The sequence below is a fragment of the Rhinoderma darwinii genome, chromosome 13, assembly GCF_050947455.1.
Source record: "Rhinoderma darwinii isolate aRhiDar2 chromosome 13, aRhiDar2.hap1, whole genome shotgun sequence".
NCBI lineage: Eukaryota > Metazoa > Chordata > Amphibia > Anura > Rhinodermatidae > Rhinoderma > Rhinoderma darwinii.
This window is the reverse complement of record NC_134699.1, coordinates 13,435,554-13,507,642: the sequence shown is the minus strand read 5'-3', so window position 1 is coordinate 13,507,642 and position 72,089 is coordinate 13,435,554. Positions and strand designations below refer to the sequence as shown.

The following is a 72,089-nucleotide window of genomic DNA, read 5'->3' as shown; positions in this document are numbered from 1 at the left end:
TTTCGCTGCGTTTTTTGCCTGCGGCGCTCAAAGGTTACGGCCGGAAAAAGCTGCTAAAAACGCGTCAGAGTGCAAGCAGGCCAAAATCTTCCTGTAAAAAACTCAGTGTGAACATACCCTTAAGGCCCTTTTACACCCGCCGACACTCGGCCAGTGCAGCAAGATGTCTCGTTGATTGGCGTTCGTTTGCTCCTGTCACACGGAGCTATGGACGGGGACGAGCAGTCGTTACTCCGATCACTCGTCCCCATCCATTATTATCATGTCGGCAGCGCATCTCCCTGTTTACACACCAAGATGTGCTGCCGACAGCGATAATATTTCACTTTTTTAAAACGATACGACCAGCAGATGATGCAGAGTTTGCTCGTTCATCGGGTGATCGTTCCCCTGTTTACACAGGACAATTATCGGCAACGAACGTTCAATGAACTAATTATCTGCCCGATAATCTCCCAGTGTACAACCCCCTTTATACTTCAATGTACAAAAGTGGTAAATGGCTTTGTTACTCCTGAGAGAGATATCCGGCAGATTATAGATTGCAATCCCCTAATAAATTGTTACGCCCGTGAGGGTAGCGCTATATAGTGAGCCCTTGTCTATACAAAATCATTATATTAGTGGAGCGAGACTTTCGCATACTGTTTTGACCACACACTAGAGATTTTAGACGGACAATTGAAACCATTTTTCCGCCGACAGACGGCGCCTTTTCATGACTTGAACGAGCATGACTGATGTCGATGAAAAACATATCCCTGGAAAAGTTGATTTGTTGTGCTGGATTTTCTCCGTCATTGTCGGGTGCAGTTCTGTAAAGTTGTTCATGCCAAGCGACAGATTGACATCCCATCCGTAGAAGACCAGGCCACGGATCAAGGCAGAGAGCGATCACATATTTGTCATTTTAACTTATGGCGTTTACTGTACAGAATTAAAACCTTAACAGACCGACCATGAGCGGCAAGTCGTACAGAAAACGGCAGGCTGAAATCCCTAATGTATGGCTAACCCAAGGGGGTATTCCGGTTGTAATAAGAGGATAGATGATAACTGTTAGATCGGTTTGGTTCTGAACGCGGGGATCCCCACCAATTTTCCCATGTCCCCTGTTTTCCCCAGCAGCAGGACCGCTTGCCGGGAGGAGTTGAATGGTGTGGCGGTCGAGCGTACGCATGGCCGCTCCATTCAAAGTCTATTCAATCAAAGTGATGGAAACCGCCAAGCAGCAGCTCCATTCAACTCCTCCTGGCAAGCGGTCTTGCTGCTGAGTGGAACTGGGGATTTGGTACCCCCATTCTGATGATTGGTGAAGGTCCAGGTGGTCAGACCCCCACCAATCTAACAGTTATCCACGTGGCACAAACCAGTCCAATAATGCAAAGCGTTAAAGGGGTTTCCTAACAATTACCTTTTATTATGTCACGTCTGTAGGGCCAGAGCAGCTAAGACCCCCCCCCCCCCAGCACTGCCCAAAACAAGAGCACTACCATCAGTATCATGTCAATCCCAATAAAAAATGGTCACTTGGACTCCTCATTCTCAACAATAGGGGAACCCCATTAAAATATCCATTATGACCGAATCTGGCAACAATAGGATTAGGGTAAAATTTATATAAACTGTTCCTTTACCTATTGATACAGTATAGTAAATGCTAATTCAATATAGACCTGCGTGGATGGAAAGGGAAGTTGTACTGTGCAAATTTGCAGGGACCCTTTAAATAAAGTCAGCCTGTGGTCATGGAATTAGATCCTAGTCATGAAAAATTAATAATTTTTTTATCATTTCCAACCCCGATGATTAATCCATTGGACTATAAGGTAACTCACCTGGTTCCCAGACAGTAAATCCTAAACCTGGTCCTAAAAAATTGGAGCCCAGTCCCACACTGCGGCCCACGGGGACCTCTCATGTTCTCCTGCCACATTCAGCATCCAAACTAAGAACAGTACAAACTTCAAAAAAGAATAAATAGTTAGTTACTTAGAATGGAGTTTGGTCAGTGGTCGGAGATCCATATTCTACAGCGTGCAGGACTTTGTCCACAAACTGGAATTTGTCATTTCATTAGGACAATAGGGAAAGTGTTGCGGCTTTAAGAAACCGCTGAACTGCTCAATTCTCTTTTTTCATGACTTTTGATCTTTATACTGAGGATGAAGACTGATGCCTGAATGCAGGGTCAAAGCTTGAAGTGTTGGATTAAACCAGCTGTATACAGATGCAGCAGAGCCGACTTTGTCATCTCAATGAACACATTGTGATATGACGATCTGATTTTACATAGGACTGCACGTAAACATAAAAGGGGTTACTTCATAAAAAGAGATTGAAGCCGGACCAGGGAAGAGTTGATTGCCGCAGTACTGACTTCTAGAAACCCCCCGGTGATCAGTTCTTATCAGCTGCATCCGCTGATGTAGTGTTAGATAATCAATCTCCACCATTGCGTTATCTTAAATAAGGTTAGCTACTTTTTGCTAGAAGGGTCCATTCTGATCACATGCTGTACTGCTGCTAGGACCCCCCCAGTAATCTCTTATAATCTATAGTGGATTGAAACAAATCCTGCAGCAAGTGTTAAATTTCCCTGCAGCGCCCCCACAGCAAAAATGGTGCATTTCACTGTTCTCATTGAAATCATGTCCATCTAATGCATGGGTGTGTTAGTGGAGCAAAGTTGTACAGAGTTATCTCATTGTGTAGCCACGGACATAGCAGGCCCTGGTGGCACCACACAGGATAATCCACTGTTTTTGGTTGTTTTGGCACCAAAATCAGAGTCATGACTTCATGATCTTTTTGTCAGAAGGGTCCCCCAATGTTAAGCTGATCACAGGATTTCCCATTGCTTAAAACCCCAGTGATCAGTCATAATCTGTGGTGAAGCCCAGAAGCAAGTGTTCCAATCTTCTATAGCGCCACCACAGGGGAAATTAAGCATTACATAACGAACATTGAAGTCAATAGGTTGTCTGTGTAATGCATGGACACGCCGGGTCCTCGAGAGTGAGAGACACTCTTTGTAGCTGCTGTCCACTTTGACTTATTGATGAGGGTCCTGAACGGGGGACCTGAACCCCTCTATTAACGCACCATTCACTAATACGGTATGTGAAAAGGGTTTTCTAAACCAGACAACCCTTCTAGATTCCCATCACTTTAGTTCGACAAAATGTGTAACCCCCTTCAAGATCAATATAGTGTACTTGGAGGCTAAGCCATTAAGGGCTCATTCAGACGAGCGTAAAACTCGACAGTGAGCTGTGCGTGAAAATCTTGCACAGCACACGGTCTGTCCCATTGATTTCAATGGGGCCATTCACACATGCAGGAGTTTTCACGCAGCGTGTGTCCGTTGAAGTCAATGAGTGCGTGAAAATGACGCACAGCACACCGATGCACATTTACGCATCAATTCAATTAAAAATAATAAAATAAAAAAAAGATGTGCTTTGCGAGTGCGTGAATAACGCATGCCCCTCGCAAGCACACTGATGCATAGCGGACCAGATTCACAAATGTGAATCTGATACGCTCATGTGAATGTAGCCTAAGGGGTTATTGGAGTATATGAGGTTGCCCTTTTACCCCTGTCTTGGGGACCCTACATATAACCTTTCTTAGGAAAATGCTACAAATTGCAGGATTTACTTTCAAGGTCAGCCATACACCGTAGACTCATAAAATAGAGATTATTTAACAGATTCCCAATCACTACTTTGGGAGGATGGGATGGAGATTTTGTGGGTACAATTTCTACCTCTAGTGTTAAAAGGTCAAGGGGGGCCTTTAATTGAAAATAAAAAAAGACAGTATATCTCCACCAGCTTTTACTTTTGTTTTCATTTTTTTTTTTATTCAATATTCTGTACTAATAAAATTTTCTTTGTCTGTTGCCACCACCAGGGGGAGTTCAGGAGCTGACTGCATACTGCAGTACACAGTATGCAATAACTTTCTAAGCTCCCCCTAGTGGTGACTTCAGGCAGTGAGAATTTTTTAATTAACAATGTCTAAACAAGCGATTTAGAGCTCCGTATAACAAAAAAAAAAAAAAACAGCTCCGACCCGTATACAGATATATTAAGAAATGAATGAGTAGTGCTGGGGAATATTGGACTTAAAAAGGTGGATATTTACTCTAAAATGTGTAACTATATTTGTAAATAAGACATAGATTATTATATTCTAGGGATTGTTAATCCCTACTCAAGTATATAATTGAAAACTAGAGCACAGGTCATAAAGGATGAAAATCACACCGGCGCCATGTCCTTCTATACTGATTCCAGATCTTTTTCAGCAGATAATCAGCAATAATCTGCCAATATAGTGTGATGATGCAGCAACCATGATCATGGAGTCACTGCTGAGATACATTATCAGCATCCAAGCAGCTTAAATATTAGCTGGTAATGACTGAGCAGATACCAGCGAGTCACGTGCACAACCTGCAGATACCATGTTTTTATTATACTTATTAATACATGCAAAGCTGCCAACAGCTTTACCAATAATCTCCATTGGCACGAAAAATGGCAATTATAATAATAGTAAACTATAAATGAGGCCATTCGGGGGCCGCACCGTCCATGAGGCGAGATGAGCATCCCCCCCTGCACTATAAATGTACCTGCGTCTATAGCACACAAATAGAATTACATTCAGCGCCTTCGTTGAATGACAGTGCAAGGCACCCTGCCGATCAGCGTCTTTCAATGACGCAAGCGGCACGATGACATCACCGCACCACTTGCGTTATTGAAGGGTGCTGATTGGCAAGGCAGAATCATTCTGCCCTGCCTCTCAGCGCCTTTTAGCGTCGCAAGGGGCTGCTATCTAATGGGGCATCTATGGGGGCTAGTATCTACAGGGGCATCTATGGGGGCCACTATCTACAGGGGGACCTATGTAGGGCCACTATCTACAGGGGGATCTATGTAGGGCACTATCTACAGGGGCTCTATGGGGCAGTATCTACTGGTGGCTCTATAGGGGGCACTATGTATGTGGTACATGGTCTACAGGGGGCTGTATGTGGGGCACGGTCTACAGGGGGCTGTATGTGGGGTACGGTCTACAGGGGGCTGTATGTGGGGCACAGTCTACAGGGGGCTGTATGTGGGGCACGGTCTACAGGGGGCTGTATGTTGGGCACGGTCTACAGAGGGCTGTATGTTGGGCACGGTCTACAGGGGGCTGTATGTGGGGCACGGTCTACAGGGGGCTGTATGTGGGGCACTGTCTACAGGGGGCTCTATGTGGGGCACTGTCTACAGGGGGCTCTATGTGGGGCACTGTCTACAGGGGGCTCTATGTGGGACACCGTGTATGGCGTTATTAGAATTTTATCTTCGTTTATAGGTTCAGAAATGTTTGAAAAGTGAAGACAACTGAGCAATAAACTTTAGAAATGGGCTGTGGTCGGTAGAAGTCATCATAGAGGTCTGGATGTACCTATGTACTGGATGGAGAAGAAAAAAGAGAGAGAACAACTAGAATCTGAGAAGACGTCTCCTGTTAGTCACTTAATGGAAATGTTTATTTTGACTCTACTCAGCACTGTAGTCACTGTATGATCTGCAGCAAGATAAAGGATGGTATAATTTTTTTTATTTTTTTTTGTGAGGCTGCTAGTGATGTAGAACAGCCAGGGGGATGTCACTCAAGATCTGGGTGGTGCCATTTCAATTTTCACCTTCGGCAGCAGAAAAGCTAGAATCAGCCCTAAGGCCATTAGATGAGAATACAAGACCTCCTTCCAACCTATGCAGATGAGGGGGATCAGTCAGGGGTGCAGATGTTGCAATACTACACATGGGTTGTTATGGTTGGGGGACCGATTAAAGATTCTGCATCAGGGCCCAGGAGCAGCAAGTTAAGTTATTGGGGTCAGAAGGGGAACCCCATCTGTGGGCCCACTGAGAGCTTTTGACCCTGCCTCTCCGGGAAGGTATAGACCTGTAAATTTTCATACTGCTTTAATGCTTGAGAGCTTGTATAGCTGCTCATACAGCTGCAGTTTGTTACAATGTATCAGTTTAGACAATCTTAATGTGAGCTAAACACAGTAGCACAAACCTGTTCTGGACTCCAAGGATCTTTCCTGCAAACTGCATGTCAGGAGGTGGTTTTCAGTCTCTGCATGTAAACAATGACTGTTTCCATTTATTGACAGCAAGCGGTCGGTGTTCTTGAAAGTGAAGAATTGAAAGGCAAAGTATGTTGCTTTTCATTATACAATGATTAAACTTTATTTACATATGACTAGACAATCCACTCGTATTTTAGTTATCTGTTACTTATAGTAACTATATGACCTACTTTACAACTTTCACAGGGGATTTGTCACCCAGCTTTCCCAGACTCCTGAATATGAGAGCCACCTATTTAAATGTCCCCTATGCCATGTATCACTCAATGATCTGGTATGGTTACTATTCAGGAGTTTGGGACACATGAGGACAAGCTCTGTGGGGGATAATATAATATTGCCATATTCGTTATCACTCACCTTGTCAAGAAACAAATCTAAGAAATGGCCATGGTTTTCAGCCTCTAAAAGTTAACAATGAGCGTTTTCACTCACTGACAGCAAACCGTGATCTTGAAATAGAACCGCAAAGTATCTTTTTTTTTCTCAGCATACAATGATTGAAATTTATTTACATAAGATTGGACAACCCACTACATTTTTAGAAATCTGGGTGTTATGTCATCCAGCTTTCCGGGCTCCTGAATGAAAAGTGTATTTGTGCACCCCCTAGGCCCTGTATCACTCACTGTATAACTTTGCATATTTGACATTAAACATAATCCTATAGATTGTCACCCAGCTTTTCCAGAATCGGAGCTAAGGATTTTTAATACTTATTTAAAGGGGACATGCTCTTTCTGGGATGTTCCGCAGGCGCTGTGAGCCGGTGTGGACTCTGCTGCGCGGCTCACGCCTCAGTTCACTGACCTTCTTAATGTTGACACAAGTTATAACTTTACCCTAGTGAAGTGTTCCTGCGGTTTCCATGATGCCGGTATCTGCCAGCGTCCTGATGTTGATTTCACCTCCGCGGCTTTCTATCTTTTCAGTAAGAAACTTTTATTGGCGCAATTAAAATATAAATAGTCGTTTTATCAAGTAAAAAGTCCTTCAGGCAAATCCACGGCTATTTCCTGCTCACATTTACTATTGACAATCTGACTCTATGCCAGATCAGTCCTATTCTCCAAATATATATCCCAGGGGGGCAAGATCTGTGCTGGGGGCCCGCTGCCCAAAAGTGGTACTGTATAGGAGCTATATGTTGTGAGCATAGGAATAGGGTAGTACAAAGTGGGCAAGGTGGTCCATACCAAAAATCCCCTTTCTTATCATGAGATGGGCATCTGAGTCTAGCACCCCCTTCCCCCGAACCTTACCTTGGGTAAGGTGTGTACTGAACCCTTCAGCATTAGGGCAGTGCTGGAGGGCCATGGCCAGAGCGGGTCCTTGGCCCCTTAAATACCTCACAACATTTGAATCCCAATTCGCAGGATATTTTAAACGACACCTCCAATCCACCTGAAAACGCCCACAAAAACACCTAGAAATGCCCATTTTGGGGCTCACACTGGCCTGTGGAGAGGCCTTTCCGTTTTCATAGTGAAAGGAGATGGGGCCCCCGCCTCACCAGTGCCCAATTGCAGGTACCAGGGATATTATGTCAGCCTTTGTCTATGTAGTAATCATTTATATAGTGAGATGGCTTTGCCTGGGATAAAAAAAAATCAACAAAATCATATATCCCAAAAACTCCTCCGTCACATGGTTTACACCCTTGTGTCTGATGGTTTGCCCCATCATGGTGCTTAGATAGCTCGTCCAGTGCACAAGGTCTGCCACCACTAACCTGCATCAGACTGGGGACCGGGTTACAGACAGGTGACCACTGCTTTGTCTCACGGGCCCTGTTGTTTTGGGGCACCAATATTTGGTCGGTCCCCGGTACAGCAATCACTTGCAGCTGATAGAAACAGCAAAATAATCCTTAAGTTACCAAAAAGACACCTGAATACAGATGTAGCAGAGCTGAGTATGCCATGTAACTCTTTTTTTTCTTTTCTTTCTTTATTTGTTTTTATCTACCTCCTGTTACATCAGAAGCTCAAGCTGATGCTCTATCCCTGCTCCATGCTTTACACTGCAGCTCTGCTTGTTCAGATTGGCTGCTGGGTATAAACACAAGCTCACCAGGATGTCCGTGCATGTAGTGAGGATTTTCATTGTAGCAAAGATAGGGACTTCAAGATGCTAAACCAAAGTCAAAATCAAACAGTCAATTGCAAAATGTATACTAAGCCTTATAAGTGGGGGGGCGACAACGACTGGAGACCGCTGTCATATAATGCACTGGCTTTAACCTGCAGTCCTATGTAAAATCATTCAGAACACAGATATATAGCAGCATGCGTTGTGCCAAATGACAACCTGAGCTCTGCTAGATCTGTACAGTAGAGACCAATTCACAGTCCATCTGCTGAAGCTGGGATATTAGATGTAGTGAATGGACAACGTTTAGTATTACCACAGCCATAAAATCACAACCACATACAATAAACTGATTGGGTAAAATTATTTCACCAAATTGCGCCTGTATTTGTATAGTATCACGACAGAACGGTCTACACACTGCTATAACCGTTGCGACATCCACAAATACTCATGTCCTGTGCGCATCAGATCATTTCCACCCATTATGTCCAGTTTTGTGCTAACAAAGTTTGATCATTGTATAATGAAAATAAACTTTCTTTCAATTCCTCACTGTTTTCAAGATCTCAGCCGACTGTCAGTGAATGGCAACATTTTTGTTTAAATCTAGAGGCGGAGAACCTGTACAGAGTAACTAAACTTTCAAAAAACTTCTGACATGTCAGACGTTTTGATTGGTGGGGGTCCGAGCACTGAGACCCCACTGATCGCTAAAACAAAGCGGCAGAAGCGCTCGGCTGAGCCACTTTGTTTCTCACCGGCTTTTCTCAGAAAGCCGAGCAATTAGTGTGCGGACTCATAGACTTTCTATTGAGACCGTACACCGCCGATCGGAAACTAAATGGCCTAGCGATCTCCCAAGCATTTTGTCGCTTTGTTTTAGCAATTGGTTGGGGTCTCAGTGCTCGGACCCCCACCGATCAAAACTTCTGACATGTCAGAAGTTTTTTGAATGTTTAGTTACACTTTGTCTCACAGCTACAATGTTTTGTTGTTTTTTTAAATAAGTTTAGCCCAAAGAGGATTTCATAGACTGGATACAATTGTAACAAACCCTCAGCCGGGTGACGTCTTAACAGATTTGGAGCATCTGGATGTAAACAGGAATGTTTTCATCCCCTGACAGCAAGCATTTGACATTTTCCGTGTTCTGTATAATTGCTGTGCATCTCCATGAGAAACGGAATAGAATTTGATGTGCCAGCTGTACACATTCCTTGCATGTCCATGTTGTAATCATTAGCTGTTTGTGACGTTCTCATCTGATGAACCCTTTACCTTTTAGTTAAAGCGGGTTCTTAAAAATAAAATATAACCCGCTGCCTGCTACTCACTGCTCAAGACCGGTCCCATGCATATCTATGCGCCATCATTTAAAGGGATGTACCACTTTAAGAACTGTTTCTGCCCAAATGACCCATATTAATAAACCGAAAGCTAAGCGATAACCAAATTTCATAAATATTTTATTCTTAGAGATATTGCTGCTATTTTCAATTTTGTGACGGCAGCTATTTTTGCAAAATTGACGACCAGATCTGCCGCCATATTGGAACTCTAGCCATAGTCTGGAGCCTTAGCCTGTTGATGTAAGCCCAGAATGCCTCTAAAAATTAGTGGGAGGGGTTCCATCTCATCTCATCTCATCGATCCCAATTTACCTTCCCTTGTGATTACTCTCCATGACCGCTCAGGATGTTTTTGAAAGTGAAATACCCCAGGTTTTATGATGTCATGTGACTATAGTTGTAGGGTCACCCACAGTCGCGGCCCCTATACGTCACTCACACGGTTCCTAGAGAAGGGCATATTGACTTTTCATGTTTGACACTAAAATTGCTGTGATTATAGAAAAAGGTTGAAGATTTACACAGTCCATAGGAAAGGAGGATCCTGAGAGGGGCCCCTGCTTACTATGGGCCCCATAACCGTTTCTTGGGCTGCCTCTTTGGTATGTAGGCATTTTATATTTACTACTCATCCAATGATCAGAATTTGATGTTATATTGCACACAATATGCATGTAGTTTATCCCCATGTGTGTGTGGGTTTCTCTAAGGTCCCCCGTTTATCTCATACACCACAAGTATTTCCTAGGTCAATGTCACTGTACAAGCAGTTGGAGTTTTATTTTTTTCTGATACAGAGCTCCTAATCTAATGCAAAGATATAGAATTAAAAGAAAATATTCTAAGTACCTGCAGCCACCACTAGAGGGAGCTTACTATATACTGCTTTACATGATAACGCAGTATGTGAAAATGATCACAGTATGCAGTAAGCTCCTAAGCGCCCTCTAGTGGTGGCTGCAGGCAGACAGCATATTATCTCTTAAAATTATTTTAATGCAGAAGATTTGGAGCTCTGTATAAGAAAAAGTGCTAGTTGCTATAAAGATTTATTAAGAAATTAATTGACACAGAATTTTGAAGCTAATAAAACGACATGATTTTAAAAGGGGAAACTAAACTTTAGGTGAACCTTTCATTGCACCCCTCCAACCAAAAATGTAAAAAGAAATCTGCGCGCTCTAATACGTATAGTCTCTTTCTCTTTTAGCCATTTGTGCTCTAGATTTCTCCTTCCTTCAGCTTCTGGGACAGGAAGTAGCTGTCTGACGGTGACCATTGGCCATATTGGCTCTCCTGGGGCCGTTATTTCTGTCACCCAGTCACCGTATGAGATCTGAGGAAGGAGCTCTGTTGCATAGATCCTTCATAGCCCAACCTTCTATGCAATGTAAAGCTGTGATATCCAGCCTACGGCTGTCAGAGCATGTTGGGAGTTGTAGTTTTGCGATAGCTGGAGTTCCACAGTTGGAGATCACAGGGATAAAATGCTGACGACTGGCATCCGATCATTACTTGCTTTACACCCACATATCTTTATCTAGTCATAAACAAGGTTCCTGCTCCTTCCATTAGTCTTTTCCAGGAACACAAACATGTTTACTAGAACATAATATTGCCATAAACGACTTTTTTTCTCAATTCGACATCAGACCATAACACTGACTACGGAACGATACGTCTGCCGAGACACTTACTAGTTATCTTTGTAATAGTTCCTATTAATGATCCTGAATGTCTTAGAACAGTGTAGTTGCCCACCACATTATACTCTCTAGTTGCCCACCGCATTATACTCTCTAGTTGCCCACCGCATTATACCCTCTAGTTGCCCACCACAATATACTCTCTAGTTGCCCACCACATTATACCCTCTAGTTGCCCACCACATTATACTCTCTAGTTGCCCACCACATTATACTCTCTAGTTGCCCACCACATTATACCCTCTAGTTGCCCACCACACTATACCCTCTTAGTGTGATGATTTTGGCAGTATGGTACCAAATTCATCCAGAGAAGATGCTGCAACCATTTTCATGTTGCACTTAATATAACTGATGTTGGAGGTACCGCAGGTCAGACGCTGAAAAAAACCCAGCCAGGAGGCTTTGGGCGTCAGGCATTGTAAGGGGGCATCTCTGGCACTGTACCATTGAATATGTGGCACTTTTGGAGGGCATCTCTGGCACTATCATTGAATATGTGGCACTGATGGGGGCATCTCTGGACTGTAGCATTGAATATTTGGCACTGTAGGGGGCATCTCTGGCACTGTACCATTTGAATATGTGGCACTGTAGCATTGAATATGTGGCACTGTAGGGGGCATCTCTGGCACTGTACCATTTGAATATGTGGCACTGTAGGGGGCATTTCTGGCACTGTAGCATTGAATATGTGGCACTGTAGGGGGCATCTCTGGCACTGTAGCATTAAATATGCGGCACTGTAGGGGGCATCTCTGGCACTGTACCATTGAATATGTGGCACTGTAGGGGGCATCTCTGGCACTGTAACATTGAATATGTGGCACTGTAGGGGGCATCTCTGGCACTGTAGCATTGAATATGTGGCACTGTAGGGGGCATCTCTGGCACTAGCATTGAATATGTGGCACTGTAGGGGGCATCTCTGGCACTGTAACATTGAATATGTGGCACTGTAGGGGGGATCTCTGGCACTGTAGCATTGAATATGTGGCACTGTAGGGGGCATCTCTGGCACTGTATGATGGAATCTCTGGCACTGTATGGAGTCACATCTGGCACTGCATGAGGGCATCTCTGGCACTTTATGGGGGCATCAATGTCACTGTGTGGAGGCATGTCTGGCACTCGATGGGGCATTAATGGCACTACGGGGACATCTCTTGCACTCTATGAAGGCATCTCTGGCAATTTATGGGGCAATCTCTGACACTGTATGGGGGCATTAAGGATTATGTGCATAGAGTCCACATAGAACTGTGACTCTCCATCTGTGAAAGATACTACTCCCAGCATGTCCTGACAACTTGTACAGACAGGTCCTGCTGGGAGTTGTAGTTTTGCGAGAGCCACAGGTTGGAGACTACTTCCATAGACTGCAGGTAAACGGATAGAAAGTACAGAGCCCCTTTAATTGGTCTACTGTAGTTTGCCCTAGATAATGTATGTTGAGATAGTAAACTCCACTCCGGACAGCGACGGATATGAGTGCTTCTTCTGTATTCCAGAGGAATATGTTGACGCTGTATAAACAACCGATGACCAATAAGTAACTGCCCCCTTGACTGTGTAGGGTTGTTGGCGAGTATATAAGGGGTCCCAGGAGCAGCGGTTCTTCATGAAATTGGGCCTGGCTTCAGTATAGACCGCTGCACAGTACTCTCTTTTTAACGCTGGAGTTTTGCGCTCTCGCGTCCTTTTTTTAGGTTGTTTTTCTGAAGCAATCACCACAACCTTGTGGCTAAGACTCGGCGAGTATATCGTTTATAGTCAGGGAGCTGTGTATTTGTGCAGTCTCTTTGTCCACGTTTGGCCGTATATCTGTGAACCTTTGTGTGTGCACTTGTATGTGTTATCTCTGTGTACCTGCGTATATCAGTTGTGTATCATTGCGTGTTTACTCCTGTCTGGGGACTCAAAGTAATGTCATGCAGAGTCCTTGTGTCTTGTATAAGGCAAAATCATCATAAGAAAACCATTAGTGCCATTCATATTACCAGACCAGTTTAGCCACTGATACTTTACATCAATTGTTCAGTACAAATTCCTAAATTATTTTTAAAATTTATCCCATCATGTTTTGGGATGAAGCACAGATTTTCAGATTCTTTTTACCACGGGAGGGGATTTTATATTCTGCTCATCGTCGCCCCCTGCAGAGTAATTCACTTTGTATGAGCTGCCAAAAGGATTGGTGAAGTGGAAATGAAAAAATAAAAACTATTATAATACTGCCCCCAATATGCAAGAATATAACTACTATAATACTGCCCCCTATATACAAGAATATAACTACTATAATACTGCCCCTATATACAAGAATATAACTACTATAATACTGTCCCTATATACAAGAATATAACTACTGTATTACTACTACCTCCTATATACAAGAATATAACTACTGTATTACTACTACCTCCTATATACAAGAATATAACTACTATAATACTGCTCCTATATACAAGAATATAACTACTATAATACTGCTCCTATATACAAGAATATAACTACTATAATACTGCCCCTATATACAAGAATATAACTACTATAATACTGCTCCTATATACAAGAATATAACTAATATAATACTGCTCCTATATACAAGAATATAACTACTATAATACTGCCCCCTATATACAAGAATATAACTACTATAATACTGCCCCTATATACAAGAATATAACTACTATAATACTGTCCCTATATACAAGAATATAACTACTGTATTACTACTACCTCCTATATACAAGAATATAACTACTATAATACTGCTCCTATATACAAGAATATAACTACTATAATACTGCCCCTATATACAAGAATATAACTACTATAATACTGCTCCTATATACAAGAATATAACTAATATAATACTGCTCCTATATACAAGAATATAACTACTATAATACTGCCCCTATATACAAGACTATAACTACTATAATACTGCCCCATGTGCAAAAATATAACTACTATAATACTGCCCCTATATACAAGAATATAACTACTATAATATGCCCCCTATGTACAAGAATATAACTACTATAATACTGTCCCCTATATACAAAAATATAACTACTATAATACTGCCCCCTATATACTAGAATATAACTACTATAATACTGCTCCTATATACAAGAATATAACTACTATAATACTGCCCCTATATACAAGAATATACCTACTATAATACTGCCCCCCTATATACAAGAATATAACTACTATAATACTGCCCCCTATATACAAGAATATAACTACTATAATACTGCCCCCTATATACAAGAATATAACTACTATAATACTGCCCCTATATACAAGAATATAACTACTATAATACTGCCCCTATATACAAGAATATAACTACTATAATACTGCCCCCTATATACAAGAATATAACGACTATAATACTGCCCCTATATACAAGAATATAACTACTGTAATACTGCCCCCTATGTACAAGAATATAACTACTGTAATACTGCCCCCTATATACAAGAATATAGCTACTATAATACTGCCCCCCTATATACAAGAATATAACTACTATAATACTGCCCCCCTATATACAAGAATATAACTACTATAATACTGCCCCTATATACAAGAATATAACTACTATAATATGCCCCCTATGTACAAGAATATAACTACTATAATACTGCCCCTATATACAAGAATATAACTACTATAATACTGCCCTCCATATACCAGAGTATAACTACAATAATACTGCCCTCCATATACAAGAATATAACTACTATAATACTGCACCCTATATACAAGAATATAACTACTATAATACTGCCTCCTATATACAAGAATATAACTACTATAATACTGCCTCCTATATACAAGAATATAACTACTGTAATATTGCCCCCTATATACAAGAATAGAACTACTGTAATACTGCCCCTATATACAAGAATATAACTACTATAATACTGCCCCCTATATACAAGAATATAACTACTATAATACTGCCCCTATATACAAGAATATTACTACTGTAATACTGCCCCCTATATACAAGAATATAACTACTATAATACTGCACCCTATATACAAGAATATAACTACTATAATACTGCCCCTATATACAAGAATATAACTACTATAATACTGCCCCTATATACAAGAATATAACTACTATAATACTGCCTCCTATATACAAGAATAGAACTACTATAATACTGCCCCTATATACAAGAATAGAACTACTATAATACTGCCCCCTATATACAAGAATATAACTACTATAATACTGCCTCCTATATACAGGAATATAACTACTATAATACTGATCCTATATACAAGAATATAACTACTATAATACTGCCCCCTATATACAAGAATATCACTACTATAATACTGCGCCTATATGCAAGAATAGAACTACTATAATACTGCTCCTATATACAAGAATAGAACTACTATAATACTGCCCCTATGTACAAGAATAGAACTACTATAATACTGCACCCTATATACAAGAATATAACTACTATAATACTGCCCCTATGTACAAGAATATAACTACTATAATACTGCCCCCTATATACAAGAATATAACTATTATAATACTGCCCCCCTATATACAAGAATATAACTACTATAATACTGCCCCCCTGTATTCAAGAATATAACTACTATAATACTGCCCCCCTGTATTCAAGAAGATAACTACTATAATACTGCCCCCCCTATATACAAGAATATAACTACTATAATACTGTCCCCCTATATACAGGAATATAACTACTATAATACTGCCCCCCTGTATACAAGAATATAACTACTATAATACTGCCCCCTATATACAAGAATATAACTACTATAATACTGCTCCTATATACAAGAATATAACTACTATAATACTGCCCCCTATATACAAGAATATAACTACTATAATACTGCTCCCTATATACAAGAACATAACTACTATAATACTGCTCCTATATACAAGAATATAACTACTATAATACTGCTCCCTACATACAAGAACATAACTACTATAATACTGCCCCCCTATATACAAGAATATAACTACTATAATACTGCCCCCCTGTATACAAGAATATAACTACTATAATACTGCCCCCCTGTATACAAGAACATAACTACTATAATACTGCTCCTATATACAAGAATATAACTACTATAATACTGCCCCCTATATACAAGAATATAACTACTATAATACTGCTCCTCTATATACAGGAATAAACTACTATAATACTGCTCCCTATATACAAGAACATAACTACTATAATACTGCTCCTATATACAAGAATATAACTACTATAATACTGCCCCCTATATACAAGAATGTAACTACTATAATACTGCCTCTATATACAAGAATATAACTACTATAAAACTGCCCCCTATATACAGGAATATAACTACTATAATACTGCCTCCTATATACAAGAATATAACTACTATAATACTGCCCCTATTTACAAGAATATAACTACTATAATACTGCCCCCATATACAAGAATATAACTACTATAATACTGCCCCCATATACAAGAATATAACTACTATAATACTGCCCCCTATATACAAGAATATAACTACTATAATACTGCCCCTATATATAAGAATGGAACTACTATAATACTGCCTCCTATATACAAGAATAGAACTACTATAATACTGCCCCCAATATACAAGAATAGAACTACTGTAATACTGCCATTATATACAAGAATATAACTACTGTAATACTGCTCGTATATACAAGAATATAACTACTATAATACTGCTCCTATATACAAGAATATAACTACTATAATACTGCCCCCTATATACAGGAATATAACTACTATAATACTGCCCCTATATACAAGAATATAACTACTATAATACTGCCCCCTATATACAAGAATATAACTACTATAATACTGCCCCCTATATAGAAGAATGTAACTACTATAATACTGCCCCTATATACAAGAATATAACTACTATAAAACTGCCCCCTATATACAAGAATAGAACTACTATAATACTGCCTCCTATATACACGAATAGAACTACTGTAATACTGCCCCTATATACAAGAATATTACTACTATAATACTGCCCCCCTATATTCAAGAATATAACTACTATAATACTGCCCCCCTATATACAAGAATATAACTACTATAATACTGCCCCCCTATATACAGGAATATAACTACTATAATACTGCCCCCCTGTATTCAAGAATATAACTACTATAATACTGCTCCTATATACAAGAATATAACTACTATAATACTGCCCCCTATATACAAGAATATAACTACTATAATACTGCTCCTATATACAAGAATATAACTACTATAATACTGCTCCTCTATATACAGGAATATAACTACTATAATACTGCTCCCTATATACAAGAACATAACTACTATAATACTGCCCCCCTATATACAAGAATATAACTACTATAATACTGCCCCCCTATATACAAGAATATAACTACTATAATACTGCCCCCCTGTATACAAGAATATAACTACTATAATACTGCCCCCCTGTATACAAGAATATAACTACTATAATACTGCCCCCCTATATACAGGAATATAACTACTATAATACTGCCCCCTATATACAAGAATGTAACTACTATAATACTGCCTCTATATACAAGAATATAACTACTATAAAACTGCCCCCTATATACAGGAATATAACTACTATAATACTGCCTCCTATATACAAGAATATAACTGCTATAATACTGCCCCCTATATACAAGAATATAACGACTATAATACTGCCCCCTATGTACAAGAATCTAACCACTATAATACTGCCCCCTATGTACAAGAATATAACTACTATAATACTGCCCCCTATATACAAGAATCTAACTACTATAATACTGCCCCCTATATACAAGAATATAACTACTATAATACTGCCCCCTATATACAAGAATATAACTACTGTAATACTGTCCTATATACAAGAATATAACTACTATAATACTGTTCCCTATATACAAGAATATAACTACTATAATACTGCCCCCTATATACAAGAATATAACTACTATAATACTGCGCCTATAATCAAGAATATAACTACTATAATACTGCCCCCTATATACAAGAATATAACTACTATAATACTGCTCCCTATATACAAGAATATAACTACTATAATACTGCCCCCTATATACAAGAATATAACTACTATAATACTGCGCCTATAATCAAGAATATAACTACTAGAATACTGCCCCTATATACAAGAATATAACTACTATAATACTGCCCCTATATACAAGAATATAACTACTATAATACTGCCTCCTATATACAAGAATATAACTACTATAATACTGCCCCTATATACAAGAATATAACTACTATACTGCCCCTATATACAAGAATATAACTACTATAATACTGTTCCTATATACAAGAATATAACTACTATAATACTGCTCCCTATATACAAGAATATAACTACTATAATACTGCCCCCTATATACAAGAATATCACTACTATAATACTGCGCCTATAATCAAGAATATAACTACTATAATACTGCTCCTATATACAAGAATATAACTACTATAATACTGCTCCTGTATACAAGAATATAACTACTATAATACTGTTCCTATATACAAGAATATAAATACTATAATACTGGCCCCCTATATACAAGAATATAACTACTATAATACTGCTCCCTATATACAAGAATATAACTACTATAATACTGGCCCCTATATACAAGAATATAACTACTATAATACTGGCCCCCTATATACAAGAATATTACTATTGTAAAACTGCATCCAATAGAAAGTTGGGTGACAACCACTTTGCGAGAGTTACAATGTAAACTGTATATAAGAACTGGCTGAATAGAATATTTTATAGATCTTGATAGATGATGAGAACTCCAGGATATATATTTATTGATGATTTTTCTTATTTTTATGTGAGTGGGACCGCAATATGTTTTTGAATGTAAGGCCTAGTTCACACAGTTTTTTGTTAGTCAGATTTTAAAACACACTCTTTCTTTGCCGCATTATTTTTTTTAAGGCTATTTTTAAAACTTCGCAAATGTAAAAATAGAAGGCGGTTTCTGGTAAAAAAAAAAACATCTGTTCCAAATGGCTTTCTTTTCACCCGCCTCCCGTTGATTTCAATAGAGGTTCAGAAGCGAAAATCACTCCAAGATAACGCATGACGCGAACAAAAGTACCAGGGCAAAAATAAACCCGCCTCTACCCCTTCTTAATAATCAATGGAGGGAGATTTGGGGCGCTGATTCCGATGTGGTTTCTGCATCAAAACCAATGGCAAAAAACGCAGTGTGAACATGCCTTATCCCTTAAGGGAAGGAAAACCATAAACTTTATTGAGCTCGCACAACGTCTTGTACACATGCACTAGTCACTGAGCGTGTCAATGAAATCCTTAGCTAGCCCTGTATCTCAGGAGGGCGGGGGGTGTGTGGGCATCCAGAGGTGGGTTGCTTAAAAATTAACTTTGCGACTCCACCCTAAGAAAGCTATAGGCTTTTTTTTGCTTATGTGCTCATCTATCAGAGTTACCTGCACTGCTGAGGTGACAGGCTCGTGTCAATGTAGCCGAGGTTGAGGGGCCAATAACCTCACTGGGGGCATTTGCTGGAAGCCAGCCGCTATTTGCAGATGATAATGCGACTCTCTAAAGCCCTGATAGATATGGATATGGCTGACTACACGGAGGCTCTGGACCCGGCTTACACGACATTGGAGTTTGAGAACATGCAAGTGCTGGCCATAGGGAATGGTAAGAGACTCTCTGTAACTGTACGTGCATAGGTAATGATGGGGGTAGTGGTGCCTTATTACTGGGAGCGGGGGGGCCCGGACACTTCGGTGCCAACTGTAGGTAATAAGTGTCACATGTATTCAAAGACCTCCTTTATTGCACCTGCATCGGGCCCCTTCCTTCCATGGCCCGCATGGGCTCGCAGGCTTACAGAGCCAGTGGTAGTGGGGTTTAATATTAAGCCAAGCGATTAATTAATAATAATCAAAATGTTCAAATTGTTGACATTTTTATTTTATTATTTTAGATATATTTTTTTTTACATTTTTATCCACAGTTTACCACACAATAATTCGATTTTTTATATTTTTTATTTGGGACTGGACTGATGATTATTATGAACGCTTGTTATCATTAGCAATAGATAATAACCAATTCTTAAGTGGTGGAACGGGGGTGCGTTAATGTTTTTGGGGCTTTTTTTAAGGGTAACAGACCATAAACCATTGGGTCAACAGTTTTTACTTCGATTCCTCCATTAAAATACATATTTCGCTCAGCCAAACATTCATGTGATGTCAATAGAGCTGGGGAGGGGGGTGAATGGTTGGGGGCCAATACAGAATGGAAAAGAAAAAATTACCTTGCCCGATGGTCCACCAGGCTCATAGATATTAGAATGTTGGTGCCAACTCGGTGAATCCTGCGGGATCCACCCAAAATATTGTAATGTATATGTCTAGGAATCTTTTCATCTATTGTTGTTATGAACATTCAACTTTATTGGCACAACGTTCATTCACCCAAGTTGGCCCCGTCACCCCCTGGGCCCCATAGTAGCTGTAATGGCCGCTACAGGTATAGTTACTGTCAGATATACAAACTTCTTAGGAAACCTTATTATATATACAGGAAAGTTCATTGAATCAGGCATCAAATGTTCTGCATTATTGGACAGTCATATAAGTAGTATATAAAATGTAACCCTTTAAGGGTAGTGGGCTCCAGGAAGAAAGACCTAAAATAAAATCTGCATTCTCATATTTCTCTAAACTGCTTAGTCTTCTGAGACGTTCCAAATTCTATGAAATAATGTTCTAGATAATTGAAAGAAATAGAAGAATTATAAAGACGTAATTTTAGGATATATATCTAATAAAAAAAAATTACCACTGACGAAAAAGAATCCAAGTATAGCTTTATCCATTTCTGACAACCAATTACAAATGACAACCAATATGGCTGCCATTAGAACTCCCAGGGGTTGTCAACAGCTTTCCCAGACTCCTGAGTGGTAAATCTGGGTCATTATAATCCCCCCCCCCTCTAGTGTTTTGCTACATAACTAGGCAGAATTGCCCTTCAGACCTTTTAGGGTCTCTAGGGCCAGGGGTTAGGGTTAAATTGCTCCCCTTCTATTAGTCAGAGCTGAGAGTCTCTTGCAACTGGAGGACCACTTTATCCACTGAAATCAATGGATGAAAAATTCAATGGAAAATTTGCAAATCCTCAGCAGTCCCCCCACCTCTGGCACACTAGCAGTAAAGCAGGGGGTCTTCTCATCATTTTATGTTGGTCTTTTTACCAGTGATTAGAATTATTATTGTAGAGCCCAAAAACATTGACTCCATTTTGACCAAGTGAATTTTTACCATTGACAACTACTGACAACTTTATTCTCATGGCTCAAAACAATGACTACAGTTGTTCTGCTTGAGCATTTAATAGTTTCCCTTTGTATCCAGGTCTAGTTAAAAGCTAAAAATGTTAGGAAGGAGGAGGGGAGAAATTACATCCTGTGAATTAGTAGTCTTCTCTCCTGCTTCATGCAAATTAATGGAGCTGAACTGTCGAGGGGGAAAAAAGAAAGCCCAAAAAAAGAAAACCTGTGGCTATTTGTGGTGTCCAGCCTCTGCATATGACAGATTTATGAAGAAAGGTGACAGGTTTATTTCAGCCATGTTCAGTGACTTGTATGTATGTCAACAAAATTTTCACATTTTAAGATATAGTCACCCACAACCTGATAGATTAGGGTGAATAGGACTTAATGGTCCCAAAGGCATTGAAGAGCACATCAAGGCCTTCTTAAAGCAGTAGGTGTTACATACTCGAGCTCACTTCCATTAAACACCCGAAAAACGAGGGGGTAATCCTCATTTAAGACGGTGGGCGGAGATAGGCAAATTATTTTATGGCCCTGTTGTCAATCAGGCATCCAGAACTGCTGGTGTATAACAGAGAGTTACTCCAAACCATGTGATATGAAATACCTATTGTTACCAAGCGGCAGTTCTAGAGGAATACGCATTTTGGTTCCTATTCTCCCTAACCTCCATGTGATTGTGGACCCCAAATTTCTCCACACGGCCATGGTTTCCATACACACTGATGATTGCTAAGAAAATGGAAACAGCTGTATACAAGTTAGAAAAAAAAGGCTTTGATCTTAAAGGGGTTGTCCACATTGAACAATCCGTTAGTTAAAAGGGTCCCCGGACAATCGGCTAAACACAGAGTAAGTCACTGCTGGGACCCCCAGTGATTAGCTGTAATGGGTGGTGGAATCTGGAAGGAAGTGTTCAATTTCCTTGCAGTGCCTCTTGAGGAGAAATAAGGCATTACACAGTTTATATTGAAAATGAATGGACCGAGTGTAATACGCAGTGGTACTGGGTCATCCAGAGTGAAAGATGTTCTTTGTAATGGCTAGTTCATGAAGGTCCTGAATGGGGGTCCAGCATCTATTAACTCAGAATTTCCTCATAGGGAAATTGAAAATGCATTTTATAATCCTGACAACCTCTTCAAAAAAAAAAAAAAAGTTATCCCGCTATAGACAATTATGGCATTTTAAATTTGATATTCCATAAATGTGTGATCGCTGGAGATCCGACCAGTGTGATCCTCCACTGGTCCCAAGAACTGGGGTGCCCAGTCCCCCCTGCCTGGCAGAGAGACTACTCTTTATTACAGTGAATGGGAGATATACGGGAACCTTCAAGTGAGCACAACCATTTCACCATGAATAGGTAACCGGCCATCCCTATTATGGGGATTGATGGGAACTGCGCCATTTGAACACCCACCGGTCAGATATTTAAGCCATTTCCGAGCAATATGCCATAAATATCTATACTCACCCCTTTAAAAGATGCAACAGTTCTGAATAGATAGCTGTTCACATGGGAATATGGCTGGGTTCACACAGCGTGGCTCCATAACCCCTTTAAAGGGGTTGTACGGGATTAGAAAAACATGGCTTCATTCTTCTAAAAACAGCGCCACACCTGTCCACAGGTTGTGCCTGGTATTGCAGCTCAGCTCCATTGAAGTAAATGAAGCTGAGCTGCAATACCACACACAGCCCGTGGACAGGTGTGGCGCTGTTTTTTTCTAATACTGTATTACCCCTTTAATTTGCATTGACTAATACCACTGGTTTCAGATGTTATGTCAGTGAATGGAAAAACTACAAACTTTCATTCACATAATGTGCATGTTCAAGGTGTTGTAATGGTGTTTTAGTGGTGTTTCTATAAATGGAAATAAAACCTTCTGTTTACATTATGTCCAAGAAAACAAGACAAAGTTTATTGATAAAGTATTTGGTCTTTTATGGCTGCATGTGCTGTGTCTTCTGTGTTACGTCCAGTGCCGAACGTTAGGGGGCGGGGTGGGGCGGGGCATGACTCAGATTCTCTTTGGTGCTTTTTGAATCTGAGTCATGCCCCGCCCCCTAAGGCCCTGCACTGGCCATAACACAATGTATCAGATTTGCGCCGGAGTGTTCCTTTTAACATGATAATAAGGATATATCTTTTCCTCTGATTTAGGTCTTATTCACACGGACCTATATAATTCAATGTGGCCGTTCACACGGCTGTTGTTTCAAAGGATCATGTAAAGGGTCCGTGAGAAAATAGGACATGTCCTATTTTTTCACGCTTCACGCATTGCTCCATAGACTCTAGCCTATGGAGGGATGAATGATATCACGTCCCGCAGAGCACGGATGCACCTCGGACGTGAAAAACTGCAGTTGGTCATCGTCATACACTCCTCTGTACAACGCCCACTTGGTCTAAAGTAAAACACGCCCAGTTGGGCATTAAGAAACTCATTAGCATAAAGCTAAAAATTGCTCATAAAGTGGTTTTAAAATAGATCGTTTTTCGAAATAAAAAGCATTACTGTCACCTGCATTACAGCGCCCATCTTCTTATATAGGAGACAGGGCACTTATAATGCGGTGACAGAGCCTCTTTAAGCAATAAAATATCTGTGTTCAAGTAGCTAAAAGGAAACTTCCACCACTCTAGACTCCCTTTCAATTAGGGTATGATGATCTACCATAGTTGAAGCAGTGGGCACAACTGCACCCATTAAATGGTCCATTGAACTGCCAATGAATAGTCTAGGAAGCAAGACCTGCTCTGTGACTACTTAGAAACCCAGCCTGTTACACTCCTCTGTATACCTGTATGTCATGTGACTATTCTCAGCTCCACTGAATGGCTGGGTGCTCACAGAGGGGAGGGACATATCTCATCCGCAATTTCCCAGCCCCACTTTGTTCTATCTTGCGCCCACATGTTCAGCGTTATTAGGGCAGCTATATATAGAAGGTGCCAGTTCTGGTGCCACGTGCAGTTTGATAGCTTGTGTGGGTATTTTCACACGGCTTATTTTCGGCCGTTTTTTGGGCCGAAAAATCGGAAGCAGAACGCCTCCAAACATCTGCCCATTGATTTAAAAATGGCAACGTAATAAACGCCCATGAAAATGAAGTGCATGTCACTTCTTGAGATGTTTTTCATTGACTCCATAGAAAAACAGCTCCAAAAACGGCCGTGAAAAACGCGAGTTGCTAAAAAAACGGCAGAAAATCAGGAGCGGTTTTTTCTTGAAAACCGCTCCGTATTTTCAGATGTTTTTTACTAAGCGTGTGAACTTTCATCATGGAAAAAAAACATGTTTCCTCCAGTGTTATTTTATTCCTTAAAGGGAATGTGTTGTTAGCAAAAACAGTTAGGGTATGTTCACACGGCCTATTTACGGACGTAAATCGGGCGTTTTTGCCCCGAATTACGCCCGAAAATAGCGCCTCAATAGCGCTGACATACATCTGCCCATTGAAAGCAATGGGCAGACGTTTGTCTGTTCACACGAGGCGTATATTTACGCGCCGCTGTCAAAAGACGGCACGTAAATAGACGCCCGCGTCAAAGAAGTGACCTGTCACTTCTTTGGCCGTAATTAGAGCCGTTATTCATTGACTCCAATGAATAGCAGCGCTAATTACGCCCGTAATTAACGCGGCGTTCAAGCGCCTGCACATGCCGGTACGGCTGAAATTACGGGGATGTTTTCAGGCTGAAACATCCCCGTAATTTCAGCCGTAACGGACGCCCTCGTGTGAACATACCCTTAGTGTATAGGTGATTAAACATTGTTCTAATTTTTTTTATTTTTTTCACAAGTCAGGAAATATTATAAATTAGATTCTAATTTATAACATTTGCCTGCGCTGGTCACTAGATGGAGCAATTCCCAAAATTGCAGCATTGCATGTGGTAAAGCAACCACATTGCTTTATGCTGCAAAATTGGGTAAAAATCCCTCGCTCTAGTGAGCTCTGAGAATCCCCCCCCTCCTTTATCCTGGCTACTGCCGGGAGAAATGAGGGGATTGAACGGTCAAACCTCCTACACTGTGTGTCGCCATTTTTTGAGCTAACACACAGTGTAGTAGGTTTACATACAGTAGTAAACACACACTGAAACACGAACATACATAGAAATCTCTTACCTGCTCCTGCCGCCGCCGCTTCCTCCGGTCCGTCCGCTCCGTCTGCTGCCGCTGCTCCAAGTGCACAAGTCCGGAAGCCGCGGCCGGAAGTAGTAATCTTACTGTCTGGCCGCGACTTCCGGTCCACAGAAAAATGGCGCCGGACGGCGCACAGTTCAACTTTGACTGTGTGGGAGCGGCGCATGCGCCGTTCCCACACAGACGGCGTACACCATAGTGGATGGAACGGGCCCCGTTCGCATTCACTATGGGACTGTAGCTGCCGTACTCCATGTCTGTATGTGTCGTTAATCGACACATACAGAAATGGAGTAAAAAATGGCAGCCCCCATAGGGAAGAAAAAGTGTAAAAATAAAAAAAAGTAAAACACAAACACACAAATAAATATAAAAGTTTTTAATAAAAGACTAAAATCAAACTGATGTTAAAAAATTTTTTTTTGTGACACTGTTCCTTTAAGTTGCCACCGCCGCACCTAACAAAACCCATAAACAACCTATAATGTGCGCCAACCTCAGATGTTGTCATAGTCCTCCTTTCTATATAAGCTGCCTGTGCTTACCTCATTAAAATACCACATTCTCAGAGGTGTAGCGGCAAGTCCCTGGGCCCCAATGCAAAATGTGTACCCGGGCCCCCAGATTATCATGTCCCATTTAACATCTGCAATCCCTATAGTTACACGACTGTAAACGTATACAGTCCAAATATAATAGAGCTATAATACAAGGGGACTAAAGATATGATTTAAAGGCACACGCCTGACAAAATGTCTACACTGTTATCCCTATAGCATAGCCTGAGGGGGCGGAGCATGACACAAGAATTCTCTCATTGGTTACTACCCCTCAGTCAGTTTTATATTAACCTTAGAGTACAGGTTATATTTATGTAATATTGTGATTGTTTTCATCATGGGTGGATAAGGACAGTACTGGCCCCTGTGCTGGAGCAGTATGTGGGGCTCTTTGGTTTCCAATGAAAAGTTCTGCAACTTTCTAATAGATTTTATCATTTTGTAAATATCTGCTTGCTGTCAGTGAATGCAAACTGTCATTAGTAATATTCAGAGGCTGAAAATCTGTTCTCATCTAGTCCTGCTCACACAGCTGAAGTTTTGCTGAAATGTGTCAGTCTAGGCAATCATTTGTAAGCTGAACATCGCTGTAGAAGCACAAATCTTTCCTGTCCTGGACGCCTGTGGTATTTTCACTCCATTTCCTATGCATATCTAGTATAACATGGCGGTAATTCAGATGCTCTCCACTTCAGCTGTTTTTGTATCTACATTGCTGTCTATGGGGGAAAATGGACTTCAAAACGCCATTCAACCACATAGAGGCGAAAACTGGCCTTATTGCCCAAAGCAACCAATCAGCGCTTAGCTTTCCTGCTGTAAAAAAAAAAATGAAAGCTGCACTGATTGGTTGCTATGGGCAGAAGCTGTAGTATGTACCTGTCATAACTGGGCCCTTGAGGGTCAATCTCCCTTTGAGCGAGAGTATAAAATTAATGGTTTACAGGTTGTGACTCCCAGTGATCCGCTATAATCAATGAGGGAACCTGACCGCAAGTGTTGAGGTTCCCTACAGTGCCACCACAGGAGACATGAAGCATTACACAGTTCTTATTCAAATCCATAAGTTGTCAGTGTCGTCCCGGTTCCCCCATAGAGACAACTGCGTAACCTTTTTAGTTTAGGGTGTGTTCACGTCAGCGTTCGTTTCCGCTGAGGGGCTCAGTCGGAGGCTTCCATTGGGTTAACCCCTCAGCGAAAAGGCAAACTGAAAACTCTTCAATGGTGAGGGAAACGAAAGCACTCAATGGTGATGGAAACCTAGCAAATTGTTTCCGTCCGTCACCGTTGTGACAGGGTTCCGTCATTTTGACGGACTCCATAGCGCAGTCGACCGCGCTATTGATTCCGTCCGAAACAACGGAACCCTGTCACGACGGTGACATACGGAAATGGTGAGGGAAACGGAAGCTGAGGTTTGCCCTTCCGCTGAGGGGTTAACCCGACTAACACCTCCGACGAAACCCCTCAGCGGAAGGGCAACGGTGATGTGAACAGGCCCTTAGAAGGAATTACTTCTGGCCCCTTGTTAAAGATAGGACAAGGTTAGGGTTATCTCCAAAATGTTCACTTAACATAAGTAAACCACTTAACTCAAGAGTGTCTACAACTCCCCCCCCCCCCCTTCAACCCTGAGATATATACAGCAAACAAGGCCTATCTGTAATAAAACAACACCCTAAAAGACTCTGCTGTTTGAGGTAGATGACTCGTCTAAAAATTATAATAAAAAATAAAAATTGTCAAAATTATATGGTCATTCTGATAAACTTTTTGTATTTTTAAGCAATTTTGCTATTTTTTTACATCTGTGTATAAAATACTGATAAGTCCTTATGTTGAATCCAATGGTGAGAGATCCTGTTCATTGAAGAGTTTAGGTGACGTCCTGTCAGGCAGCTTATTGTCTTCATCACCTTTGCGTCGTGGTTTTCGTTCATCACGGAAACCGCAACGCAAAGCCAGATAGATAACATGACAATAACACCGGCGCGCGATAGGGACTGTCGGGTTCCGCTCAGGTGCCTGACTGTTTGCCGGGAAAAGTATTGCTTCATGCAGTGCTATTTTTCCTGTCAAATCTGTAGTAATCTGCTGCGGAGCCTCCAACGCAGATGTGACTATAGCCTGATGGACCCCAATGTAAGTCAATGGGGTCTGTCGAATCCGTATACAATGGATCAGACAGTGTTGTGGCTTCCATTATGAACATATGTGAAATGTGAACTTAGTCTAAGGGCCCTTTTACACCGGCCAATTATCGGCAAACGAGCGTTCACAATATGCTTGTTCCCAATTATTGCCCTGTGTAAACATGGCGCTGCCAACATGATAGAAATGTATGGGGACGAGCGATCGGAGTAACGAACGCTCGCCCCCATACATCACTGATAATAGCTCCTTGTGAAAAGAGCAAATGAGCGCCGATCAACAAGCTATTTCGTCGATCGCCGCTCGTTTAAACGGCTCTCGTCGGGCAGAGTAATTGGGCTCTAAGTCACCTATTTACCAGAACAGGATAGTCACATGAGACAGATTCTTAAAGGGAATGTGTCGCTAGAAATTTTATTGTTATTTTTTTTTAGTTAAACAGTTAGTGTATACATGATTAGACACTGTTCTAATTTTTTTACATTTTTTCACAAGTCAGGAAATATTATAAATTAGATTCTAATTTATAACATTTCCATGTGCTGGCCACTAGAGGGAGCAATTCCCAAAATTGCAGCATTGGCATGTGGTAAAGCAACCTCATTGCTTTATGCTGCAAAATTGGAGAAGACACACTCGCTCTAGTGTCCTCAAACAATCCCCACTCCCTTATCCTGGCTAGTGCCAGGAGAAAGGAGGGGGTTGAATGTTCAAACCTCCTACACTGTGTGCCGCCATTTTTTGAGCGAATACACAGTGTAGGAGGATTAGATACAGTGGTAATCGCACAGTATAACACGAACATACACACACATCACATACACAAACATAACTTACCTGCTCCTGCCGCCGCCGCTGCCTCCGCTCCTAATCCTTGCGTCTGAACATATGGCCGGAAGCCGCGACCGGAAGTAGTCATGTTACTGTCCGGCCGCGGCTTCCGGTCCACATGAAAATGGCGCCGGATGTCGCTCTGCCGCTCGCTCTGTCGACCTTCCTTTTGGTCTGTATGGGAGCGGCGCATGCCCTGTTCCCACACAGACGGCGTACGCTATAGTGAATGGAACGGCTCCCGTTCGCATTCTCTATGGGGATGTGTGTGTGCCGTATTCCATCTCTGTATGTGTCGTTAATCGACACATACAGAGATGAAAAAAAAATGGCAGCCCTCATAGAGAAGTAAGAGAGAGAAAAAAGTACAACACAAAAACACAAATAAATAAAATGTATTTTAATGACATACTAAAAGCAATAACATAGAAAACATTTTTTTCGTGACACCTTCCCTTTAAGTAAACCAATGTGTTGCAGCACGTAAACTATCTTGGTTGACTCTCTAAGACACCTACATCTAAACCGCAAAATACAAAAGAAGCATATCATCTTCCCTCTGTCTAATCTGGGCAAACACAGTCCATCCTTTATATAATAAGTGTTTTGTAATTTTTACTTAAAGGAGAACTCCACCCAATTTACACAATCCTATTTTACATTAGGTCCTTATTCCTGATTTAGCTTTTACAGATATTGTACACTTATGTCAGATATTGATCAGACTAATACCACTAAGGCTTTGTTCACGTCTGCGCCAGGGTCCCATTCCGACGTTCTGTTTTTCCGTTGGAACGGGGCCCTGACTGACACAAACGGAAACCATAGTCGACTACGCTATTGATTACATCAAAACAATGGAACCCTTGCACAACGGAGACAAACGGAAACCATTTGCACCGGATCCATCACCATTGAAATCAATGGTGATGGAAATGGAAACCTATGGCTTCCATTTGTGTCAGTCAGGGGTCCGTTCCGACAGAAAGCTCCGATGGAACGTCGGGACGGAGCCCTGACGCAGATCTGAACGAAGCCTTATGGGTGATGGAAAAGAGAAGTTGTCACAGCTTCCGCCTCCTTAGGTTAAGAGGCCTTATAATTAACATTAATAGGCATGGATGGAAATTGAGGTGGGGAATTCTGGCCAAAAAAATACTTATTTTTAGAAAAGAGGACAACCCTTTCGAGGGACCTCCAGTTGCACTCTTAATGCAAGTAAATGCCAGAAACCAGTTAAATTACTACTTCAATCAGGATCGGGGTCTTCCTAATCTTCATGGTCTTCCAAAAAGGGGTAAGTACTGTTTTTGCGAGTTTTTATAGGACAATCACTCCTATTATGGTAAAATATCTGTACGTGTACTGTATGTTGTGTAAGGAAGAACATTTTAAAGGTAAAGAAATATCACAATATTGAAGGATATATTTTGGGTAAATGCCTTGCCTTGATGACCCAATTCTGAGTCACTCTCGATATGTGAAAATTATGAATCGTGGTAATCGCTAACCAATCACAGTGAATGACATCAAATATCATGAAGAATTATATCCGTGAATGTCTGGAATTGCGACCCTGTGATGGTCTTCAATGGACTAGACTTTGGAGCCTTCGTGAAGGGTCATATATTTATGCACCATGATTTACACGTTTTGGATGTCCGCTATAACCTTATATAAATATATGTTGGTTGGAGATGCTTCTTAAAGCTAACCACACAGATGATCCAAGGGTATGATTAGAGTTTGTCATCATCCATGATCATCCCAATAACGCTCACTTCTGACTCGAACAAACATTCAGGTTAATAGCTATGATGCCATATACCCTTTGGTGCTACTCATCTGAAAATCCAACCTGGTTTTTCCACCCCGAAAGTGGACATCCCACAGAGTCTACATTCACATTAAACCATTGGTGGATCTTCCCAATGAAGAAAAGATCCAGCAACATGGTTTATCTGATTGCTTGCCAAAAGTGGACTTCGAAGAGAAGCTAGAAGATCCCTTGCCCATACACATAAGACCATTGGTGGATCCTGCCAAAGTAGGAAGGATACACCAACAGGATCTGATTTCCTGCCAAAAGAGGACCTCGAAGAGAGTCTAGAAGACTCCTTACCTTGTACACATTTGACCATTCGTGGATTCAGCCCAAAAAGAAAGGATCCACCAACATGGCCTTTTTGATTTCCCACCAAAGTCTACATCTAAGGAAGTCTTGAATACCCCTTTCTCATGCACATTAGACCATTGGTGGATCCTCTCAATGAGGGAAGTCTCCAACAACAGGTGTCTAATATTTATGGGCCATATAGGGTCAGTTTTGTTTTCAGTGGAAATTTCCTGGGTTTGGTCCTACAATGCCAGTGTTTATGTTACCATCATTAATAAACGTTATTCTCCAGGCTAATATTTACAGTCCGATATCACCGGCGTGGACACGACTCCTTGAAATGTTGCCCATTTCTTTTCTGCGCTGGTGTTTCTGCCACGGTTGAATATTACATATGATCTGTATGACATATGATTGTTTTGCAGGGTGTTGCATAGTGAAAGTAGATGACAGCTAAGGGCTGCACTGATTTTAGGGTGCGGCCTGTTATTTTTTTTTTTCTGGAGTTTGTTGGTTCATGGGTAATAAAATCTCAGCATTTATAGAACTGTTACAAAGGTGTTTGAATATAAAAAGTCTCCATTTTGTAAAATTTTTTAAAATATGTATACTTTTTTAAACAAATACTTCAATGGGTAAAGTCTAACTTTATGTTAATATCACAAATCACCAGGGGTGATGGGGTCCCCCTCTTGGTACTTGTTCAACCCATCATACTGGGTCGAGAGGGCCCAGCCTTGTTCGCCTTCCCATTCAATTCCCATACCTTGTAGCTTCTCATAGGGTATTTCAATGGGCCTCTAGGAGCTGGGTCCCCGTGATCTTCCACTGGCCCCATAAGAGCTGTAGAGCATCTATGGTATTTACATAAATGTAGTTGGCATGTAAAATATCTAATTATGGAGACTGTATAATTTTTTGGCACTTGGTACAGTGGAATTCCATTCAAGCAGTGTAATGCTGTGTTTCGCCTGTGGTGGCGCTGCAGAGCAATTAAATATAGAAGGTTCTCCTATGGATCACAACTGATCTCTGGGTGTACAAGCAGCAGGACACTCTTCTCGTCAGGGGACCCTTGTAAGACAAAGGAATTTTCCAAAGTAGACAACCCCCTTAAAGAAAAACGTTGGCACGTAGACAAAGAGCCTTGGTTCCACCTGGCATCCACGTGATGTGGGCGATGCCGCGCGCCTGGCATCTCTGCAAACAGTGACCATGGTGGCCTCCACCGGAGTAAGGAGCTGCAGTGTGGTCACTGAAAACCTAGAGTATTTTAGGGTTTGGTTGAAGAATGGCCTCTCGTGTGACCATGTCTTTAGAGATTGAAATAGTAAAAATATATTTGCATAATAACAAATGTAATTTTTTTTTTCTTTCAGATACTTCACCGTCAGAAGTGACCAATCACAATGCTGCAAACAGTATCGGCGTTAACTCTTTGTGTGCAATTTGCGGTGATCGAGCGACAGGAAAACATTATGGGGCTTCCAGCTGCGATGGATGCAAAGGATTTTTCAGAAGAAGCGTCAGAAAGAACCACATGTACTCATGCAGGTAGGATGGATTCAAGGGAACGGGAAGGATATTTAAAGCGATTTAATCAACTGAAATGGGTAAATCAATATATAGGTGAGGCATTCAGATGCTCTTATAAATTCATTAGTAGTAGGACTTCCGAATGAATCAATCAATGAGAAACTCCAGTCTTCACCGGAGCTTCCCTTTAAGTGATTTTTTCCAACAATAGACTTTTATGACATCCCAATCAGAAATGACGAGGCGTTATGGAAACATCTGAGGGCTCACGCTAAGGTGCCCATAACTCTCATTCTTTTCAATAGGGAGTGACCATGCATGTGTGGTCACCCGGAAATCATGGACTCATTTGTGAGATCCTTGGGGAGTCCAAGCTTCCGGACCTACACTGATCTTACTTTTATGACACATCTGAAATCAACCCATAAGTGATCTCCTGGCAAAAACCCCATGTTGGTGGTGGAGTCCATGAATTTGTAACGTCATCACCTTCCAAACTATAAAGCTTCCATCACTGTAAATCTCTGACCCAACAAGGGGTCTTCAAATCAATAGTTGGTTAGAAGGTTGTATCACAGGTTTCCCATAATGGGTAGGGGCTATCTATATATCCATTGGTTCTGGAAATGTAGTGGCTCAAGCCTACAGACTCCACCAATGTGGATAGTTTTTGGTGAGATTAGCCTTTAAGGTAAAAGGTCCTATTACACGGGCCGACCCATGCCGTGTAAATGAGCGCCGATCAATGAGACAGCTCGTTGATCGGCGCTCGTTTGCTCCTTTCACAAGGAGCTAGTACGGGGATGAGCGCTCGTTACTACGATCGCTCGTACACATACGTTATCATGTTGGCAGCACGTCCCCTGTTTACAACGCTTATTTTTTTGGTATTTAAAACGATACGATCAGCAGATGATTGAGCATTTGCTGGTTCATCGGCTGATCGTTGCCCTGTTTACACAAGGCTATGATCGGGAATGAGCGTTCTGTGAACTCTCATTGGCCAGTGTAAAAGGGCCTTAAAGAGGCTCTATCACCACATTATAAGTGCCCTATCTTGTACATAATGTGACCCGCGCCGTAATGTAGATTACAGCAGTGGTTTTTATTTAAAAAAACTATTTATTTTCACCAAGTTATGACCTATTTTAGCTTTATGCTAATGACTTTCTTAATAGACAACTGGGCGTGTTTTTACTTTTGACCAAGTGGGCGTTGTGGAGAGAAGTGTATGATGCTGACCAATCAGTGACCAATCAGCGTCATGCACGTCTTCCCATTCATTTATTCTGCACATAGTGATCCTGCGTTGTTCACTATGTGCTGTCTTATACTCACACATTAACGTTACTGAAGTGTCTTGACAGTGAATAGACATCGCTTCCAGCCAGGACGCGATGTCTATTCACAATCCCAGGCAGACAAAAAATGGACAGAGGCAGCACTTCCAAAAAAATCCAGTGCTGTGGAAACTATTTGTTTTTGATATTCACAATCCCGACACTTCGGTAAGGTTTGTCGTTTGTGTGGGACTTACAGCACAGCAAGCGTAATCTCACGAGATCATGCTGTAAATGACAGCACAGCGTGATCTCGATGTGCTGTAAGTCTCACACAAACGTTACCGAAGTGTCGGGAGTGTTTAATAGACATCGCGTCCTGGCTGACAGTGATGTCTATTTACTGTCAAGACACTTCAGTAACGTTAATGTGTGTGAGAAAGTGACTGCACATCATGATCTAGCAAGATCACTATGTGCTGAGTAAATGAATGGAGAGAAGTGCATGACGCTGATTAGTCACTGATTAGTCACTCATTGGTCACTGATTGGTCAGCGTCATACACTCCTCTGTACAACGCCCACTTGGTCAAAAGTAAAAACACGCCCAGTTGTCTATTAAGAAAGTCATTAGCATAAATCTAATATAGGTCATAACTTGGTGAAAAATGATCGTTTTTCTAAATAAAAAACACTACTGTGATCTACATTACAGCGCCGATCAGATCATGTACAAGAGAGGCCACTTATAATGTGGTGACAGAGCCCACTACTTGTGAGCGACCGCTCTATAATCATGGACAGGTCTGATAAGTAACATCCCCTCCTCTTTGTCTGATTTCAGGTTTAATAGACAATGTGTGGTTGATAAGGACAAGAGGAATCAGTGTCGATACTGCAGGTTAAAGAAGTGTTTTCGGGCTGGAATGAAGAAAGAAGGTGAGGGATTCTTTTTATTAACCTGCTCCAAAGACCATAAGATAGTGCCCACCTATTTATTGAGCAAATTAAAGGGAATGTCCCATCAGGGTTAAACTCCGCACCTTCGGAGGTCGTGGTTCAGGTGGGTCCACTTTTCTGATAGTAAAAGTTTTTTCATTTCAGGCATGTTATGAGAACTTAGTAAACAGTAGACCTGTTTCACGGCAGATGATGACTACTCTGGATCCATTTTTGGTAGACATATTTTGGGTACCATCTGCTTTGGGCATCCCACATCAATGGCACAACAGGGTTAGGAAGCACTCGTCAGATCATGTCCCGAAACCGTATGTTCTTGTATCCAGATGGTCATTGTTCAGAAGTCCGGGAACATTTCACGGTGACACTCGGGGTACAAAACAATGAACAAGGGGCCCTTGGAGGTTAAAAATTTGGGTAACAGAACAATTGCAGACTGTGTGCATAAAAAACATCAAGCTCTTTTGAACCAGGCTAGTTGCCAATTATATTATCTAAATAAATTGAACCGAATAACTTAAGTGCTTTTAACAGTACACAATATTACCCGTATGCCAGCCTGCTCTCCGGAGGGCATATATTCCATACCATATCTATACTGCCAGCTGTGACCCAATAAAAGCAATGCACACAGCACAGGCCAAAAACTGATGCAAATTGCTCAAAGATAACAATTCCAACATATAAATCGTTCCTTTTTATAATTATTTTTGTTGTTTTTTTAAGTATGTTTGGGGGAATTAATTGTGCACACCAGTTTTGTTTAACAAATGGCGGTAGGACCGCCCCTTACTGCCCCCTGAGCATGCGCCAGCTGGTCATTAATTGGCTAATCCTATTTGCACAACTTTGAAACCTTCCCCTAGCCTACATCTATTAAAATTAACCCCTTATCCACCGCCCCCCAGTCTCTGGCCCAGCGGCAAGACGCCTCTGGGCCCTCAATACTGACACTGCAGGTACAGAACAATGACAATTGGGGTAATGACACAAGGGACTCCTGGAGATCTGTGTACAATGACTAACAGAGAATTGGGGTACAGAATAAAGACGCACTGACACTTGGTGTACAGGATAATGACACACTGACACTTGGGGTACAGAGTAATGACACACTGACACTTGGGGTACAGAGTAATGACACATGCGGTACAGAGTAATGACACTTGGGGTACAGGACAATGACACACTGACACTTGGGGTACAGAGTAATGACACATGCGGTACAGAGTAATGACACTTGGGGTACAGGACAATGACACACTGACACTTGGGGTACAGAGTAATGACACACTGACACTTGGGGTACAGGACAATGACACACTGACACTTGGGGTACAGGACAATGACACACTGACACTTGGGGTACAGGACAATGACACACTGACACTTGGGGTACAGGACAATGACACACTGACACTTGGGGTACAGGACAATGACACACTGACACTTGGGGTACAGGACAATGACACACTGACACTTGGGGTACAGGACAATGACACACTGACACTTGGGGTACAGGACAATGACACACTGACACTTGGGGTACAGGACAATGACACACTGATTGGGGACAGAGCAATGACATACTAGAAATTGGGGTACAGGTCAAAGACACATTGCACTTGGGGTAGCAGAACAATAAGACACTAATAATTGGGGTAACAACAAAGACATGCTGATACTTGGGGTACAGGACAATGACGCACTAACGTTTGGGGTACAGGAGAATGAAACACTGACCCTCGGGGTCCCAGGACACTGGCATCTCCTCATGAGGTATATTTACCTATATTTCCACTTCTGTTAATGTTCAATAGTTTTAACATTACGTCCATGACCAGTGGACACTGAGCAAATATTGAGGGGACATCCTGCGTGTGTGACCTCCCAGTCTCACTGATAATGTAGGAGAACACAGGGCGGGGGTCCCATTTACCAATGACTTAGGAATGAAAACCCCTCCCGTAATGGTTTCTATTCACTTCAGTGCATGGCACAGTCTGGAATAAATGATATTTACATGGTTGAATGTTATTAGTGGGGGGGGGGGCGCTGGGGGGGGGGCGCTGACCGTTTAATTGTCTTCTCTTTGCTGCAGTAATTGTATAGTGTCCCTGTGCATTATGGGAAAATACCCGTGCCAATCTCGATTTGGCTAATTGTATCACATAATCATTTTATGAGCTCAAATCACTTGGTAAACACTGAATGTTTCCTTAGTTAACCCCGAATAAACTGTAATAATATGACATGTTAGATTAATATTTGCTTACAAGTAGAACGCCTGGCGGTCCAGTACAAGCTGCGCCAAAACCAGCTCTGCCCATCGGCTTGTGTGTTCTTATAAATAAATGTTATTCATTGTATAATGAAAAGTTGTATTATTTTCCATTACACCCTCTGTATCAATTCCTTATGGTTTTCAAGACCTCTGCTTGCCGTCATTCAATAAGACTTTCATTATTTACTCCCGGGGGATAAAAAAAATCTGTTCCGGTCATGTGATCACACAAATGTAACTGTAGCGAACCATGCACCTGTGTGATCATCTCATGACCAGGACAGATTTTTTTCCACTGGAAATGAGCAAGGAAAGTTACTCTTAAAATTACAGCAAGCAGAGTTCTTGAAAACCATGTATAGTTCTAGTCTCATCCATAAATAAAGGACTGACCATGTCGTACATAGATGGGCTGGAGCAAGGAGTGCTCTTTGTTAGTGACTCTGATCTGGCTAATAGAGGGGGTCCCCAGTAGGGAACCCCCCTCTATGATGATCATATACCCTAGTAGGCCATATGGAAAAGGGGTGGTCTGCATGAGACCACCCTTAAAAGAATATATTCAGCTGCAGCTCATTTCTTTCTTGCAGGCCAGTAGCTGCTATTCCAGTACCCACAAAGGCAGTCACCCAGCTTTCCTAGAATCCTGAATGGCAGATTCGACCAAATATGAGAGCGAGGGATGTAACACTGTAAAAGTAGGAAAGCCGGGAGACACCCCTCATGGGAGATGTGATGGGGGCCGTGTGGGTAGTCACCCGGCTTTCCAGAAACAGATGTTGATGCCTAGTGGGCATAATATGTCAGATCTGGCGGTCGCGGAGAATGCAGCATCTTGTGACCCCAGAGGGTAAAATTCACGGAGGATCACCGACATGTAGGTCTCATGTCCACGACCCAGGTTGTTCTTCTATCCCCTTCCTCTGAATCTGCAGAGGGGACGCTGTGGGGGCACCAGGGCAAAATCTTATGCCATTATGCCAGGCACCAACATTTAAAGGAAAAGTCCACTTTTGAAGACCCTTTAACAGTTACATCTACATAATAAGCTGAGTAACTTTGTAAATACTTCATTTTACTTCTCTTTTAAGGATTTTGAACTATAGGTAATTTTTTTTTCTCCATTCACACCCAAAGTAAAGGTATAAATTCTCTTGACTCCTTCTAGTAGTCTGTGGTTTACCAGCTCTGTCATGTGACCCAACAACTGTGTAACTGTCATCTGAGCTCCCACAATGCACTGCTCTCTGGTAACCGCAATCCAGCACAATTTTGAATTTAGCTTTCGGTCTGAATGGAGAATAAATCCTCAAAGGATTAAAAACCAGGACCAGATAATTAAAGCAAAATATTTACAAAAATATTCAACATATTATGTAGATTTAATCATTGGATTTACGCAAAAGTGGAGTTTCCCTTTTAAAAAGCCCCTTTTAGGATTTAGATCTATATTTAGGACTATCTAGAATCCTTCGGCTGCGGAATTGGGAACCAGGCTTCCCGAACGGTCTCATCTCCTTACTCCAGGATAAGATGTCCACTGACTTTGATCTCATCATGTGTCAGTCAAGCTTCATTAACCCCTTTCACACCTTACTGAGTCCCTGGTACTACATCTCTTCACTGACGGAGTTAGAATAATTTCCCATTGCACCAGACTCATGCTCTTGCCATCATTAACCATTGTGTTTCCATTATAGCCGTACAAAATGAACGAGACCGGATAAGCACGCGGAGGTCAAGCTATGAAGACAGCAGCCTGCCATCAATCAATGTCCTAATTCAGGCAGAGGTCTTATCACAACAGGTAGGACACTGAATGCTAGGATATTTTGGCATGGAGCTTATCAGTGTGTGCGGATGTAGCAGAGCTGAGCTTGTCAGATGCCGCAAATCGGAGACTGGGCATTTTGAGATGGCTGTAATATGGACACATATCGGCGTCTGTATTACCGCTGAAAATCCCGGTTCTACTTTACATAACATTGATCACAATAAAGGTCTATTAAGTCCGGTTCAGGGGGTCCGAGTGTAATGTCCATAATACGGATTCTAACATGCACCCATATTACGGTTAAAACATTCCTTTGTAGATGTAGGAGAGCTGAGTTTGTTATATGATACTATTTACCAAAATATCACAATAGGTGATCTGAGGTTTTACATAGGACTGCAGATAAACCTACTAACGCAGCCCAAAAAAATTTCAGTGGAAAAATTCAGCTTCAATCTGTAACTTAAAGATGATAAAAATTGCTCACATGTAGACGTGCTGCAGTACCAGACACAGCCTATAGACAAGAGTGGTGCTGTTTCTGGAAAAAGAGCATACTTTTTTTCTTTTCTTACCTCATTCAACCCATCTAAAGGTTAAAATAATCTTTTAGGGATTTTGAGTTAATAAAGAGGGGTCCCCAGTCCAGGACCCTCATCTGTTAACTAGAGTGGGGAGCGAGTACAAAGAGTATCTCTCTCCCCCTGGAGGACCCGACATGTCTGTGCATTATATGGGCATTCCATTGATTTCAATGGGATTTGTGTAATGCCTCTTTTCCCCCTGCGGTGGCGCTGCAGGGGAATTGATCACTTACTAACAGGTTTTGCTACGGATTGTAGCTGATCGCTGGGGGTCAGAGCAGCAGGACATCCTATGATCAGGTTATAGTTGGGTTACCCTTCTAACAAAAAGGGGGCTGCAAATCATTGTATTGTCATTTATCCTGTAGAGACCATATTCTTTCTGTGTACAGGAAATGTCCCGATTTCAGATAAGTAAATGACTGACCCGGCCGCCTCTGGATCAGACCTCATTTTGTGGGTCATGGCTTATTGATTAGAAATGGTTGTTTTTCTAGGCTGTTTGTTTAGGCCTGAGTCAGTGAGCGCCCTGATGGAACAGCACAAACCAGTGAGAATGGCGAGACCAGCACCGGTCTTGTATGTCATGGAGCATTTTTTACTGGTTGATATTGACATTTAGGTCTCATGCACACGACCGTAGTGGTGTGCACGGGCCGTGATTTGCGGCTCGGATGGTGCGGAGTGTCACCTGCGGCCGCCCGCAAATCAACGGCCGTGCACATTCACTTCAAGGAGCCTGGACCGCAAAATGCTGCCCTAATAAGACATGCCCTATCTTTTTTGCGGTCCAGGCTCCTGGGCAATGAACGGACCGTGGAAACCACTATCGGGTGCGTGGGACCATTGAAATGAATGGGGCCGCAATATTACGTTCGTCTGCGGGTGAATTGCGGCCCCATTCATTTCAATGGTCCCACGCACCCGATAGTGGTTTCCACGGTCCGTGCATTGCCCAGGAGCCTGGACCGCAAAAAGATAGGACTAAAGTGTATAAATTGTGTCTCGTACACAGTAAAAACTAGATAACTAGAAAATGCGCTGGCGATTGGTGAAAGTCGTCATTGCATCATTTAATGTCAAAAGTGCCAGTTTGGGGAAGGGCATAGACGGCTCCCTGACTTCAAGATGCAACTGCACCCCCTAGTATAGCGATATTAGGGAACCTACAAATACCCCAATATAAACAGGAGCAAATATGTCCATCTGTTGCTTGCCTTTTTTATATACTGTGTAATAGATGTGAGATAGATGACTATACAATAAGATAATTAGTAACGGTCCTTTCTCTTACAGATAACGTCTTCGGTCACTATGTTAAATACAGACATCAGAGGGAAGAAGATCGCCAATATCACCGATGTCTGCGATTCCATGAAACAACAGCTCTTGGTCCTCGTGGAATGGGCCAAATACATCCCTGCGTTCTGTGAACTTCCGCTGGATGATCAGGTGGGGTCACAATGATTTCCGGCAGTAATAAATGTGTTCATGGATGAGAGACATGGTTACATATAGTAAAAGAAAATTCTGCAGGGTGCTCTAATACCCTGGTGCAGCTGTTCTTGGTTGCCCACATCATCACCAGTGGCGTAAGATTTATGATGTCACGTGGCCTCAGCGTGCCCAGTTCCTGGGCATGAGGCCAGGGCATAGATCTGCCAATGATCAGTCCCGTATTCCTTGACGCGGGCAACTGTAGGAACTGACCGCTCCTGATTGCTAGTGGGCCCAGTACAGTGCTTGCCAATGGTATGAGGAGCCCGCAGCCACATTTTCATATATTTTTGAAACTTCTTTTTTTTTTTTTTTAAATGAGCTTATTTTTTTTTGCCCCTGCGGAGAGTTTTAGTTGCTGTATCACAGTGGGTGTTGCAGACAGGTATGTTTACCCTTTCTGCTCACCTTCACTAGTTGAAGCAGAAAACTGTGAGGGTTTGAGAACTTCAAAGGAACCTTCCTGTCCGAAAACCCTGCACGAGTGAAGAACCCTAATGAGGTTCACACTATGAGACTGACACTAATTATCCAGGCCCGTCCTTCACAGGGCCCATCCAGCACTTGACCTGTCCAATCGTTAACCTCTCTGTCCTCAAGAAGCTTTGATGTTTAACTAGGGACAGGAACAATGGTTAACCAAGTGGGAGATCCACCTCATCCTATTCATTTTTTAACTAATTCTGTTGATGGTCAAGCCTTATTAAATCCTGGTTAAGGAAAAACTCACACAGGACCGGCCCTTGCAAGAAATTGGGCTGAAATGCTCAATCCTACGACCTTGTGTCCACAGGTGGGATGACCCAGAAAATATGGTGGGTCATCTCATCAATCCAAGAATATCGAACTAGATTGATCAGACAACCCACTATGTTTTTGGGCCAACTTACTTGAGCAGGGGTGAACAAAGAATGGAGAGGGCCCCTATGCAAGGTATGGGCTCCTTGTTGTCTAAAAGTTCATGCAATCTAATTGACGGGACGAAGCTTCTTAAGGGGCCAGTGAGGCCCATGTGCAGCTGCACAGGTTGGGTCAAGAGCTGGGGCGGGCATACCATATGTGCAAAGTTACCCAAATAGCCACTTTGTGCAAATTCCTCTTCAGTCTTTATTTCAAGAAGTCATCATACTCCAATCAGTTTAATTATGTTTTTTTTTTAACTACTTTTTGTTCCTAGGTGGCGCTGTTACGTGCACATGCAGGCGAGCACTTACTTCTCGGAGCTGCAAAGAGGTCAATGATTTACAAGGATATTTTACTTCTAGGTGGGTCACAGTCGTATATATATTGGGGGGTAACAGACAGCGAGGAAAAGCCTTCCCCCTGCTGCCTGCTTTTGATACATGTTCTATTGGCAGCAGATGGGTAAGTGGCGCATCCAAAGACTGCTGTAATGGTTTGGGGGCATGCAGCCTGGGATCTGGCCACAAGCCACTGTGCCCAGTTCTGTCATCGCCCATGTGGGAGGGATGACGCCATAACCCAACCCTCAGTCTCTTATGTCTTGATCTTAGGAACTTACAATCTAATGCAAACCGGTGCCACTGGTGTTTATGTATCTGAACAATATCTAAACCCAATTTGGCTTCGTTCACATCTGCGTCGGGACTACGTTCATGGGTTGTGTCAGAGCTTTCCATCAGGGGAACCCATGAATGGAATCCAAACGCAAACCATAGGTTTCCATTTGCATCACCATTGATTTCACTGGTGACGGATCCGGTGCAAATGGTTTCCATTTGCCACCGTTGTGTGAGGGTTCTGTCGTTTTGAGGGAATCAATACTGTAGTCGACTGCGCTATTCATTCCGTCAAAACCCTTGCACAACGATGACAAACGGAAACCATTTGCATCGGATCCATCCCCATGGAAATCAATGGTGATGCAAACGGAAACCTATGGTTTCCGTTTGTTTCAGTCAGGGTTCCGTTCATGGGTTCCCCTGACGGAAAGCTCTGACGGAACCCATGAACGGAGCCCTGATGCAGATGTGAACGAAGCCTTACCTGGCCATTTCCGTCTCCAGGTTACCATTTGTGACAAATACTGAGCTCTTGACATCATGTTTATGGCATGTCATTAAGATAGCAAACGCTGCAACACCCCCAGATAATACATGATATCATTATGTGTTAAACATTAGTGACCCTGCACTGATAAGCAGCCCACTCACCATCAAAAAGGCCAGACTCATAAAGAAGTCTACATAGGGCCGGGAAAACAAGGGCCTGAGATTACGGAGATAAGTTTATTTTTTTCTATGGATTTTAGTAGCAGAGACTTTATGATACGGAAGGTGCCGGCCACTGTAGAGATGATTGGCTCCATACACCGGCCTTCTTGATGGATGAGCTGGGTGATGGGTACAAAGTTGTCAGCCAGTTGTCAGATTGCAGGGTTAACTTTTAATACACTATAGATAAATCTATTATTTTAGTTAAAAATATTCACTGCCTGTATGAACATTTAAGAATTAATTTATTAAAGGAATATTAAAATCTGGGCACTATCACCAAAATAGATCTGCAAACAGACTCCTGAATGACAAATCTGCCTAGTTGTACAGCAATATTAAAGACGGGGATGTGTCGCTATACATCTAGACAGATTTGCCGTGCAGGAGTTTGTGACAAACCGGACTGTAATGGCGACCATATTGTCAACAGGGTTTCCCAAAAACCAGCATATTTGTGGGGTGATCTGGCAGCAAGTGTTTGCCTGCAGCGCCACCACAGGGAAAATGAAGTATTACATCGTTCCCATTGTAATCTATTGCCTTTCTGTATAATGCATGGAAGTGCTGGGTCTTTCAGAGAGGGGGAGACGCTCTTTGTAGCTGCCATCTGCTCTGGATAATGAGGGTCCTGAATGGGGAACCCCCCCCCCACCTCCCATATTAACTCAGAATTCCCTGATGAATCCAGGGGAGCAGCCACAAGGACTTTGATCTCCCCGGGAGGGATTTGACCATAATGCAATACTCTGATATATAAGTGAACCCTCACTTTACATTGTCAAAAATGTATCATAAACCCTCTCTATTCCATGACAGGTAATGACCGCGTGGTGCCAAGAAACTGCTCGGAACTTGAAGTGGGTCGTGTCGCTGTCAGGATCCTTGACGAGTTAGTTCTTCCATTTCAGGACCTCCAGATTGATGATAATGAATACGCCTGCCTAAAAGCAATTATATTTTTTGATCCTGGTAAGTGCAGTCGTCGTCCCATAGTGGTATTTCCTATAACAGCCAATCAGATCACAGCAGCCATTGTTAAGCTGAGTTCCCACATTGCGGCGGAAAAAAATGCCATGTGACGCCAAAATGTGAGCATGGCCTTATATCACACACTAGGGAACAGCGCCAGTTTCTATAAATACCTTACCTCTCCAGATAACCCTCCGGGACAGGAGCAGTATTAGGGGATGGAGGAAAAAGTTTCATCCTGCCCATAAATTTTGTCGCTGTAGTTTCTGTCCATTGCTGCCATTTAGTTTGCCCTCATCTTAACTTTAAGTCTACAGGGTTACGTTGTTAAAAATTCTGATTCTGGGAAAGCTGGATGACAAAGAGTATAGACGCCATTACAGCTCATTCAGGATTTGACACCCAGCTTTCCTAGATTTGTGAATGGCATATTGATCTAAACTAAAAGAGACTTGCTTACTTTTGTCGCCCTAGGTCAAGGCCTGCGGTCTATCCACATATCCAGGTTAAATATTCAGAATGACAATGAACGTATACAATAATGTGTTCCCTTACCTGTTTTTCCAGATGCCAAGGGGTTAAGTGACCCCACAAAAATCAAAAGGATGAGGTACCAGGTCCAGGTGAGCCTGGAAGATTACATCAATGACCGGCAGTACGACTCTCGGGGGAGGTTCGGGGAGCTGCTCCTCTTGCTGCCGACCCTGCAGAGCATAACCTGGCAGATGATTGAGCAGATCCAGTTTGTCAAACTCTTTGGAATGGCCAAGATTGATAATTTGCTGCAGGAAATGTTGTTAGGAGGTCAGTATATCTACAAGAGCCGTTACCCCCAAATATTGTATGACCTCTTGTCTGCAGAGAGATGAGACAGACATTTATTTTTTTGTGGGGACGACAACAAAATTATCAATGACATCACTGAGATAAGTGGCCAACCATATAATTGGAGACTCTTATTATGACCGACGGCTGATTTAAAGCCGTAGACATTTGATGGATGATCGGCAAACGATCCTTTGGCTGACGGCTATAATCATAGACTAAACCATTATTCCTCTGGCCGCTTATCTCCAGGGGAAACAAAGGATGGGACAAGTAGCATTCACTGTATTTGGGGTATGATGTCCGATCCCAAGGACAATGAATCTAGTTTAAAGCCACAATAAAATTATAATGTATTTGACCCCGCTCAAAGATCCGGGCACTGGGCAGGTCTGTGTGCACTGAGCTTGCATGGTGGCGCACAGAGTACCTACGACTGTATGGTGCCCCTGCATTGGCCTGTGTTATGGAAATAGTCTCCTCTAGACTCAATGCTGTCCACTTCTGTCCGGTTATTTTTGTAAAAATTTTTGTTTTTTGATCAAACTTTTCTGAAAAACATCTGGGAATTCTAGGAAATTTAGACGACAACTAATATAGCCACCATTATAGCTCCTTTAGGGGCATTCTTGAATGGTAAATCTGCCTGCAAGACCAGGGGTGAGGCACATTTGCCCTGGAGTCAGGAAAGACTGAGCAACCGCGGTGAAAACGGTAATTGCGGCTTTATTGTTTGCCACCCATCCTTCAGCTACGGAGTCCCAGTGGGCCGCCTGTCTACCCCCACTGTCGGTTTGACAAGCATAGAGCGTGCTCACCCAGATTAACATGGCCCCCACCCCAAGTTCAGTAGGCCCTGGCACCTGCCCAGGTTTACCTGGTGCTGATGCCAGCCCTAAACGACTGAAAGGTTTATACTTCTTGGTGATTTCTATGATTTTCTTTGTTGTCCCTTTTGAACCGTGTCCACTCCCCATAGGACAGGAAGACGGGGTAGGAGGCAGGTCACATGATGTTATGGTAACCTATGTACAATGATAAATGTTCATTTTGATATAGGTTCAGCAAATGAAGCCCCCCACTCTCATCATTCGCTTCACCCCCATCTTGTTCAGGAGCATCTAGCGACGAACGTCATAGTGGCCAACAACACCATCCCTGCCCACCTCCACAATGGACAGATGTGTGAGTATCAGACAGTCAAACCTCAAGGTTATCACAGCTAGTACCGTAACTTTTCATCTATTTCAGCCATCTTCGTTCATATTGAAAATTTTTGGTTTTCAGCCACCCCAGAGACCCCACAACCATCCCCACCAGCAGGGTCAGGGGCCGAGCAGTATAAAATCGTCCACGGCGCAATCACTGGTGTATCCAAACACCCGACTTCCATTCCACAACCCACCATCACTAAACAAGAAGCCATGTAACTTCCTGCAAGTCTCCGTAATAGGAACAGGAAGAGCAATAAATGACGGACTAATAGACTGGAAGCCAAAAAGACTGCCTGCCCCATCCACTGCCTGGAGAGACTGAAGACCCGGCCATCATGGCTGCCTCATGGTTCCTTCCTTCTGCCTTAAGAAAGTGATATTTTTGTATAGTTTTAAAAAAATGTGTTGGTTTTTTTTGTACTTGCGTTTTAGCTTCTGGAAACTTTTATACATGGACATAGTCAATGGTTTAGATGCAGTATATTGTCTTGTGTACTAAGTGATTGTTGTCTATGGAGTGGATGTCTATACTGCTTATATGCTGTGAAGGTGGCCAGTTTGGGGACTGAATCAATGTTGGCAAGAAATTAGTGAAACGCGTGAGGTACAAAGTTCCTCCGTTTCAGAGACGTGGCTAAGACCAACTGCATGGTCATTGATGTTGGATCGGTTAGCAAAATGGCTGCCCTTGCTGAGCTGTGGTTTCACTTGCACATTTGGACACCCATGTGGTATGTCACCGTAGAAACGAACAATCATAGAGGGTCCAAATTATTTTATTTAAAAGGGGGTTAGAAAATAAGGTCCACTTTTTGTTTTTCCAGTAACAGCGCTGCTCTTGCCCATGGGCTGTGTCTGGTATTGTAATTCAGCCCGATTCACTTAAATACTGCAATACCAGACACAGCCCATGGGCAACAGTGGCGCTATTTCTGGAAATTAATACAGGGCAACACCTTTAAGGCCAGATTTACATGAAGAAGTGCTGTTTTTCACGTCCGAGTTGCACCCGTGTGGATCCAGTTTTCACGGATCCCCATAGACTTGAGTCTATCGAGGGATCCGTGAAAACGGAAGATAATAGGAAACTGAAACAACAGCCGTGTGAATGGACTACCGGACAACTGATGACCTATCCACTGGAGAGGTCATCAGTATATCACTGGTGCGGGTCCGACACCTGAACCCCGCACCGATCAGCTGCTCCGGCGGCCTGGGGGCGCCAGATGTTATGGCACTTTATGCAATGCATGGATCCGAAAGCAGTTGACTCCGTACATTGCCGAACTGCAGCTCTGCTTCTATTCACTTGAATACTGCAGCTCAGCCGCTGTTCCATGACCGGAGCTATCTGCTTCCGGCATGGACGTCCTGTGCCCAGAGACAGCCGGAACGGGTTCCAGGTGTCGAACCCTCACAGATCATGTACTGATGACCTATCCGGTGGATAGGTCATCGATTGTCCGGTAGTGGAAAACCCCTTTAATAGTGAGAATTATTAATTTTCATAGGTGGAGTTTAAACACGTTTTTCATTTGCCTATATGTATATATATTTTTTTTTCTAGCCAAAGCAGTTATTTATGCCTTATTCTGTGAAACTGTCTTCCCGATTTAAAGAAGTCATACAGGATTAGAAAAACATTGCTGCTTTCTTCCAACAACAGCACCACACTTGTCCAGAGGTTATGTGTGGTATTGCATCTCCGCCCCATTCACTTCAATGGAGCGGAACCGCAATACCAGACACGACCGAGGGACAGGTCTGGTGCTGTTTCTGGAAGAAGAAAGCTGCCATGTTTATCTATAATCCTGTACAAACCCTTTAACCTTTTTATAAAAAAAAATACTGTTTTTACACTTTTTTAAATATTGTAGTACTTTTTTCCACCAACAGGTGGAGCCCAAGGGTAAAAAGTTTTCGCACTGACTTACATTTCCTCTATAGCACCACACACAGGCTGTTCAAAGTACTGCAATGTGAAATAGTTTGTGGCTTTACAATGGTATATGCTTATTTGAACAAGTGAAACTTTATACGTACCTGCCGGAAAACCACTGCCCATAGTTTTTATTATATAATGTTTTCACTGCCATATCATGAATAGACAGAATTATAAAGCCTATAATAGTTTATTATATACAAAATAGAATAAGGCGGGGCATCTGGCTGAGCATCATGGGATATGACCTTCAGATACCACTGCCCACATCTTATATTTTGTGCTACTATTCTACATGTAGATATGTGATATTTTCAATAATTTATTTTCCCCAATGACTGCACTGTGTCAAATATTGGTGTAAATTTTACTGATTCGTCATTAATTATTATGGGTTTTATGGGAACGGGACGGCATTCGGCCTCCTCCTTCCCGGTCTTTCCATTGTGTTCTATTAGAAGTTTGTATATTTTGTATGTACTGTAATTCTCGGCGCGACAAAATATCTTTTTCTGCTCATAGGTTGTTATAAACAAATAAATAACATGTTTTATACTGAATTCGTCTGGAATATATATATTTTTTTAATTGTTTATAAATTCTATAAAGAATTATACCATAGTTGGGGGAGGGGTTAGAACCCACAATGGTCACCAACAGAAGGTAAGGGCAGACATTTTTGGCACCTGAAATAATTTTCCTGGGAATTACCGGGACACTGAGGGCTCACAATGTTGTATGGATCTGTAATACAGCAGCCATAAAAATCTATGGGCCCACACTGTATCTCCATGAGCCTCCGATTATTGCACGTCCCATAGAATAATCCGCAACCATAGGGACGCCATGTACCGCCAGTGCATACTGCCTTATCTCCCCCTCCTGAAATTGGGCTCTAAAGATTTTGGCTACTCATTCACTAGCTGAAACCAAGCTAAACTAAGCCCTCCCTTTAGTTGAGCCCCTCCCTTTAGTTGAGCCCCTCCCTTTAGTTGAGCCCTTCCCTTTAGTTGAGCCCTTCCCTTTAGTTGAGCCCCTCCCTTTAGTTGAGCCCCTCCCTTTAGTTGAGCCCCTCCCTTTAGTTGAGCCCCACCCCTTTCAGCATATCAATCGAAATCTAGAGTAGGCCAGAGTGGGAAAGCTCCTGTTTCTCTTCCATATTCTATAAGACTCTTTACTTCAGCAGCGACAGAAGAGACGTATAGGTCAGTGTTTGCTTTACTCTTTTTATTTTTTCTTGATTGATATCCGGGTTTACTGTTCCTTTAAGTCACCGATTCCTGAATCTATTCGGCACACACCTACATCAATGCATATAAACACACACGACTGTAACCAGGCACATACATATATAGACACATAACCATACCCATACATGAATGTGCAACGCATCATTGGCCATAAATGATCATCTGTTAGCCACATAGATAATATAGTTGTCTGTAGACATAATGATCCAAGAGATAATTGTTATATCTATGGTCCTAAAACTGATTGTTTCCTACAGATGGCAACCTGCTGACCTTCTATATCGTAGTGATGAGCTAAAGAAATCGGGACTCTCAACGTATAGAGGGGGGAAATCTTAGCATTGCTTTAAATGAACAGCTATGTAGTAAAGGGCACGCCAAGTCCTCCAGAGCGGTGGACACTCCGCAGCTTATTTCCACTCTAGCTTCTAGACTAGTACTAAGTGGGGGACCCTCTGACATCCACATACACTAATAGGGCATATGGACGGGTGGTTCTATTTAATACAACCCCTTTAAGGGATTGTCCCGTTTCAGCAATTAAATAGTTTTTTGTTTTTTAATAATTAAAAGTTATACAATTTACCAATATACTTTCTGTATTAATTCCTCATGATTTTCAAGATCTCTGCTTGCTGTTATTCAGAAGGAACATTCATTGTTTACTTCCAGTGGATAAAATTCTATCCATGCTCATGTGATGGACACACAGGTGCACGGCTCGTTACAGGGTCATGTGATGGACACACAGGTGATGGGATCGTTACAGGGTCATGTGATGGACACACAGGTGATGGGATCGTTACAGGGTCATGTGATGGACACACAGGTGATGGGATCGTTACAGGGTCATGTGATGGACACACAGGTGATGGGATCGTTACAGGGTCATGTGATGGACACACAGGTGATGGGATCGTTACAGGGTCATATGATGGACACACAGGTGATGGGATCGTTACAGGGTCATGTGATGGACACACAGGTGATGGGATTGTTACATGCTAATATGAAGGACACACAGGTGCACGGCTCATTACAGTTACAATATGTGTATTAGAGCTGTGTCTTCAACGATTTCAGCACCTGTGTCCATCACGTGACCATGTAACGATCCCATCGCCTGTGTCCATCACGTGACCATGTAACGATCCCAGCACCTGTGTCCATCACGTGACCATGTAACTATCCCATCGCCTGTGTCCATCACGTGACCATGTAACGATCCCATCGCCTGTGTCCATCACGTGACCATGTAACGATCCCATCGCCTGTGTCCATCACGTGACCATGTAACGATCCCATCGCCTGTGTCCATCACGTGACCATGTAACGATCCCATCGCCTGTGTCCATCACGTGACCATGTAACGATCCCATCGCCTGTGTCCATCACGTGACCATGTAACGATCCCATCGCCTGTGTCCATCACGTGACCATGTAACGATCCCATCGCCTGTGTCCATCACGTGACCATGTAACGATCCCATCGCCTGTGTCCATCACGTGACCATGTAACGATCCCATCGCCTGTGTCCATCACGTGACCATGTAACGATCCCATCGCCTGTGTCCATCACGTGACCATGTAACGATCCCATCGCCTGTGTCCATCACGTGACCATGTAACGATCCCATCGCCTGTGTCCATCACGTGACCATGTAACGATCCCATCGCCTGTGTCCATCACGTGACCATGTAACGATCCCATCGCCTGTGTCCATCACGTGACCATGTAACGATCCCATCGCCGGTGTCCATCACGTGACCATGTAACGATCCCATCACCTGTGTCCATCACGTGACCATGTAACGACCCCATCGCCTGTGTCCATCACGTGACCATGTAACGATCCCATCGCCTGTGTCCATCACGTGACCATGTAACGATCCGATCGCCGGTGTCCATCACGTGACCATGTAACGATCCCATCACCTGTGTCCATCACGTGACCATGTAACGACCCCATCACCTGTGTCCATCACGTGACCATGACAGAATTGTATCTACTGGAAGTAAACAATGAAACAATGAATGTCCCTACTGAATGACAAAAAGCAGAAATCTTGAAAACCGTGAGGAATTGATACAGAAAGTATATTGGAAAGTTGTATAAGTTTTAAATCCACAGAAGTTAACACTCACTTTCTGAAACTGGAAAAGGCCTTTTAAAGGCTGTGTACTCCTTCTTTGTGTGTATATATATATATATATAATGTGTATCAGTGTGTTTGGTGCAACTTTCCAAATACTTTTTATTACAAATTATTATTACATTTTGACATACAGCTGATTTTGTATCCTGTACACAGAGCAGCTGTATCTTGTGCTGAGACCTGAATCCGTCAGATCAGCAGCACTGACGTGTTCATTGACAGCAGGTCTGCGGATCCACCGGTCATCGATCACATCTAAGATGTGATCAATGACCGCTCGATTCTGTGTGTCCGAGACTAGCAGGGGCCCCGCTGACACTGAACCTGTCAGTCCCACTGACATGACAGATTCAGGTCTTAGCGCAAGATACAGCTGCTCTGTATAAAGGATATAAAGCCGCTGTATCTGAAAAAGTACAAATAATTTTTAGCAAAAAGTATTTTGAAATTTGCACCAAACACACTGATAGAGATATATATAAACAATTTCAAATGTGGACATAGCCTTCAAACCAAGATTCCTCCTTCACAGCATCTAAAATGTCTTGATTTCCGGCTGGATTCGGCATAATTAATCTCTTTATCTTTACAGCCCAGGAGAGCCATGTGAGCGTAGCATGTACTGCAGCTGTAAACAACAACCCTGTGTGTAATCCGCCATAAAACGGAGAAGTGACTCGATGGAGACGTGGCAATGCTGATACAGCACAGATCAGTCAGCGGTGTTATCTTACTGTAGAGTGACTACTAAGTATCAATAATAACCCGGTCTTATCTATGGCGAGGTTTATAACGCTATGCTCTGATGTCATTTATTATAGGGGTTGTCTTGGGTTTTCGACCCCCTAAGAATAATACGTACCTTAAAAAAAATTCTTTGTTCGTGCGCCGCTGATCACGCGGGTCTCTTACCATTTCTCATCATCTAGCTCTGTGTCACTTGACCACAGCTTCTAGTCGCTGACCAATGCCTTACTATGGAAGGTGGTGCTGGTAAATGCACGGTCACGTCACTATAGACCTGTCGCGTCACTATAGACCTGTCGCGTCACTATAGACCTGTCACGTCACTATAGACCTGTCACTGAGTTGGCCAGAGATTGGCTGCTGCAGTCATGTAATAGGTGCTAAACAACACGTCATCGCACGGCACCTGACCACGGGATGTGTTGGAGAACCCCGATGACTGGCACCATATGTTAAAATTTATTTAATTTATTTCTTTAATTTGAAGGGTCGGAACATTACTTTACTCATTGTGTAATGGAAAGTTCTGCAACTTTTTTTTTTAACCATTTTTAAGATCTCTGTATGCTGTCAGTGAAAGGAAACATTCCTGTCTATGTTCAGATGCTGCGCTGAAAACCCATCCTGACCTAGTCCCTCATGTGTTGAAATTCTTCATGATAATTTTTACCTATGTTGATCAAGAATGAAAAAAATATATATATTTCCTAGAATGGAAATCCATGATTATTACTTCAAATCTGATGCCATGTGGCTGCCCAGCATAGCGGTTTGTGCCATCTATTCCGCGGTAAATCACTTGTACAGGTGTGGTATGTGGATTGAATGTATTTCATCTGTACAAATGGTAACACAAAGCTGTGCTAGTTTGCGGTAAATCCTCATGCATGTTTTGCCATGTGGGACACTATCGTTACGCGCACGGGCACCCTTATACCCATTGATTTCTGTTGCCAATTGTACTATTTGCCTTCAATTAAATTCCAACATGTTAATTACACGCTGTCCTACGTGCGATGTGCTGACTCAAGCTGTGTAAGTCAATAAATTCTCTACTTTTCTCACCCCGGGCATAAGACGGGCTCATTATAACAGAAACATTAACATGGCGGAGTTAGAGGTTAACAAGGTGCCGGCTCCTCTGATTAATGGTTATTACAGATGGCTGAGCGTCTCGCATTCCATTCACTGCAGAGGTGTGACCTACAGATCCGGGGCCCCGAGGTAAGATCTGTGCCAGGGCCCCCAACCATCATTTATAGAACTGCTGTCCTATAGGGGCCAGCTCAGACCCCCGGTGTGACAGGCCCCTCTAGATATGACATCTCTTCACAGGTGACATGACACTCAGGGTGTGTGTATATATGTATATAATAAAATGAGGCGCATGTATGTGTATATTTGGTGCATATTGACGAGAATCGCGACAGTATTAACAATTTTTCAGTCTTTAACTAATTGCAAAATAAATCTCTCTTTGCTTTTAGTATTCGTGACGTCCTGAACACGTCTGGAGTCCAAATACTGCTGCTGCCCAGGCTGGCACCACAGGTATGAACACCGCTCAGGCACTGGGTAAGGGGGGGCATCTGTGGCAGACCATGTACGTACGGGGGCACCTTTGGCAGGTACCAACTGTTGTGGAATCATCTGTGACTGGCATACACTTATGGGGAATCTATGACTGACATACACTGTTATGGGGAATCTCACTGGCGTACACTGTTATGGGGAATCTCTTACTGGCATACACTGTTATGGGGAATCTCTTACTGGCATACACTGTTATGGGGAATCTCTTACTGGCATACACTGTTATGGGGAATCTCTTACTGACATACACTGTAATGGGGAATCTCTTACTGACATACACTGTTATGGGGAATATCTCACTGGCGTACACTGTTATGGGGAATCTCTTACTGGCATACACTGTTATGGGGAATCTATGACTGGCACACATTGTTATGGGGGAATCTATGACTGGCACACACTTATGGGGGAATCTATGACTGGTATACACTTATGGGGGAATCTATGACTGGTATACACTTATGGGGGCATCTAGGACTGACATACATTCTTATGGAAACATCTATGACTGACCCACACTGTTATGGAGACATCTATGACTGACATATATTGTTATGCGGGAATATGACAGACACACTGGTATGGGGGAATCTATGACTGGCACACACTGTTATGGGGGAATCTATGACTGGTATACACTTATGGGGGCATCTAGGACTGACATACATTGTTATGGAGACATCTATGACTGACATATATTGTTATGCGGGAGTATGACAGACACACACTGGTATGGGGGAATCTATGACATACCCTACAAAAGTACAGATTTTGGTGTTCTAGCACCAAATTTCTTTGGTCTGCACCTCTTTCTGTCTCATGCTGCCAGAGCTGTATTTGGGCTTTTCTTCACCAGGGGCAAAGTCTGGTGCCCCCATCCCTATGTCTAAATATATCGGCCGAGGCAAAGTGTCTTGTTGGCACCCCCCTAGAACCCTGTAGCACCCAGTTGCATCCCCCTTTCTAGTCTACGTCCCTGCATGCTGCAACTACATGCCCCACTTTGCCTATAGAACGGAGAGACCAATTAGATTGAAGCTTTTAAATTTCCAAAAGCGGATTTAAACATGAAAGGAGTGATCTGATTGGTTGCAATGGGAAACGCTAACGCTTTTTCACAGAACTGTGAAAAGTGGCCTATTATGTATATATACATGGCGCGCCCTCTACTGACAATGCGCCGCAACTGCAACTAAATATCAGGCAGACATGAACGCGCACGCTAGCGGATGCTAAGTCGAGCACGCCCCCGACAATCCAACCTCTCATTCCCAGGAGCACAGCGACGTACAGGTGGGTGGACATCCGACGTGCCTACACGTGATCCGGGGCAGCCTATCGGATGAGCTCGCAGGTGAGAGTCTGTGTGAGGAGGTAGGGAGGAGGTGAGCTGCTCCGCCTGATGCTGCAGAATTCCGCATTCCTGGAGACGTCTCCCCCCTCCTGCAGGTAAATGGTTCCGTCCGCTCTCCAGCTGCTCAGCTAGCAGGACAGGTAATGGGGCTATAATGAGCACTGGACAGATATAATGTATCGGTTATAGGACATCTGGGGGGGAGGGGGCACTGTGCATCATCCTGTATCTACAGCCTGTCACGTGTATATATAATGTCACTGTGTATACAATGTATCCATGTAAAGTAGCTATATGTTTCCAGTGTGTGTATATATAATTGACCTCTAGTAAATACACACACATCTATGTATTTCTGATATTGATTTTTACACTATATATTCCTAATATCTATATATTTTTTGAGACTATATAAGGTGTGTGTGTGTGTATATATATATATATATATATATGTATATATCCATCCGTTCGGGCAAATTTTCCCAAGCTGGCACAGCGGTGTGGAGTAGTAGTGTAGCATTCGCTGTATCTACGTGGTTGCGGCCCGTTAGTGCAGGTTATAGAGCAATGCCGGATTTTGTATCGGTTGTATTGAGTGATGCTCGGAGGCTGCACCTTAACAATTTGTGGAGCCGGTGTGATAGTATTTCTGAATATCCCCTATATAATGTCTATACTGTTTATATCTAGTGCCTGAATACTATGGGGTTTCTGCTTCTAAAAAAATCTGTGCCTACTAGGCCCTGTTCACATGGAGGATTATGCAGGCAGAACAAAATGTCTGCACTTTCTTGCCGTGGTTTTTGTGGCATTTTTTTCCGGCGGCCATTGAGGGGCGCGGGTGAAAAACGATTTCTCTGCCTCCCATTGATTTCAATGGGAGGTCAGAGTCGGAACCGCGGCAAGAAATAACATGCCATTTTTTTTCCCCGCGACCGGCTGAAAGCCGCTGCAAAACAAAATGCATCTGCCTCTCATTGAAATCAATGGGAGGTGGTTTCAGACATGTTTTGGTGCTTTCCGCAACAAAATCAGCGCCAAAAAACTCAGTGTGGACTGGGCCTTAAAAAAATAAAAATATATACGGTCTAGACTTGGATTGCATATATGGCGTATGATCTGATCAGTGGCGGCTATTTCCATATCTCCCATAGACATCAATAGAGAGGGAGTATATAGATAATCACCCGCACTGTATATAAACAATATGGCCACCGATAAAGCCAATCTATATGACGTCAGCACTTACCATTCGTAGCATCGGGATCTAAAACTGGTCGTACACGTGTGAGAACGGCTGGCCCAAATAGCCGATTTTGGCCATTTCAGTCGACCATAGTGTGAAAAATTAACGTGAACGATTATTCGCAAAGGCCGACTGCAGACTACTTGTGTATAGCGTGGATTCCGCCGATTATCTGCGCCGTGCGCCCGCCCCAGGAACACCTTTTATATATATATATATATATATATATATATATATAATATATAATTTTTTTTATTTTTTTTTCTAATAGAAAACTCACTCCTTGATCGTTCATTTTCGTCTTTTCTATAGCTGGTGGGATCGTTTATACGAAAGATCCCCCAGATGATTGATCGTCCACGTTGCGGCTGATCACAATCATGGCCGGGTTTGGTTTAGTAGAACCAAGTGTTGCGTCCATAATGCGGACTCTAAAATGTGTCTGTAGTATGGCCTTGCGAGAGCGGTCATATTGTTGAGGGATAAAATCGCATGCAGCTGTCGGGACTACCCGGCACCTGTTGTATCACAGTCATCCATAGGAATGCATTGAGTCGCAACGCCATTAGATCCTTTGGCATGAACGGAAACGCAGAATGACAATTGTATATGTGTCCGTTTTCTGCAGCAGCTCGTAGGATGAGTCTGTGCAGAGGTTGCCCCATCTGATGATAATAATAGATTCACGCCCGAGTGATGGGTGTGTATGGGATCAGCGTCTACAATCCACAGATCTTCCTCCAGGCGGTTTTGCTATATAATATTGCGCATAGGAACAGCAATGTTGTCTCATAGTGTCAATCAGTTGTGGCGTGACAATGAGTCAGCTGCTTGTGACTGTAGTAAAAACTCAATTCAGCCGTTCCTTAGTTACGTTTTTGGGAAAGCTGGGTGACCCCCAACAGAGCCACCGTTACAGCTCACACAGCTTTCTTAGATCCATAAACAGCAAACCTGTTATACAGTTAAATATCCCATGTTCCTGTGTCACCACATACAGGGCCGATTCTAGCTTTTCCGCTAGAATTCGAAAATTTAAATGGCGCACCCCAGATTTTGATTGACATCCCCCTGGCTGTTCTACATCACTAGCAGCCTCATCCAACTCTTGCGGATGCGCCGTTGACTTGTACTCCCCCGTTTTAAAGGTTTATTTTATGGATTTTGCTGCATCTGAAAAAAACATACAGGGGAAGGTTTGGAAATATTGTCAGGTCGTGGCGGTTCAAGGGGTTAAAACTACCTGACAGGTTCCCATTAAATATACAATGAATTGAAAACTATGCCATCTGCCCTGCAATTTTGTTATTATAAATATATCCTATCGAATTACAGCACCAGAACCAAGCTCCTACATATATACAGTACCACAACCAAGCTCAGTACATAAATCCAGTACTACAACCAAGCTTAATAAATACATATATACAGCACCAGGACCAAGCTCAGTACATATATACAGCACCAGAACAAAGCTCAGTACATATATACAGCACCAGAACAAAGATCAGTACATAAATACGGCACCAGAACCAAGCTCAGTACATATATACGGCACCAGAACAAAGCTCAGTACATATATACAGCACCAGAACAAAGCTCTCTACTTATATACAGCACCAGAAGAAAGCTCCGTACATAAATTCAATAACCGAACAAACACAGCTCAACTTAGTGCAACCCCTGCCATATAGGTTTGTACGACATAAAAGTACAGCTCCTGGCATGGCCCGAACAATGGAAGGATATGCTGGGAGTTGCTGTTTCACCCAAAAAAAAATCATACCACCCATCATCTCGCTGCGGATCACACAGGGACTACATTACTGATTAGAGGCAAAATAAACATTTACATTAAGTAACTCACAGGTGATGTCTTCTCAGATTTTAGTGGTTAGTTTTTCTCTTTTTCTTCTCCATCCGGTCCAGACCTCTATGAAGACTTCTCCCGGTCACAGTCCAGTTCTGCAGTTTACAGCTCAGATGTCTTCAGCTTCTCCCTTTTCAAAAATTTCTGCACCTGTAAACGAAGATAAAATTCTCATGATGCCAGACACTACGCCCCTAAATATAAAATACACACACACACACACACACACACACACACACACACACACACACACACACACACCCCTGTATATAGTGCCACACACATAGCGTCCCCCGTAGATATAGCCCCCAGTAGATAATGACACACACACTTTTAAGAAAAAACTTTATATACTCTCCTAATCCCCTTCCCGTGCCGTCCTGTGACAATGCAGGCCTGCTCGCTTCTGAGCAGTTCTGCTGGGGCTGAATGCCGCACGTGGTGCGATGATGTCCTCGCGCCGCTTGTGTTGTTAAGGGGCTTGTCCACATGTAGCGGAATTGCTGCGTATTTTTCGTCCGGAATTGCGGATGGATAATACGCAGCAGAAAACAGGTGCAGCAAAGTGGGTGAGATTTAACCAATCTCATCCACACGCTGCGTAAAATTTCCAACAAGAAATTGACCTGCGGTGCGTATTTTTTGTACTACAGCGTGTCAATTCCTGCTGCGGAAAGTGCGCCAAGTTGCTGCGTTTTTCAGAGGAGATGTCACCATCTCCCAAGGTTGAGAAAAACGCAGCAAAATCAGCACCGTTTTCTGCTGTCAAAAACGCAGCAATTGGTGCAGTTTTTTGGCAGTGGAATTAGGTGTTTGGGAAAGCTGGGTGACAACCAATATGGTTATCTCTCACTTAAAACAGGCTTTTGACAGAAGGGGGCGACTCAAGGTCTTCTAGTAATGGAATCGATATTGTTGTTGTATTACATGTAACCGGAGGCGACATTCATTTCTGTTATCTGCGCTGTATTTATATCTTGTTGCTATGGGTTACAGCACCTTCTGGTATCTTTCCCGTAATACTATAATAATAATCCTCACATGGTGTATGCCGCCGCCGCTCGTATCATTGGGTGCTGGGCGCAATTTTCTCACACAAAGCTGTTTGGTGACGGTTCCAGGAAGTCTTGTGTCACCTCACGTCACTTTGTGGAGAAACTTCTGTTTTTTCTAATGCTCTACAGCTGTAAATGCTTTTTCTCTGGCCGGTCGGACTTAATGTACAACAGTTTTATACTTCTGCAACCCCCATGCCTTATAATACTGATCAGACTATTTATAAGACGTTGGCTTTGTTGCCCATAGCAACCAATCGCGGTGCAGCTTTCAGTATTCTAGAGCAATTTAATAGGTGACAACGGAGTTCTGACTGGTTGCTATGGGCAACAATGACAATTTTTCTGTCAGATTTGATAACTCGGGCCTAGTGTTATAATTGTGTTCAGGTAATGACCACTATGGCCGCTCCTCCACCTGAATGTCAGATCTTGCCACAACAGGGCTAATTAAGTTTCGCTTGCGCTGGATTTTGGGGTGTCCGCAGTTAAATGGATGTTCTTGTTTTGGAGGTTACATTTTCTAGGTGGGATCCCCACTCTTGAAGGGTCTTCTTAGGTACATGCAAAGATGGTGTCTACCAGGGGAGTAGCTAAAGGCTCATTGGCTGCAGTGCAAAAGTCCTTCTTGTGGACCCCCCACCCCAACTTAATGGCCGATTGGCCATAGCTTTCAGGTGCATCGCTGGGTATCCTAAGTGACCCACTGATGTCGCACTAGCAGCCGGGGGTGTTGCTAAGGTATTCAGACATCAGCGGCAATAGACCTAAGGGTTTATTTACACGTACATGTAATACGTCCGTGCAACGCGTGCGATTTTCACGCACCTCGCACGGACCTATGTTAGTCTATGGGGCCGTGCAGACAGTCCGTGATTTTTGCGCAACATGTGTCCGCTGCGTAAAACTCACGACATGTCCTATATTTGTGCGTTTTCGCGCATCATGCACCCATTGAAGTCAATGGGTGCGTGAAAATCACGCGCCCCACACGGAAGCACTTCCGTGTGACGCGCGTGATTCGCGCAACAGCAGTAAAAAGTATGAATGAAAACAGAAAAGCACCACGTGCTATACAAACATCCAAACAGTGTCATAATGATGGCGGCTGCGCGAAAATCACGCAGCCGCTCATCATACGCGGCTGACACACGGAGCTGTTAAGTGCCTTTTGCGCGCGCAAAACGCACACGCTCGTGTAAATCCTCCCTAAGGCGTATGTTTTGAACGTGCCCAAAAATATTATATATGTCGGAGACATATCTATAAGACTACGACTCCTTTAGCTCCTCCACTGGATACGATTAGATACAGGGCTCCAACAGACAGTATCTCACACGACAGGCTTAGATACAGGGCCCCAGCAGACCTCATCACACACGACAGGCTTAGATACAGGGCCCCAGCAGACCTCATCACACACGACAGGCTTAGATACAGGGCCCCAGCAGACCTCATCACACACGACAGGCTTAGATACAGGGCCCCAGCAGACACTATAACACATGATAGCTTCTGCTGGGGCCCTGTATCTAATCCTATCGTGTGTGATAGGTTCTGCTGGGGCCCTGTATCTAATCCTATCGTGTGTGATAGGTTCTGCTGGGGCCCTGTATCTAATCCTATCGTGTGTGATAGGTTCTGCTGGGGCCCTGTATCTAATCCTATCGTGTGTGATAGGTTCTGCTGGGGCCCTGTATCTAATCCTATCGTGTGTGATAGGTTCTGCTGGGGCCCTGTATCTAATCCTATCGTGTGTGATAGGTTCTGCTGGGGCCCTGTATCTAATCCTATCACACACACGATAGGATTAGATACAGGGCCCCAGCAGACACCATCACACATGATAGGATTAGATGCAGGGAAAAAAGTAGACCGTACTCCTCACTCTTGAAAAGAGTCCATTCAGCTTCTTGATATTGTGACGCTGAGAGGTGTTCAGAACCGCGCTGCGCCCCGACCTGACTCCGGAGCGAGGAGGGTAAGTCTACCGATGCTGTAAAACAGGGGTCTGTGCAGTCTACTACATAGGCCACAGTTACTACAGTAACAGCGAACAGTTGAGATGTAGGGGGCGATGGGTCCCCTGCCTTTAGGCCCCGGTCGCAATTGCGACACCTGCGACCCCTATAGCTTTGCCACTGCGGTCTACCTGGTTCACATGAAAGAGCTTGTCCGTAGACGTCCGGCACTGGGTCACACCTAAGGCCCGGTTTATATCTGCGTCATGGTTTCTGTTTAGTGCTGGGTTCATTGTACGACTGATGCCATTGGTGCTCGACAGGATCCGTTGGGTTCCATCGTTTTGACTGGAAGTATAGTTCTCCACACGGTGCTATTCTTCCTGTCGAATCTGACACAATCTGCAATGGAGGCTCCGCACAAGCCTACAACGCAGATGTGCAGAGCCTCAAGTAAATGCCATTCTGACAGGAAAGTTCTGGTGGTGGTCATTAGTGGATGGTCTACATAAAACATTCAGAGTTAGCCATTGCAATGCAGGGGTTAATGAGGGTGAATAATAAAAAATGGAAGCCCCCTCCCTTTACTTACATTCTTAGATGAATGTAAGTGCGATCAGTATTGATTGTGGCATCTTGTAATGGCCGCCATGTTAGTTGTCACCAAGCTTACCAAAAAACAGGTCGTAAGAAGCTGCCCATAAACCTCTTACCAATGGGCCAAACATGAATGGCAATAGTGGCATCAAATACATTCGCCAAACAGAAAATAGTTTGCCCTCGCAGAAGATGTATTTTGCAAAATCCAGGCTGTAGGCTGCAACCGAATCATCAATAATCTTTATGGCTCGAGTATGGAAGTTTAAGGCTACTGATATTGGTGCCAATTCCAATTGGATTCCGCTAATGTGTATGGAGACAGCCAACCATCCGCCAACAAAGGAGAACAAGAAACTGACAGGTTGGATTTTTACCGCTTCTTGGTTTCCTCTTTGGATAACCGGTGTCAGGGGTGTCCGGCAGTCCCTTATCTCCCTTCATAGAAATATTAAGTCCAATCTGAACAGCTGTCTAATGTCTATGATCGGCGTTCAGGCCTATTTACACTGGTCAATAATCGTCCGAGTGTGCGTTCTTACCAATGTCCATTCTCAATTGTTGGCCTGTGTAAACCGGCATCGATCAACCGACGTGAGAAAACGCTCGTTTGTCAGCTGATTTAATATTTTATGCAGCTTATAAAATAATCATTGTTCGCAGCACATCTCGCTGTGTAAACGGGGGATGTGCTGCCGATAAAGATTCAATCTGTGTGGGGACCAAACGATTGTATGAACACCGTAGCATGGCCCCGTGTAAAAGGGGCTGTTAAGGAGCGCCAATCAACTAGTTATATCGGCGCTCGTTATGAGCAGAAATCTGCCCGTGTAAACTCCGCTTAAGGCTGGTGGCATAGGCAAACTTCCCATCTCTCCTTCTTAGGGTATGTTCACACTTGACTTTGTTGCCCGCGGTTTGTTTTTTTTGTCACTTTTTGGTAAAAATTACAGTAAAATATTAGTAATCTGCACAAACGAATAAAAACACAAAAAAATGCAGAAAAAATCCTTAGTGCGACTGGCACCATTATTGATGTACTGTATTAGGTGGATAAAATAAGTTGAGGCATAAGGTGGCCCGATGTGACTCTCTTGCCCAAGGGCCCGCATAAACCTGGCGCTGGCCCCGATCACCACCACCACGGGGGTTCTCCCAGTTTGCGTATTCTCAAACACTATTTTCCTAAGCACAATGTTATATTCGTAGCCGCCGAGTGGCAAAAACTTGACTCGTCTCACATAGGAGATATCTCATGAATGTTTGATCACCACCTTGAATGGCTGCATGTAAATCATTCGTATGATACGGATTGTCCATTATGGAACCTTCTTATTAAAAAGTGACCAAGTTCTTCTCGTTTACAGCAGCCGCGTGTTCAATGGCACAAGACAATGAGACCTCGGTAGGAAGTTCTTCTGTGTCCTCCTCCCTGGAAGTAGATTCCACTCTCCGCGAGGGCTACGTCTGTACGTTGACCCCTGAGCTGGTCCTCAAAGCTAGGGAAGAATTGCAGGAGAAGCCGGAATGGAGGTTACGTGATGTGCAGGCTCTTAGGGACATGATATGGAAGGACTACCCCAACCTAAGGACACGAGTCGACGATGCTTTCCTGCTCCGCTTCCTGAGGGCTCGCAAGTTTGACTACGACCGAGCTCTACAGTTGTTGGTCAATTATTACAGTTGCCGGAAAGGCTGGCCGGAAGTATTTACCAATCTAAGACCTTCTGCGGTTTTGCCTGTGCTGGACTCCGGGTTCTTGACTGTCCTACCTCATTCCGACACAGAGGGAAGACGTATTGTCTGTATTCGCCCCGGTATGATGAAACGTATCACCTGTTTTTGTATGTAGAATCTAAATGATGTTACAAGTACAGAATGTCTATTGGTTGCATAACAGAACGTGCCTGAAATCTATGAGATCTATTTCGACATCCCTTTCTGAAAATCTTTTGGTCACGAGAGACAACAGAAATGGACAGGTTGTGAGCAGAGCCGAACCATCGCACCATGTAGAAGTAAATTACCCCACAGCAGTAACGCAGCTTTCTATTGTCTCCTATGGGGTGAAAAAAGTCGTAATCAAATTGCGATGTACGGCAGGAGCCTCTTTGCAACATAAAGCTCACTCTTGAATTCTGCGTGAATTTTTATATCTTACCTATTGTTATAGGGAGGAGGGAGATGCAGCTGCAGTTTCCCTGTCTGTTAAACAGCATGCTGTGAGAGGGGAGCAGAAGTGGGGTGAAATCCGTTTAGCTTAGACCTCATGCACACGACCATGTTCGATCCGTGATATACAGACCGCATTTCCCGAACGGAACACCGTTCAGGGAGCCGGGCTCCTAGCATCATAGTTATGTATGACACTAGGTGTCCTTGCCGCCCTGCGGGAATACTGGCCTGTACTGAAACATCTTTTCACTATGGGCCAGTATTCCCGCGGGGAGGCAGGGACACCTAGTGTCATACATAACTATGACGCTAGGTGCCCGGCTCCCTGAACTGTGTTCGGTCTGGCAAATGCGACCAACAAGCGGACCGTATATGACGGACCGAACACGGCCGTGTGAATGAGGCCTTTGAGTGCTGGGCACAGCGCTAGCATCACATTAGGAAGAGGCTTCCCATCCAGCAGGCACGGAGAAAGATGGACGACAACCCAAAAAAACACATTGATCATGGCAGCCATACTTTGTGGGTGAGACATATTGATCACTACCGTTCTTTACGTTACTATTTCTTCATTTCTTACCATAAGGTCAGTGGAATCCCCGGAGTTGCCCGATCACTGAAAACCTTCGTGCCATTTATCTGTCGCTGGAAAAGCTGATAGAAGCCGAGGAAACCCAAGTGAATGGTATTGTGATCCTGGCGGACTACGAGGGGGTCGGGTTGTCCCAAGCGTCTCATTTTGGACCATTTATTGCCAAGAAGATTATTGGAATTCTTCAGGTTAGAGAATTGTTGTCTATTGTGCTAATGGGTTAATGGCCGGGGGGAGGGGGGGGGGACCAATCCAAGTGTAAAGATCTTTATCTTATTTTTATACATTTTTGATGTTCTAGAAATTTGTCACATTGTGTGTGGTATGAAAGTAACAATTTTATAGTTGAAATATTGGGGGGATTACTAGTTCATTCATAAAATGGGATTTTGTGAAATGGGAGGGGTTTGAAACCTGACGCCAAGAAGGTTATATCGCCTCTGCCTTATTTAGAGGAGCCTGTTTCTTTAAGAACCGGAGCTAATACAATGATTTATTTTTGTACGTCTATAACAGGACGGTTTTCCAATTCGGATAAAAGCTGTCAACATCATCAACGAACCCAGGATATTTAAAGGCATTTACGCCATACTGAGGCCATTTTTGAAGGAGAAGATCGTAAAGCGGGTAAGTGCCGTGTTCTGCTTGTCTAGGTGGCAGCTGTCAAATAGTGTAACAGTCCTTGCTATATAGAGAGAGTACAATTTGGACCGACTACTACCCTGTGCATGCCCAGAATGCTGGGATTTGTAGTTCCACACCCACACCACCAGCCCCAAACTACATTGATGGTGACATGCTCAGGCCAGACTAGTCTTTTTGATGAATGGTGGAGGAAGCTTCACTGCCTCGTAGACTTGGATATATTTTTATCAAGGGCTAATTTAAAGGTTAGGTACCCTTTGTAGTCAGAATAGAGCTCACCATAGTTAACAGTGCCACCTCCTCCCCTTAAGTAAAAAATGTCCTGAGCTCTCGCCTCCCCCCAGTAGTCACAGCAGCCTCCCACCCACTTCCCAGCAGTCACTGCAGGTTGCCTTTCAATGTCTGTGACCAATGCTGCCATTAGAGATGGAGTTTGATCTTGTCAATGCATGGATGGATGGAAGCACCCGTCTGCCAAACGCACAAAGGGAAGGGAGCAAATCCTGGTCGCCATGGCCGATTTTCGCCAGAGTAACCAACTTTTTTCCTGCCCTGTTTTAAAGGGACACTAAATTTTAGAAATTAATGCAAAAAAGTCAAAACACGAAGAAAAGTCTTCTGTCAAACTGCGAGGGCTTTGGCAAGTTCCTTAATTTGTCTAATTTTCTCCATATAGATATTCCTACACGGGTCAGACCTGAGCTCCCTCCATAGCAATGTCCCTAAGACCGTCTTGCCGGAAGAATATGGAGGTACAGCCGGGAAGCTGGATATTTCCGCGTGGAGCCAGATCCTCTTGGCATCTGAAAATGACTTCGCACAAGACTTTTGTCAGGTCAACCTCACACGAGACGGCTCCCTCCAAGGGTTGGTAATGAACGATGCCGAGTCAGACTACTTGCAATGCGAGGAGTCCGCGCGCGGGGTCAAATCCCAGCTCTACTGTTACTGAATAGTATTCCTGTGTCGTGCGCCAGAACAGCGGCAGAGATCCCGGGGCGAGTGTCTAAATATATGCCCATCAGGTGCCCTATTTTTTTTATTTTTATTTTTGTTCCTACAATTAACATGTATTCTTTCACATTGTTCTTAAAAGTTTCATGATTAACTATATCATTGCCAAATACTCTTAAAGCACTTGACATATAAATATTTTTTAATATCTATAATTGTGTAAAACAAACAAATCGGACCTTGCTACGCTACCACCAACCCTCTCTGTTGCATAACTACAACCCCCAGCATGCTCGGACAGCCTATTCTGGTAATGTGATCTATCACTGCATTAGGATCTATATCTAAGTGTAGGTCAATCTGGAATATTATGAGGGTCTTCAATCTGGTCCTTGAGAGGGCTGAGCACTGCAGAGTCTAGGCCCTCGGGCTGCATCGTGGGCTACTTGTTTGGGCACCAATGATCCAGTGGGTATAAAATTTGCTTAGTTATTGCCATCACTTTCTGATCTGAGGGGTCCGGCTGCCAGAACCACCACTGATCAGGAGAATGAAGGTGCCACAGCGTTAAACCTCTTCACTGTTATACCCTGCACAGCGGCGATCCCAGCCACCCACTGTGCAGGGAACTGCTGCAGCGCCCCATTTGAGTAGATTGGACAGTGTTGCCGTTCCCTGCACTGGTGGTGGCCAGGAGCGCCACTGTGCAGTGGAAAACTTTGAAGGGGTGCAGCACTAAACAAGCACTTCGGTCCCTTCATTCTCTGGATCGGTGGGGTTCCAGAGGTCCCAGTGGTATGCCATCACTTTGAGGCGGGAATAGCCCTTTATGGCCTAGTTCAGACAGAGTTTTTTGACGCGGAAACCACCTCCCATTGATTTCAATGGGAGGCGGAGGCGTTTTTCTTCCTGCAAGTGGAAAAAAACATTGCCGGAAAAAAAAAGCGACATGCCCTTCAGGAGTTTCCATCAATGGGAGGCAGAGAAAGTGTTTTTCACAGCGTTTTATGCCTGCGGAGCTCAATAGCCGCGGCCGAAAAACACAGCAAAGAGCGCAAGCAGGTCAAAATCTGCCTCAATTCCTGAAGGAATTTTGAGGCAGATTTTTGTGCCTGCAAAAAAACTCAGTGTGAACAGGGCCTAAAGGTCTTGTCATCACCTACTGCCTATCTGAATGTTACCACTGGGAGGGCGGCCCTATACACAGGATCTAGTGTTTATACTCAAGGTCCCCATTGTAGGCAATGGGCGTGCGTTGCGCGAGATCCTCATTGCCCAAAGCAGAGTTGGATGCGGCTCTGGACTAAAAGGGGATTTCAGAAGATCTGGTTGAAATCAAGGCAATTGCTGTAATCGTTTTAGGATGAAAGAATATTATATAAGCTCAGAACAAAGACAAATAAAATTACTGCTGTTACATTGTTACATAGATTGAGGTGTGTGGAATTATGGGGGATGTATTTCTCTCTGGGTAGGGGCACTTGGCGTATACTCCATATGTTTTACTTCCTGATAAACCTGTCTGCAGTAAACTCCCCCTAGTGGTGGCTTCAGGCAGTTAAAATGTTATCGTTTAGCTGTACGGCTGTGTGACAGGAAGCAGGGGATTCAGAGCTCCCACCCTTCTAATTTAGAGAGTAAATATATGTAGACGGGAGCAAGAGAGCCAATTGTGCCAGGCACCTCTCTAAGCCTGGAATACATTTTGTGCGTCCCAATGGGACTTGTGACATTCAGGTTCGGTACAAGTGAAAGTTCATGTTACGGTTTTGCATGGATCGCTTACTATGGTCAGTACGGTCGTATTTTCTGTTACAGTTTTGGTACATGTGGCCCAATATGTTCTTATATCAGGTGTTGCCGCTTTCATGTGTGTAATGGTGACTCCCTCCTCCGTTACTGATTTTGTGCCATATTTTGTCTGAATATTTGGTGTTTATATGATAACTTGTGTCATCTACTAGAACTTGTGCTCCTGGCGCTTGTGGTTCTATATTAGTTGGTAAGTCACGTCTGGTGTCGTTTTCTTGCTAAACCAAATACAGGTTAAAGATGATCCATTTCACACTATGATAATGTGGGTGTGTTCTCCTTTAAGATGGCAGGTGCGTACAATGGTGTCCAGTGGGCTGCTATAGCCAGGGTGCCGCATTGTGACCAAAGTTGTAAAAGCCTCGTGATTTATAGGTTAAAGCTATCCTTACCCAAAAAAATCCCAATCCTGCCTTAGGATCTGTAGGTATATATTAGATGTAGACATGTTGCGGGAGATTTATTAAGAATGGCGTTTCGTACGCCAGTCTTAATATAAAGATCGCTGGGGTAAGATGCGCCTAATTTATTAAAAGGCGCATCTGTGACCGTCTGTATGCCATGAAGTGAAATCTGCTCCAGCTAAGAGCTGGGGTAGATTTGCGCTATAGTTTACGTCAGTTTCCAGCATGAATTATAGTAAATGTGTTGGGCTGCGAGTGACCCCGTCCCTTTAGCTGAGCTCCGCACACTTGATGTGAGTGGCAAAAACGGTTCAAAAGTCGTAATCTTTCCACTTGTGCCGTTTGCGAATTCTACACCAGAAAACTGGTGTAAAAAAGTTAATTTCTACCAAGTTGAGTGTTAGCTGCGAATTTGGGGTTTTAAGAGTGGGCGGGATTTTCCTTGTGTTATGTCAGAGCTTTGTGCTCTCAACCCATCAAATGTCCTCTCTTATGCTGCTTTACTGAAACAAACTGCAGCTGCATCCCCCTCCTCCACTCTTCTATTTTGTTTTACACTAGGTGATTTTTTGATGGCTGAGGAGGTTTTTGAACAAAGCTTCATGTATTCAGCTGTACCTCTGATTTATGCAAAAACTTCTAACTATAGGTATGCTTTAGGGTTAATGTAGTTGTATGTAATTCGGTGACGGAGTGTGAAACCTTCCTGTAGTTTGGTTTATAGAAACATCGGCTGTCGCACATTACAGGTTATTTCATGTCGGGTTAATAGTCACGTCCGGTCCATCTCCGCTGTAGTGGTAGGAAGATAGAGATATATAATATATATATTATACAAGAACACCTGGATGGAAGTGAATAGTTCTATTTTGCTTGGTATATAGGAATATTTTTGTATAATGAACTTTTTTGTGTGTATTACAAAGGCTTGAACGTCCTCCTGATGACTTGTCGTATTTAGTCTGGTTTTTAGATATTTCCACCTCACCAGCTGTCGTTCCCGGTGAGCGAGGTGGCCCGGCTTCTATGATCTTCTGCCTGATGTGGGCATGGGAAGCTGTGTGTAATATTGTGCTGCAATTTTTTTTTTTTTAAATTTCCTACTTTTACGATCACAATTGGGCAGTCCGAGATGCATCGGTAGGATTTCACCTTCAGGCTTTGTTCACATCTGAGTCAGGTTTCCGTCCATGAACGGAAACCATAGTTTTCCGTTTGCATTACCATTCATTTCAATGGTAATGCTTCCGTTGCAAATAGTTTCCGTTTGGCTCCGTTCCGTAAGGTTTCAGTTTTTCTGGCGGAATCCATAACGTAGTCAACTGCGCTATTGTTTCCACCCAAAAAAAACCTGAAACCTTACGGAACTGAGAAATGCAAAGCTGTGGTTTCCGGTCATGGGCTTCCTTGACGGAAAGGTCGAACGCAACCCCGACGCAGATGTGAACGAAACCTAAAGGGGTTGTGTCATCCTGGTGCTTGGGGGAAATGTAGTATTACATGACGGCCGTTTAAATGCATCGCCTGATCCACCATAACGACAGACGTTCATTGTGAGGGGCTCCTCACCCTGGTTAATAGAGGGGAGGGGGATCCCTCTCTATGGCATTCATATGTCTTAATAGGACATATGGAAAGGGGTTATCTTTTCTAATAGAGGTCCCTTTTTTCAGCTGCTTCCCCTCAGATACAGCTGGGGACTTTTCAAGTGAGAACAGGTAGCTTCTACCTGTTACCTTCAGCACCCCCATGTAGCTGCCAATATAATCAATTGGTTTGAAATTTCACAACAAATACACAAGTATATTTAGCCATAAATAGGTCAATGAGCCCTTGGTACAACCCATTAGTGGGATCCTAGATCTTAAAGTACAAGATACATCCGGTACAAGATATGTGAAATCTGTTCTAATAGTATATAAAGCCGTCTTAAAGGGTAACTAAACATTCAACAAACTTCTGACATGTCAGAAGTTTTGATTGGTGGGGCTCCGAGCACTGAGACCCCCACCGATCGCTAAAACGGAGCAGCAGAAGTGCTCCTGTGAGCGCTCGGCCGCTTAGTTTCTGTTTGGCTTTCTCCAGAAACCGGAGTCCGTACTCCGATGCATCGGCTTTCCAGAAAAAGCCAAACAGAAACGAAGTGGCCGAGAGCTCACACGAGCACATCTGCAGCTTCGTTTTAGCGATTGGTGGGGGACCGAGCACTGTGACCCCCCCCCCCCCCCGCCAATCAAGACTTTTGACATGTCAGAAGTTTGTTGAATGTTTAGTTACCCTTTAAGTTGTTTCCTAGTCTTGTTTCTACTTTTCTCCGCCGGTGGGAGGGTCAGCTTGTTTGTCTGCCTGTTTCTAACCTTGTAAAGATTCATGTAACGTGGACAGGATTCTCTTCACTCACTGTCCTCCCTCTTAGATACAAGATTTGAGGAGGAATATAATTTGTATCATGAACAATTTTCATTTATAACCCGAAAACCATTTTTAAATGGGGGTGGGGTGTTTTGGGTGGGAGTTGAGGGTTTTGTGTATCAATTGTCCTACAGTATCCATGATCCTCAATGGTGGGAGTTATTCATCATTGTAGATACAGTATATACCGCACTGTCTAAACCTTTGTGCTGAATTAAATGTTTATTTTTCTATTCTGGTTCATCCATTAACATTTTATAAGTGGAGATGCAATTTGAGTTGAAGTCTTAATTTGTATGCATGGGTCAATAAATCTCTATATACGTAAAGTGTGTTTGGTCCTTCATTGGTTATTTTTACCTGATGTTTCTTTCACATTTTAGGTTTCAGAATTGGTTCTTTTAAAAAAAAAAATGTCCAATTCTGTTAGTGTGCCGGCCTATACCCACTACAGTCCAACAATGAAAGCCACTTCTAGCATATCTATGTGATTCGTCAGGGTCCTACCGCTGGTACCGCCATTGATCCCGAGAAAGGTTGTAGCCCAGGTGGCTACACGTGTTTGGTCAA

At 42.9% G+C, this 72,089-nt stretch overlaps 2 protein-coding genes across 5 annotated transcripts; both read left to right on the top strand.

Annotated features, from left to right (window-relative positions):
* The first annotated feature begins 19,876 nt into the window (after positions 1–19,876).
* HNF4A (hepatocyte nuclear factor 4 alpha) lies at positions 19,877–49,254 on the top strand. Its single transcript, XM_075846575.1, has 10 exons — positions 19,877–20,123; positions 32,972–33,146; positions 35,253–35,347; positions 39,353–39,459; positions 41,307–41,462; positions 42,685–42,772; positions 44,561–44,713; positions 45,281–45,517; positions 46,598–46,723; positions 46,826–49,254. Exons 1-10 carry the CDS (start codon positions 20,003–20,005, stop codon positions 46,966–46,968), a joined length of 1,401 nt encoding a protein of 466 aa, XP_075702690.1. The 5' UTR covers positions 19,877–20,002; the 3' UTR covers positions 46,969–49,254.
* Positions 49,255–55,696: 6,442 nt separating this feature from the next.
* On the top strand, positions 55,697–71,848 carry TTPAL (alpha tocopherol transfer protein like). Of its 4 annotated transcripts, XR_012851709.1 has the most exons (6): positions 55,697–55,891; positions 63,893–64,342; positions 65,287–65,480; positions 65,809–65,919; positions 66,614–67,953; positions 67,994–71,848. XR_012851709.1 is itself a non-coding variant. In XM_075846734.1 (5 exons), the coding sequence occupies exons 2-5, from the start codon at positions 63,907–63,909 to the stop codon at positions 66,887–66,889; spliced, it is 1,017 nt and encodes a 338-aa protein (XP_075702849.1). In that variant the 5' UTR covers positions 55,697–55,891; positions 63,893–63,906; the 3' UTR covers positions 66,890–71,848. The 4 variants fall into 4 exon arrangements, 3 of the variants coding, with proteins under 3 accessions (XP_075702849.1, XP_075702850.1, XP_075702851.1); XM_075846734.1 differs by having other exon boundaries at positions 66,614–71,848; XM_075846735.1 differs by having other exon boundaries at positions 55,697–55,936; positions 66,614–71,848.
* Positions 71,849–72,089: the final 241 nt, after the last annotated feature.

Coding starts and splice junctions, on each gene's coding strand:
- HNF4A (XM_075846575.1), top strand. CDS start 20,003: ATGATAATGCGACTCTCTAAAGCCCTGATAGATATGGATATGGCTGAC. Junction 42,773..44,560: donor CAAGGATATTTTACTTCTAG/GTGGGTCACAGT, acceptor ATTCCATGACAG/GTAATGACCGCGTGGTGCCA. Junction 46,724..46,825: donor CCTCCACAATGGACAGATGT/GTGAGTATCAGA, acceptor TTTGGTTTTCAG/CCACCCCAGAGACCCCACAA.
- TTPAL (XM_075846734.1), top strand. CDS start 63,907: ATGGCACAAGACAATGAGACCTCGGTAGGAAGTTCTTCTGTGTCCTCC. Junction 64,343..65,286: donor TATTGTCTGTATTCGCCCCG/GTATGATGAAAC, acceptor TCTTACCATAAG/GTCAGTGGAATCCCCGGAGT. Junction 65,481..65,808: donor AGATTATTGGAATTCTTCAG/GTTAGAGAATTG, acceptor CGTCTATAACAG/GACGGTTTTCCAATTCGGAT.